We start from the raw sequence: 72,089 nt of genomic DNA on the forward strand, positions 1-72,089 counted from the left end.
AGATACTTTGTTGACTTGCAGCGGATTCATGAGTACAAATGCGGGGCACTTACTTGGTCTACCTGTACTCCAAGTTACTTGAAGGTTGTACGTGGAAGACCAAATAAATGAAAGCTAGTTGCATGCTATTGACAGTGATATATCTGTATCCTTTAATATATTTGAAGGTTGTATGTGGAAGATCAAATATAAGTTAGGAAGTCATCATAATTTATTTTGTAATATTGTATGTGGCATAATTTTTATCATATGTATATATTTTATAGGGTAGTTTTTTAATTGAACAAGTTTCACTCACTGAATAACAAAAAGTTCTCAATTTCCAGATTTATGTGGAAAATACAAAAATTTCAGCATTTTTGAAATTCCGTGGCACATATAGAAAAATTCAAATTTTTTAGAATTTTGTGGTAAGTTCCAGAAATTCCATAATTTCCAATAAAACATTTCAGCTCAGTATCGAAAATTGTAAATTTTCGGTGTTTATACTAGAAATTCTAAATTCCCTGTAGATATGTATTTATTGTGGTAAAAAATAGATTTTTTTTTTGTTGATACATACTACAATTTCCTATAAAAATATATATATATTTAAAAAAATTCCGATATTTACTAAATAATATAATGATTAAAGGGCTCTAAATATAGGGTGTCGGATAAAATTGTGGGGTAACAATTTAAATCCTCAAAAATATAGGATTCTAATATTAAGCCCAATCCATATCCTTTTGATAGACCCATCATCAGAAAAGACAAATGTAAACACATTTCAAAAATTAAAACCCTAAAATCAACAAATCCGCAGCTTCTGAACTCCACTCGCCGGTAAAAGCAAAAGTTAGCCGGAAAACGCTGACGGAGTTGGTCTTCGGCTATCAGAAACAACAAGAAATCCAGGTTTTCCGTTTTTTCTTATTATCGTGATTGTTAGCATAAATTCCAACCTTTACTTTTTCCAATCAATCAATGGTTAATAACTCCACATTTCACTTTATAGAAGCTAAAATTTTCGTTTTTTTAGTGTTTGTATTGCTTTCACCAACACCGTGTATAGTAGTTTAGGTTTTTTTTCACTAAACAGATTAATTGAATTTTATATTGAGAAAAATATTGTATCTTTCTGTATTATAATGTACCCTAATCAAACACTTGAAATATTGTATACAGATTTCATCTTCAGGTTATTTGCATTTCAGAGGATATAGTTGTAGCAGTTTGTGTTGTCACATAGTGTAAGAAATGTCTACGAACATTTTTGATGGTAGTGATTCGGAAAATGATGATATTTCAAAAATTGAGATAAACCAGGATTATGCTCGGAGGTTTGAGCATAACAAGAGGCGGGAGGATCTCCATCGTTTTGAAGAGTTAAAAAAGAAGGGTGTTATTGGTTCGGAAGATGATGAATCGGAGTCGGGATCATCTGATGATGATTATGAGAAAAGTTTTGATTCTAGGAGTGATAAGAAGTTCTTTGAAGCGTTGATTAAGGTGAAGAAGAAGGATCCTGTTCTTAAGGAAAAGGATGTTAAGCTTTTTGAATCTGATCATAGTAGTGAAGACAACAGTGAGGATGAGAAGAGTGAATTAAAAGATAAGGGGAAAAAGAAAATGTATTTGAAGGATGTGATGGCAAAGCATTTGATTGAGGAGGGGGCAGATTTTGGTGATGAAGAGGAAGAGAAAGGTATACCAAAGAGTAGTAAAGGTAAAAAGGCGATGTCTTTGAATCAGGAGGAGATGGGTTTTGTGAATAGGGATGGGAAGAAGAGTTATGTTGATGAGCAAGAGGAGTTGAAAAGGGCTTTTCATGAAGCAGTAGAAAAGGATGGTTTAGAAGACGGGGAATGGGATTTGAAGGAGAAGGAAGGTGAAGTCCAAGTAGAGAGTGAAGACAAGGAACTTGATGAGAAACTGGATGAATATTTCGGTAGAGATGCAGAAGCGAATGAAAATTCTAAATTTCTAAGAGACTATTTCAAGAACAAAATGTGGATAGACAAGAATGTGGAGAATTTGAATGTCGGAGAGGAAGATTTTCAAGAAATTTCAGAGGATGAGATAGAAATTGAGAGGCAGGAAGAGTATGAGCATAGATTTCAGGAAAATCCGGGAGATAGAGTGTTGGGTCATGCTCGTAAGGTGGAGGGGTCAGTGAGGAAAAAGACAAATACAAGGAAAGAGCAGAGAAAGAGCAAAGAGGAGAGAATGGCAATAGCACAAAAGGAAAGGGAGGAGGAGTTGAAACATTTAAAAAATGTCAAGAAGCAGGAGATACGGGAGAAGGTTAAAAAGATCATGAAAACTGCAGGAATTGATGATGAAGATGTTATCCCTCTGTCTGCTGCAGAATTAGAAGAGGAGTTTGACCCAGAGGAGTATGATAGAATGATGAAGAAAGCATTTGATGATAAGTATTATAATGCTGAGGATGCTGACCCTGAATTTTGTAGCGAGGACGAAGAAGACACGGAGAAGCCGGATTTTGAAAAAGAGGATGAATTACTTGGACTTCCTAAAGGCTGGGATGAACCTGGATCTGATGGCGGGTTTTTGGCTGCAAGAGAAAAAGCATTGAAAGAAAAGACTGAGATTACTAGTGATGATGATGTCGTTGAAAGTGAAAATGAAAAAGAGGAAATTCCCGACGAAGGTAGTAGTCGGAAGAGGAAGCGTAAAACAGCACTTTTGGAGAAAGCTAGACAGGCAATGATGGATGAGTACTATAAACTAGATTACGAGGACACAATTGGGGACCTGAAAACAAGATTCAAGTACGCTAAAACAAAGCCCAACAAATTTGGCATTAGTTCCCCTGAGATACTATTGATGGATGACAAGGAATTGAATCAATATATTTCCTTGAAAAAACTTGCTCCTTACCAGGAGGAGGAATGGAAGCTTAGCAAACAAAAGAAATACATGCTGAAGATGAGGGCTAAGGAGATCCTTCGTGCAGCAAGTATGGATAAGAAGAAAAGTAAGAAGTCAAAGGTTGATTCTGGCAAGATAACTTCATCAAACAATGTTGTTGTGGATGAGAAAGCAAACACAACAAGTTTGGATAAGAAGAAAAATAAGAAGTCAAAGGTTGATTCTAGCAAGATAACTTCATCAAGCAATGTTGTGGAGAATGAAAAAGCAAATGCAGCAAGTTTGGATAAGAAGAAGAATAAGAAGTCAAAGGTTGATTCTGGCAATTCAACTTCATCAAACAATATTGTGGAGGATGAAAAAGCAAACACAGAAGAATCAAAATCAAGGAAAGCCAAGAGAAGGGAAAATATGGCTAAGTTAAAGTTACCAGCGTCAAGGCTTAAAGCATATGGAAAGACAGCCTGAAAATCTATGCGTGGTGGCAAGTAGAATTCGATGGTTTGAGCAGGTAATTCCTTTAGTATGAGGTTAATTTGAATCAGTAGTATTAATATGTTGGCAGCTATTGTTAAATAATAGTGATTTTGTAGACATTTCCTTTATGTGTCAAAGGCAATTTAATTTATATTAATAGCATATTTGTGTTTTCACTGTTTTGCAGTATTCCCATACTCTTATAGAAGATTGGAAATTTGGACATTCCAAAGGACAATGTGCTGGCCCAAGTTTTGTGTGTGGAGAAGTTTTTGTCTTTATAGTTTTCTCCATTATTAAATGTATAATTAATGTATGGAATTCTCAGTTATAGTCGAACTGTGTTTGGGATCAGCAGTTCATTTTTGACAAAACTTGTTATTGTAATATTTGTGTTTCCAAAATTACATTCAGAATAGTACTGATTTAGGCTATTCACAAGTTAGTTGTAATTGCAAAACAAAAATAAGAACAAAGTGTTTTTTTTCAATTTCATTGCATCAAATTGATCGACTTGACTTGACATACAAGAAACAACTATAGCAGGTACATGATTTATGTATAATTTAGTTGTCAAAAGGCTCGTCCTTTCCTGAGTAATAATGATGAAATGCACATGTAAAGTCTTTTGCATCATGACCAAGCGATCTGTAAAGTCAAGGTATATTAGGGCTATCCTTAATCCCATATAATAGGGCATTTTGGGTCAGTGCATGTCTAATTCTACTACAAGGTGTATATGGATTTAGGGATCTAACATGATTAATTTTATTCTAATTTTTAATTTTATACACCTCTCATCATTATTATAAACATCAGATACATTACTAAATCAATGAATCTAAAAAGTGTTTTGTTGCATATAATAGTGACCACACCTCTCATCACTTTTATAAACAACAACATTGAATAATTGATATATCTCATCATTTTTATAAACAACATCATTGAATAATTGATATGTCTGATAAATAATAATGATCATATACTACTAAATCAATGAATCTAAAAAGTGTTTTGTTGCTTATAATAGTGACGCAATGATATGTGCATTAAGATCCAAAATTCACTTCATGTTTTTGGACGTCGTTCCACAAGACCTATAGGATCCGACTTAACTTTAAGCACCGATATTCAATGTATCTAAAAAGTGTTTTATTGTATATAATAGTGACAGGAGGGTGCGTGCCTTAAGATCAAGGAGTTTGTGAGAGTTCATGAGTCCCATAGAATATAATTTTCAATAGAGATATTGGACGTCGTTCCACAAGACCTATGGGATCCGACTTAACCTTAAACACCGAGCCTGCATCTTAGAAGAGTGTGGTAGTTGGGAATAAATGCCCCCGATTGAGTTTTTCTACAATAGTAATAATTATCACTCGAGTATTGGTATGACCCCTTACGAGGTCCTATATGAGATGGGGTGCAAGACTCCTTTGTGTTGGACCAAAGTTGGCGACATGGAATCATGAGATTGGAGGTTATTAAAGAGGCCGTCGAAAAGATTAGGATGATTAGGGAAAAAATGAAAACTTCACAAATTTGACAAAAGAGTTATGTTGACAATTTGAAGACCTCTAGAATTTGAAGAGGGTGAGCATGTGTTCTTAAGCATGACTCTGATGGTAGGCATTAGACGAGCAATGAGGGTGAGAGAATCGAATCCTTGCTACGTTCCAAATCATTCGCCGGATAGGCCCAATGACCTACCGATTGGCCTTGTCCCCTTCTATGTCCGCTATACACAATATTTTTCATGTGTCCCAACTCAAAAAGTGTTTTTTTTATTTGTCCCAAACATTACATCATGAATCAATTTAGCTAGACCACAACATGAATACGTTGAGGAATAAGACGACAATTCTAATGAACGTGGCTTGGGAAGATGTGTAGAAAGATATGTAGAAAAAGATGCAGAGAACTGAACCCTTTAGGCCCATAATTATAATTAGGGCCTGCCTGTAATTCTCTCTAGTTGAATGATAGGGACAACAAATTGAGGGAATTAGGGTCTAGGCAAAATTACAGTCGTAATTAATATTACAGTCTGCCCGCACTTCTCATTGTTCAATGGGCAAACACTCTAGTTTCAGACCATAACCCTAATGGGTAAACACTTTAGTTTCAGGCCCAAACCCCAATGTTTAGTGTCGAAGAACATATGCTACTCCTTAGGCACTAAGGGGTATTCTTTAGTTTAGAATTAACTATAATCATGTGTACACTATAGTTAGGGATGTTCGCGGTGCGGTTTGAACGATTTCGAAGCTTAAAATCATCCAAACTGCAAGAGAAAAAAGTGTGCGGTTTGGTTTGGTTCGGTTGACTTTTAAAAATAAAACAAAACCAAACCAAACCAATGCAGTTTGGTTCGGTTTGGTTGAATAGTTTTTTCACAATTTTTTTATTGAGCCATACATACACATATAGAAGACAACATAACTTTATATTTAGTCATTCATTCATTACCAAATAACAACAAAAATCATCATATATGGACAACACCATTCCATTTAATATATAAAAACCATATTAGACAAAAGTGAAATAATAAACATAAAACAATATCAAAAATATTATAATGAAACAAAAAAATAGAGGAAATGAGAGATTAGTGAAGATGAAAAAGAAAGAACATAATAGATGAGAGACTATAGAAGTAGAGGTGCAATAAAAATGAATTTGGAAGAGAGAATAGTAACATAAAAATGAGAAGATGAAAAAGAAAGAATATAATAGAGTAGAGAATCGAGAAGAAGCAGAGAGATGTACCTAGAAAAGAATGCGTGATACTGTTAGGAGAGATTTGAGAAGGTTGAAATTGAAATCCAAAGTGTGAGGTGTTAGACGATAGTACCGATCTAGAAGGGGGATTGAATAGATCAAATTTTGAAATTTAGCGCTTTTTAAAAATGTTTTCAACGGTTGCGGAAGCACCCTAGATTATAATCGTCTAAACGATCCATTAATGGAAAGATCGGATATGTGTGAAATCGAATGGAATAACTACGATAGAGATAATCAACCACTATCTAAATCAATCGATTAACTACCACAATCCTTGATATTGTTACCTCTAATAATGCGTTAGCACAATAAGAGAGCAAGTAAAATATTACTAGATTTGTGTGAGATTAATTTTATCGAACACTTAGTGAGCACTCCACACCAAGTTTCAGTTTCGTCAAATTGAATGTGCAGAATTTTACTCAGTTGCAATCAAAGTGATTGCACCAATTTATCAAATAGTTACTATGCACAACAATCAAGCGATGATTTTACTATTAAATTCACACAAAACGTAATTAATGTAAAATTTAAAGAGATAAGAGATAAAGAGAACAAGACTGGATTTGTTGAGGCAGTTCCCCTATCGTTCTCGCTTAGGGTACGTCTGCCCTCAATTCTAAATCTAGAATTGAGATGTTTTTATTAACACATTGCAAAGTCAATACAAGAGAACAAATGATCACCACCAACAAACTCCTAGTATTGTTGCATATCCTATTCGCTTCTCTCCCCTTGATTCGAGTTGAACCAAGTCCTTCAAGCGCTTTGAACAAACCTCCGGTTACAGCTACCTTATTGTAAGAACGCCACGTTCTTCAAAACTTCAGCTCAGCTGATTTCGATCGTAAGTCGCTTGGTCCCTAAGCTTTCTTCACAATCCTCCGGTTATCGTTACTTGTTTGACCGAACCCATCATTCTTCAAACTTTTCACTGGCTGAATCTGCGAAGCAAAGGTTAGTGCAAAATCCCCCAATTCTTGGAGGACAAAACCCCAATGGTTTTATTCAAGAAAAACCCACACAAAGCCTCAACCCAAACAAAGATACCACACTCTTATTTGGACGTTATCACAACAACAATACACAATGCTCAACAAAGATTGTCGTGTGTGATTATTGAGAAATGCAATGAAGAATGAAGATGATGAGCACTTTGGTGTATATCTTTCACTTTTCTTGTAAAGATGTTGAAGAAGAGACTTTAGAATATTTATATGATGCATGAACCAAATAACAGACATAACAAAATTATTTTGCAAAATTACACAGCAGAATATTGAGTCCAAGCAGCGACCACTCGACCTGTTCATACAGGTCACTCGACCTGTATGGACCCGAGGCAAAATTATTCAAGTAAAACAGGCGATGAGTCAACTCAAACTGGGGATGAGTTGACTCAAACAGAGTTTTTCCAAGTTGAGTCGACCTATGACTCGACCTGTTCAGACCCATGGCTACATGGTTCAAATGAAAATTGGCAATGAGTCGATGCAACACGTGGATGAGTCGGCTCGTTCAGTTTTTCCAGGATTGAGTCGACCTGTGACTCGACCTGTTCAGACCCAAGAGTTATGCTCCGAGTCATGAGTCGACTCACAGTTCTTAAACTCCTAAAAATGAGTTTTGAGATGTATTTTGACCAATTTAAACCAATCTCTTATGAACCTAGGATATTAACGATGATCACATGCATGATTCACATCTATGATATGCTCCTATATGCCTGGACACGTTGAACTTATATTTTGAACATGTTAGAGGATGAATGCAATCTATGATATGATGATACTGTCCAAAGTACACGTTATGGGCGATTAGAGAGGTTTGACATCATTAAAATAAGGACTAGGCATATTTGCCTTCACATGAGAAAGAAGAAATTATCTGTAATCGTAAGGCTAATGCATAATAAGTTTAAGTATGTGTTGAATGTGGGTTAAGTGAAGTTTGAGTTTTAACATAATGTAGTTTGATTCGATTTGGTTTGGTTTGGTTTTCAAAATACAAACCATAAACCGAACCCAACCGTATGACTTTGTTAAAAAATGGTTCAAACACATCCGGATCAAATGGGATTTTTTGTGGTTTTTGGTTTGGTTCAATTCGATTTGCGATTTTCTATTGGATTGGTTTGGTTTTGAACAACCTTAACTACAACTTGTCATCTTATTGGGGTTAATGAGTACACATAGGTGAAAATTAGGCGTTCATACTACAAATACACTATAATCATATTTATTTCATTATGCAACATTGTTTACATACTAGTATGTGATAATAATTGCACTTCCTTAGTCATTTACCTAAGAATTCAAAATGTTGAAGTACTAGTATGACTTAATACTTACGATGATTAAGTGAGAATGTTAGGGCTCATCTTTGCTAAGTGAACTCTCCGTTTATATGACATGACTGACATGTAAGTCATGGTAAGTCGAACAACGCTTTCGGAGCTAATTAATCTCCACTCTTGGCAAATAGAATATGTCAGAAAAGATTATGGTCATCAAGCATCATGAAGTTGAGGTACCTTTAGGTCCAAGCCTCCAAATTATTCTCACGTCCGTGAGGTTGGTACATCTAGGTAAAACTATTAAGTTCTGTTTATATGAGTAACTCAATGAGAAAAAGTAGTTTTTCATCCCATGTACTATTTTATCAGATAAAAGTTCACAGGTATAGCAAATAGGTATTACAAGATGAAAGAATTCGGGGCATTTAATTTTTTTTTTGTAAAATGTGATGATTTTGCTCGTCTGTTTAAAATTATGAAAATCAGAATTTCATTTTCGTCAAACTACACTTTTCTATCACAAATCATACAGATGAAACATTTGTCTATTGCATCGACTTCATTATTTAGCTTTTGGTTTATTTTTCTCATCTCTACAACCAAGACAATATCATCTACAAAAATAATGCACCAATTCTATAACAGCCACCAAAGTTGATGTTTGTTTACAAACTTGAAAGTCTATTTCTAGTTAGAAAAGAAAAAAATCACTATTTCACTAACTGACAAAAGGAAATAAAACAAAAATATAATTCTAGTATTTTCCTGTCAACTTTCTTCTACAACTAGTTCATTCATCTTTCTGTCAATTGTCTCAGAACATATCTGATGCATCGATCCATAAAAAGACACCAATTCTGTTAACTGCTCCACAGACATATTTGACATCATGTTCCTAGCAGCCTTCTCCCTCGTCTGATTCATTTTCATCTTTTGTGCGTAACTTGAACCGTTTCTATAGGTTGCACCAACCTGCTTTAGCCTATTCTCCTGCTGCAAACTCAGTGCTGTACTTGCCTGTAAAACCAAACATTATCACATCAAGATAAATCGAGTTTATACTAACTAGTCTCTAAAGTATGTAAAATTCGGCTATACAGTCCGTGCTATTAAGACGTTAGGAACCAACATGACAGTTTTTTTGTATAGAATTTAGCGACACAATCCATGTAAAGAGTAGAGCTTTTGAAGTAACCTGAAGAAAGTCTGCTCCCGGTTTAAGTACAGAACTTTGGCTCACATCGACATGAGAATCAGACTTATACATATCTCTAGCGACTGAAAAGCTTTTCACAATCTGTTTTCTCTTTTGCTCCAGTTCCTCATTTAGCTTTGGAGACTTGGGGACAAGTATTGAGCTGCTAAGTTTTTTCTCGAAAGCTATTACAGCTTTTGCAAACTCCTATTTCACAAACAGCAACAAGAATGCTTCCATTTTATTACTTATAGAAATTTTCCATGCAATTGCAAAAAGAGTAAAAGTGTATATACCTGATAAGCCATACTGCATCCAGGATAATCAAATTCATCACTTTCATGGTTCCTCATTCTCTCCGGATGAAACTGAAGTCCCATAATAAACTTACCATCTTCAGGACTATAATTATCAGGATCGTAAAATCCTTCCATCAAACCATCCGGAGCAAATGCCATTGGAACAAATCTCTGTGCCAATCTCTTGACGCCTTGATGGTGGTAACTATTCACCATGATCTCCATTTTCTCATCCACAAAAGAATCTTTAAACCAATCATGCAAAGGAGTGTTCGGGATAACATTTATGGAATGACGATGTCCATCATAGTTTAGATAGTCCATGTGAACCACTCTTCGAAACTCATGGTTTTTCTCGACTATCTCTCTGTCTATATCTTGGTAAAGAGTGCCTCCACAGGAAACATTAAGAATTTGAGAGCCTCTGCATATACCCAAATAAGGTATATTTCTTTCAAGGCAGAGTTTAGCAAGCGTTAGCTCAATGGAGTCTTTCTCTTTATCAATGGCAGCATCACTTGGATGAAGCTCCCTTATGGCCTCAAGCTCTTGAGGTGTAAGTCCACAGAGTTGAGGATCATCATAATGAGAGGGATCAATGTCCTCACCTTCACATAGAAGAACACCATGAATAGGCTCAAAGCTTTCCAAGAGAGTGTGAATTCCAGTGACTCTAGGGACAATGATGGGAACAGCTCCATATCTTACAATGAGATCAAGATGATACTCACCTGTTGTAATATATAATTTATAATAGATAGCCTTAAGTAATGTCTTTATGACACAAAAGTAATGAATAAACAATTAAAAGTATATAGAAAGAGTATTAATTACCAACAAAATCTACAAATTTGTTCTTGCGAATAGTACGTCGAGAAACGATGAGAACCCTTGGCAAAAGCAATGACAGATCAGAGGTGGCCATGGCGATTCAGTTTCAGATTCAATGCACAATAATGATCAAACTAAGAGAAATCAGAAAATGTTATGTATATAGAAAAAGAGAAAGAGAATGAGAAAGGAAATTTCAAATTGAGGTAAAAAACTGATAGTATTAATTATACAATATCTGAAAAATCAGTTATAGATAGAAGTTTAAGATATATTTTATTTTTCAAAATCGATGAAGGCGCAATTGGTTTTTAAGTAAGAACCTAAGAGGAGTAGCGTTTGTGTGTTAACTGAGATTGATGAATGCATTTGCGAATGGTTCATTGTTGTTTACCTAAAATGTAGATGGATCTTAACTGAATTTATTTTCTGTTTTTTATTCAATCGCAATTGTTATTAATTTGGTATGAAAATATTTGGTGCCAAAATAGATACGAAAAAGAAGGATCACTCGCTTACTGAATGACCACAATTGGTGTGTTTATCAATTTGTTTTTATGTGCGAATATTTATAATAGTTTTTATTTTATTTTTATTTGATTTAATTTTAGAAAAAAGAGTTCAACGTCTAATAAAAAGTATACGGTAATTATTTTTAAGAAACTCGTATGAAATACCATAAATAACTACTACATAGTAATATTTTATTGGACGAATAGCGTGAATGGATATTCGTTAAGCTCTTAATTTTAATTTTTGAAATAAAAATTCATATTCATGAATTTATTCATTCATTTTTTTAAATTTTGTTTAGATGTTTTGAGGGACAGAGATAACTTTAAAAAAATATTTTTTAAAAAAAATCTAAAAAATTTAAACCAATTTTTGAACTTTTTTTATATAAAATAATAAATTAATATTTATCATTAATATATTTTTAGTTTTAAAAATAACATAACAATAAAAATTATATTTAAAAATAATCCGTCTAAATCGTGGGAACACTTCAAACCCTCCTCTTATACAATTTTCTAATTCTCAATATTAGGTGCATTTTAATTTTTGAATAAAAATGAATCTTTAATAACTAATAAATCTAGGGAATTTTTTAACACATCCGATGTATTATTTAGACACCACGTGAAAATACTAAAATACTTTCAGATTTCAGAGTGCATCTCTGTACCCATCTAATTTTGACTTAACTTTAAAATATTTTGGAGATGCATCTTCAAATTTATTTCAGAAATGCATATCCGAAAAGTATTGGAGCTTAAATCGTGCTAGAACCCTTCTTTCTCATTTCAAAAAAAACTCAAAAGTTTATCAAACTCTTTCAAATTTTTTTCACCAACCAAGTCAAAAATCAAACAACCAAGTTCAAAGGATCTTCAATCAACATCAGAAAGATCATCCAACACTTAAACAAATTGAAAAATTGTAAATTTTTGTTGTTTTGATAATTTTTTTGAGTTTTTGTGTAAATGAGTAGAAAATGATGATTTATGTATCAAATGAGTAGGAAATGCAAGAATGTTAGTTTATACATGCTGTAAAACATGTTTGTTTGTTGAAAATCACGATCAAACCGTTTATTTTGAGGTTTGCATGTCTAGTTGCCGCACTGATGAGCTGAAGAGTTGCACAAAATTTCGGAGATGCATCTCCGGAATTTTTCAAAGTTTAACTTACCCAGTAACCAGAGATTCATCTTTGTAAATTAGCAGTCTGTTTTGTTTTTTGCTTTTCTTGTTTGTAGTGTTGCTTGCTTGCACTAGTTGTCTGATTTACTTTAACTTACATGCATTATGGATGATAGACACGATAGACTGAGGCGGGAGAAGAGTCAGGTTTCAGAGGCTTCTATTCACTCTGGCCATGCAGAGACATCTGCTTCTAGGGCTCATGCTTCTCCCCATGCTTCTACATCTTCTTCTTTCCATAGGAGACGAGTTTCGCCTACCGATGCATCACTCCCTTCATCCTCCCGCAGGCGCCAGGTTTTACCTATTCATGCGCAAGAGGTACCTGATTCACTGGTGGTACCGGAGGCACCGGTGCCACTCCGACGGATGATGCTTTTGAGCCAATGCTACCTCTTACTGTTGATGCTGCTGAGAGAGTGCCACCTCCAGATGGTGAGGCTGTTAAGGATGCTGAGCTAGAGTCATTTAGAGGAGGCCCTGTAGAGTTGTCACTACTACCTCTGTACCCATACCATAGTGTCAGGCATATCTGGGACAAAGAGGTAGTATTAGTTGTATTCATTCTTTTTAATTTTTGTTTATTAATATATTACAAGTTTCTGACATTGATTTTTATTTTCTACAGGATCGTGATCCGCTGAAGTTTATTAACCATAGACGGAAGATTACTGGTTTGCCTCAGTCGAATGAGGAGTGGTTTCAGACAACTTCATCCCTATCTGGGATGACCAGTTATATTACGGTCAACCACATGATGCTTAATGCATTCGTGGAGAGATGACACTTTGAGACCTCGTCTTTTCATCTCCCGCTGAGTGAGATGTCTATCACACTCAATGATGCATCGTATTTGCTGTATCTTCCGATCAAGGGGAACTTCTAGATCATACGAGGAGTAGTAAAGATGAGACACTCGAGATGATGGTAGACTATCGGGGAGTTGACCCAGTGTATGCGAGGACGGAGATGGAGAGAATCAGAGGAACTCATGCTAGGTTTGAATTCTTGAAAAAGGTATATACATATGAGCTCCAGAGAGTAGAGCATGCTAGAGGTGATGACGAGCAGGTGGGGATCCACAAAGCGTATGTTATAAGAGCATACCTGTTATATTTGGTTGACACTGTGATTTTTATGGACAAAAGTGTCACTTATATAGGTGTCATCTACCTACGGTACTTCGAGGATTTCGAGTGGATCCATGAGTACAACTGGGGGCTCGCTTGTTTGGTCTACTTGTACTCGAAGTTATCAGAGGTTGTAGCTGGAAGACGAAGCATGTCACATGCAACATCACACCATTGATGATACTACTTATTGGTCTTTTAATGTTTTTGTGTTCTTTTCATTTCATCTTTACAATCCATTACTAATGATTTGATTTGTGTGTTCCAAACTTTTCATACTTGGAACCTTCAACACTTCCCGCGCATCTCCGGTTGAGCGAGTGTACCGAGTTACACTTAGGATATGCCGCATGCTACTACATTTGCCCACTAAGAGGGAACTGAGCGATAAAGTCGTTCAAAGTGTATCTTGACTGCTTGATTGCCGAGGACATTGATGTACCAGAGACAACGCTAGAATAAATGATCAAGAAAAATATGGTGCATTAGTAAGATATATGGTGCATTAAAAATTTTCTTAAATCTATTAATTCATTCTATTTGTAGTAATAAATGATCAAGAATAAGGATGAAATGAAGAAAATCTATTCACTTTTACGATAAAAAAAGAAAATTAAACAAAAGAAGGTATACGAAAAAGTTGATTTATTTCATCTTAACATTTAACTTTGTTTAAGATTGAGTTTTTTTTTACTATTCAAATCTAATATCATTTCTCAAATTATAATTATCCCTATTTGATTTAGTAAAAACTGCAGTAGTTACCTCATAACATTAAGGCCAGCAATAACACCAACTATCTATAGTGGCTTTTCGCTTAGCATCATTGAAATAAGTTGGCATAGTAACAGATGCATTATTACCATTTGATTTTAAATACATCTTAACAATTTCTTGCATCTTGGTGAGTATCATAGATGATACTTCTTCGGCATATAGTTGGTTTTCCTATCTTTGTACTTACCCATCATCATGGGTTTGTCATTGTCACCGGCAATGACCTCGAATGGCCATAAAAGTTTATCATCTTGAACAATAGGATCACTAAACTTCCTTCCGATTAACCTCTTAGCATCTGAAAAAATTAAGATATGAATAGGGTTTAATTGCTCGATTGGTCCCTAAATGAATAGGAAAATTCTAAATAGATTTATAAACTTGTTATAAATAATTTTTAATTAGGTTTTCAAGATTTTAAAATATAAAAAGAGTAGAAATTACCAAAGACTCTATCTTGAGGGTTGGCATAAGCTTGATTTTTAGCAGCATCACCGATCAATCTCTGATTTTGGGCGAAAACAATGTTGTTCCTGTCATACTGCAACACATGAATATGCTATGTCAAGGTCTATTCCCACAACACAAATTCTTTCCTGTTTTTTCTTCATATTAGAGATCGATATAGTAGTCACTACGCCAAAAACTGGAATAGACAGCGCACCTTAGAGGGCGCTTTATTACAAAAGCGCACTCTAAAGTGAAGCGAAAAAATAAGGAGCGAACAACTGGAATAGACAGCGCACTTTAGAGGGCGCTTTTGTAATAAAGCGTCCTCTAAGGTGAAGCGAAAAAATAAGGAGGAGATAGAGGGACAACAATACAGGGCGCTTTTAGAAAGCGCCCTCTAAGGTTACCCTTAGAGGGCGCTTTTAAAAAAGCGCTCTATAAGTCCATGTGCATTTCCAGTTTATAAAGCGCTTTTGGAAAGCCTTAGAGAGCGCTTTCATAAGCGCCCTCTTAGGCTCCCTTTAGAGGACGCTTTTTTTCCACAAGCGCCCTCTAAGGTCCCCTTTAGTAAACATTAAAATTATAACATACTGCGCGTTTTGTTATTTCACTCTCTGTTATTTTCGTTTTTTTCACGTTAGGGTTCTCACTGCTACGATTTTCGCTACTTCTAAGGCGTTCTCCTTCCACCTCTGTTAGATCTACGACGTTTCCTCCTTCTATTAATTCGTTGTTAGCTGTTCGATTTTGACACCATAGGTATTTTTCTAATCTTCATATTACTTGGTTTCTCTTCTGACGTTCGCTATTGTTCATTTTTGGTTTCATTTTTCTTGGTTCATACATTTATTGAGTATTCTCAACAATAATTATTGTGTTGCAATGCTAGCAATGGAGACTAGGCATTATGGGTTAAATTTCACCAACTGTTCCATTTTTTTTAGTTCTTTATTGTTAACTATGATTAAAATGACTCTTTATTTATTGATTTATTGATGTTATATATATATATATATATATATATATATATATATATATATATATATATATATATATATATATATATATATATGGTTAGGGTGAAACTTTTTTCGAATTGATGCAGATACTTGTGTCCTGAACCCTATCCGGAGGAGAATTTGGAGTTTCTTAAATCACAGAATATTCGTCTATTTCAATTTGGAATTGAGGGGAAAACGGTAATTTTTTATATTCGTATTCATCATATATGTGTTCAAATGTGTTTAATCATGTTATTTCAATGTATGATGTTTTGAATTGGGTTTTGATTGTTGTTAAAAAGTCTGTGATTGTTTGAATCATTCTGAATTTTGTTAATGAAATTTCATTGAAATCATGAAATGTATGTGTATTACTCAAAGTTTGAATTTTTTCTGTGATTGTGTTATTTTTGCAGATTATTAGATTAGGGTTTTAGGTTTAATTGTATAATTAGGGGAAAAAGGGGGTTTGGGGTTTATCATAAATATGGGTTGGTGTTAGCTGCTAATAATCATGAAATTTGACCTATGTGGATTGGTGATTCATTTTTGGTTTTATCTTTTTTATTTTATTTTAGAGTTAATAAATCTTTGTATTTTTCTGCAGGAAGTTTCTTTACCTATTCTCAGTGATTCTATTATGGAGGCTTTGAAAATTTTACTTGGTATTTGAAGCAAGCTTATTCAACTTTGAAATGCAGATTTTTTGTATATCTTTGTTGGTGTTTCTCTTGTTTGTTAGATATCTAATTCCTTAATTTTGTCTGGTTTCAGATGTGAGAAATCACCCTGTTTTGATTCATTGCAAACGAGGAAAGGTATAAGATTGATCACTTGCAAGTTTATCTTCTCAATTCTGAATTTCCGTTTTGAATTCCTAATTGTTTGTTCTAATGATGATTTTTCTTCTGTAATGCAGCATAGAACAGGTTGTGTAGTTGGTTGCTTCAGAAAGATGCAGAACTGGTGTCTGTCTTCTGTGTTTGAGGAGTACCAGCGTTATGCTGGTGCTAAATCCAGGACAACGGATTTAACATTTATAGAGATGTTTGACATCATAAATCTTAGGCAGTGCCTCTACAGCATCATCTACCAGTATCAAGGTGCTTCAAAGAAGCGCAGATTGATGTATCAAGGCGAGACTACGCAGAAGCCACCCCGTTTGACATCGTTTTAGCTGCTGCACTGGCTATCAACTCCATTTTTGGATTTGGTAGAGAACTCATACTTCAAAGTAATTTTTTGGAGTCTTTGAACATATATCCTTAGGGTTTTTAAAGATCTTTTGAGTACTGCTATTGACATGCATATTCTTAGAGATGCTTTTGCTACTTAGTTTTATTCATAGTTAACAATAAAGAACTAAAAAAAACATACATCTCAGAGATGTTTTTGCTACTTAGTTTTATTTCTTTTTAAGTTATGAATTGGTTGTATATTTAGAATCTTTAGAAGTTAAACGATTATATATCAGTGGATTGTTGTATATGTATGGATTGTTGTATATAAGGCTTGTTGAATGCAATGTGTGAAAAAGGGCTTCAAATTATACAGTTTTAGGTGTACTGCTTCAATATACAGGTTGTCTAAAATAAATAAAAAAATATAGCGCTTTTTAAAAAAAAAAAATTTAAATAACCACCCACTTTAGAGGGCGCTTTCCAGTAAAAGCGCCCTCTAAACCCTTTAAATTTCCACTTTAGAGGGCGCTTTCCAGTAAAAGCGCCCTCTAAACCCTTAAAAGCTTCCACTTTAGAGGGCGCTTTCTTTAAAAAGCGCCCTCTAAAGTGGCCCTTAAAGGGCTTAAAGAGCCACTTTAGAGAGCGCTTTCACCAGGAAAAAAAGCGCTGTCTTTACCTATGCCAGCGCCAGATTAGAGGGCGCTTTAAAGCGCTGTTATAGGCCAAAAAAAGCGCCCTCTTTTCCCTTATTTGGCGTAGTGAGTAGAAGTAGGGTTTCTTGTGTTTAGAGAGAAAAATTATAAGGTTTCTTCAAAAGAAAAATACTTGAAACTATATATAGGCTCTATTTGGTAAAATAACATTTGCAATTGATTGATAAACTACCTGATAGCTTATAGTTTATGACTGAAGGATGATGGTGGATAATTTATAGCTGATGGTTGATGACTAATAGTTGATAAATTAATTGAAGTGTTTGATAAAACTAATTTATAAATGTAGTGTTAAAAAGGGAAGTTTTAAAATTGTGCTATTCCTAATCGATTATGAGGTGATACAATTGAGATAATGGACTAGTCCTAATGGATAATCAATTATTAAGTATAATTTTTATTTATAATTGATCATTTGGACTTATAATCAATTAACTCTATGCAAAAAATATTTTTCGTTGATTTTATCAAAAAGGGAGGGTCCTAAAAAACATTTTTTTTTAGTATGTGGGAGTTGCCTTAGTAACTTATGAGTTATTCTAACACTGTGCTAAGCGGCCGACCGACCATACGAGTTTCACATTTTCTTTATTTCACAACTTTGAAGCTTTAAGATTCTTTCTATATTATTTTTGACTTTAGCACTTCATTGGAATCTTGAATTTTATCTCTGATGAGGTTTGAAATAATTTCAAGACGAGCAACATCATCAGAGAAAACTGAAAAGATATCACTAGGGATCAATCAACAATTCAACATGATTCCACCGAACATCAGAGTCATCATCAAAACCATTATGATCACTGAATCAAGACATGAATAGTTGCAGGACGTGCAAAAACATAGATCCACATCTCTAACTGTTGTTAGTCTTAGTTCTTGATTTTCCCTTGTAATAGCTACAAAACCCTTAAGGATGGGTGGCTAGTTCTTCTAGATTAGATTCTCATTATATTATTTCACCCTTACCACGTGAAACATATAATCCTTCTTGATTTTCTATGTAATGAACCTTTGTTTAATAAATTATATGATATTATTTAAGTTTAATATTTTCTCTCGTCTATGAATTTAAGAGAATCAATTTAGATGACAATTAAGACCTAACCGAAAATTCACACATCCGATTAATAATACTGTAGGACTTTCATGATCGCAAGCAATAATGCATAATTAGTCTTGACTAATAGTATAATTTTACATGTTATTAAACCTTTGTCAGTTGTGATTATATTCCCCTAAGTTTTTTATGGGTTTGCTTCAAACGAAACAAGTTACTTGACAATCAATTCGTTGGGTAAACCTTGTTTTATAAAACAGTCTAATTATTTACGTGCCATAAATCTTTTTTCAGCTGCGTATTCATTCCCTTAAATTCTCTGGGGGGTCAGTTCAGAGAATGCGGGATACTTGATGATCAATTTATTGGATAACTATGTTTTGTAAAGGTCTTAATTTTAAATAGATTTGCTATGAATTCAATCATGAGTTTCTCACAAATATATGTAGATGATTAGAAGGGGAACTTAATCTTCTTTATCATCACCATCATACTTATCGTTATCTTAGTTAGTTTATTATTTTTACTATTAGTAAAAACTATCAATCAATCACACTATATGTCTCCCTATTATAGTTATAAATCTCATGCTTGCAATAAAAATAACACTCACCTCTATTTTGTATGAAGTTAAAAGAATCCTCTTGGATACAAAATTAAAATATAATCACCACATTGATATTTTTGTTGATACATTACCAACAAAATGATACCGTTGTAAGAAATTGTGAATCACTTTAACAAGGAAATAAAAGACGTACATACTTGATCTTTAGTGCATTAAATTATATTTTTATTTGTTTTTTATTTTATTTTTCAGTTTTTATTTTATTCTTCTTGATACTACTGATGATATCTCTTTGTTTAGTTTATGCGTAGTGCATGATCATAAAATTTATAGTTTGATCTAGAAATCAAAAGAATCACAAAGACAATTCAACAAGTTACTTGTGTAGCTAAGAAACAAGAGGGGAAGATGGCTGAACCAACTATCCATACTTTAGGAGATTTCAGATAAAATGCATCCGAAGAAGAAAGTTGCTTAAGAACTCCAGCCGACAAATCCATGCTATTTTGATATAAATTGTTTTGTTCTTTCACAATTAAGAGACACCACATCCGATGGAAGTACTCTAATAGATTCTTATAAGCACCATAAAATATTTACAGAAACATGTTCATTATGAAATCCTAATGAAAAAGTGAAAGTCAAATGAGACTTTGTTTGATAGCCTAACACTTATCGGACGAGCTAAAGGTGGATAACTAAAAATATCCCTTATCAAACTAAAGTCAAAAGTATACGTTATCAAACTATTCTTAAAATATACGTATTTATAAACTATAAGATAATTAAAAATTCAAAAATTGAGATTGTGAAATAGGTGTGTAAATAATCTATACACATTAACATATTTTGAGGGTGACGTTTAAAGTGGATAAGAGAAATATTTTTTCACCAGTCAATTTTACATACACGTGACAATTTTAACCTGCTAACAAATAAAATTAATTTTTTTGTTGACCAATCAAATTTTGACAACTTTTTTTTTTTGACAATTTTTTTGACAACTTATTAAATCGTAAATTTTATTGAAATAACAATGATATAGAACTGCATCCTCCTTCCAATTTTTTTTTGTTTCATCTTCTTCATCACTCAAATTAAAACAAAAACCTAAAATGGCAAAAGAATAGTAAATCTTTCATCTCAAATAAATCTGCTAGCATATCCATCAATTATTTTGCATAGACGTTAATCAGTTGTTTGAACAACCATTAAAAAATATTTATTTGCACAACAATGAATCATATATGCTATTATTTTGAGTTTGTTCTTTCATCATCATCATCGTCACTTTAATGACTTTTGCAAGTGGATTGAACTGCATAACCCTTTTATTTGTTCAAAACATTTTCATTTCACTCTCTAAAGTTCTAATATTAAAGTAAAATCTAGGAGACCTAATTAAAATTTATAACATGGTTGATCAAAATAGAGTTCGGGATTGTTGTTGGAGGATAATGAAGTTTAAAATCTTTGATATTTTTTTAGAGTTGTTTTTTTAGATATAATTTTTTTGTTGTGGTTTTTTAGATCTGATATTTTAAAAGAAAGAAAAAGATGAATATTTTGATTTTTTTTTTGTTATAAGGCTAAAGAAATAGAAAGAAAAAAAGAGCAAAAGAAAAACTAAATTCTTAAAAATGAAGTTCCAGCCGCATTCACTACAAGGACGTCACTCAACCCTTAAGGGGAAATGGGTGAATTGGAAGATCGATGTCACTAGAGGTTCCGAGCTTTGCCATGAAATCAACGCTTTGGTTGCCTTCTCTGAAAATGTGGATGACTCTAAACATGACATTGTCTAGGATAATATCCTTAATACTTTGAATCAACATCCCATGTTTATAATACTTATTCAAGGGGTTCTCAATAAGGCTAATACTATGGGAAGAGTCAAAGTAGCAAGTTGATTCAATAATGCCCATACCTTTGGCTAAAGAAAGACCTTGGTACATGATCCAAAGTTCTGCATGGAGGATATTTAAAGAATTTGGTATGAACCCAAATAAACCACATTGGAAAGTTCCATTGGATGCATGCAAGGCACCGCCAAAGCCAATACAAATTGGAGTGTCATTACAATTTCCATCTACGTTAATGATAATGCAAGAGTACTTTTCGAAATTCCATGAGATGAAGCGATTGTCTGTGTGCTCAGTTTGAGATTTGCTAAAGCAAGTGGTGAAAGAATCCTCCATAGAGTGGGTCACCAATGAGAGTTTATATCTTGGAATAATTTCATAAGAGATACAAACACCGTTATACTTTCTCCAAATCTACCAAATTCTTGCAGCAAAGAGATTATGACAGGTATGTTGTATCTCGTGTTTTATCCAATAGTGATCATCTTGGTTCAAGAAGAAATTTGGATGATTAAGCCCAAGGTGTAAACCAAAAGTTTCTGGAATCCATACATTCACAAGCATAGTGGAGGAAAATATCCTTTTCGAGGCAACATTTAACACACAAAGTTGAGGGGACTATGTTTCAGTGATGAAGAAGACAAAGAGTGGGAATATTAGATTTAATTATTAGATTTAATTCATATTTAAGTTTGTTAGATATTAGATTTAAATATTAGATTTGATTCATATTTAAGTTTGTTAGATATTAGATTTAAATATTAGATTTGATTCATATTTAAGTTTGTTAGAGGCTTATAAATAGGGTGTCAATCATTGTAACTTTTAATCCTTTTTGTAGTCATCATTCTCTGAATAAGAATATTTCCATTCATCATATATTCTACCTTTGCACCAACAATTGGTATCTAGAGCTCCGGTTCGGATTCATTGGGAAACACGGGAAACACGAGTGAACGTGAGGTCTTGTGTGTTTGGTTTTGATTCTTAGATTCGTGTTGAATCTTGAACAAAATCTGATCAGAATTTTAATTCTGTGGGTTGGGAAACACTGTGTGAGAAATCTGAGTGTACTGTGCAAGGTAGAAAGATGAACGGAAACGGCAACATGAACACCAAACTTCCAGTATTTGACGGTAAAAACTGGAATCGTTGGATGATCCAAATGCGTGTACTGTTCGGTGCTCAAGATGTTCTAGATCTTGTCACTGATGGTTATGTTCCGGTAGCAGCAGATGCGACGGATGAACAGAAAAACGCGCAGAAGGAAGTAAGGAAGAAGGATCAGAAAGCATTGTTCTTCATTCATCAATGTGTTGATGTAAATGTGTTTGAGAAGATTGCAGATTCAACGACAGCAAAGGCTGCGTGGGACACACTGGTTAGATGTTATGATGGTGACGCATCAGTGAAGAAGGTGAAGCTTCAGTCCTTGAGAAAGCAATATGAGAATCTCAACATGAAGAATAATGAGAAAGTTTCTGAATACATCTCCAGAGTGATTCTGATTACTAATGAGATGAAAGCGTGTGGAGAAACTCTTTCTGAAGAAACAATCATGGAGAAGTTATTGAGATCCCTTACCTGTCAATTTGATTACATTGTGGTAGCAATAGAACATTCCAAAGATCTGAGCACCATGAGAATTGAAGAGCTGCAGAGCAGTCTAGAAGCGCAAGAGTTGCGTTTGACTGAGAGAACTTCTGAAAGGGAAGTAGAGCAGCAGGCTCTGAAAGCAACTTCTGATAGGAGGTATCAGAAGCAGTCAGAAGCCAGGAGAAGATCTGATGGTGGTCAGAAGTCAGAAAGCTCAACCTCTGATAGACAAAAGAATGCTCAGAAGGGAAAAGAGAAGTATGACAAGAAGAAGATCCAATGTTACTGTTGTAAGAAGTTTGGTCACTTTGCTAGAGACTGTTGGTCAAACAAGGAGAGAAAATCAGAAGAAGCAAATATAGCCAGAAGTTCTGATGACGAATCTGTGCTATTGATGGCCTCTGAATCTGGTGATATGGATCTGATAGACTGGTGGTATATGGACACTGGCTGTTCAAATCATCTTACTGGAAACAAGAAATGGCTGGTTGACTTTGACTCTGAAAAGAGGACAAAGATCAGATGTGCTGATGACAAATATCTTAATGCAGAAGGTATGGGAAATGTCAGAGTGACTCTGAACAATGGGAAAACAGCATTGATTCAGAACGTGTGGTATGTACCTGGCATCAGAAGCAATCTGATGAGTGTGGGACAATTAATTGAGAAAGGTTTTTCAGTTACCATGAAGGACAATCTTCTGAAGCTGTATGACTGCAATCAGAAGTTGATTATGGAGTCAGAACAGGGAAGGAATAGAACATTCAAGGTGAATGTCAGAACTGCAGACTCAGAATGTCTTAGTGCAACAAGTGCTGAGAAGGAGAGTGAGCTGTGGCACAGAAGATTTGGTCATTTGAATTTCAGAAGCTTAAAACATCTGAATTCAAAGAAGTTGGTACATGGAATTCCTGCAATTAAGAAGCCTGAAAAGTCATGCAAAGTTTGCATGGAAGGAAAACAACCACGATTGCCATTTGCGTCAGAAACTGCTCCAAGAGCAAAACATGCCTTGGGAGTTGTACATTCTGATGTGTGTGGTCCATTTCCAGTAGCATCGATTGGAGGGAATAAATACTTTGTGTTATTTGTTGATGAATTCACAAGAATGACATGGGTATCCCTTATTAAGTTTAAACACGAGGTGTTTGATGAATTCAAGAAGTTCAGAATGAAGGCTGAGAATCAGAGTGGTCAGAAGTTGAAGATTCTTAGAACTGACGGTGGAGGTGAGTATAACTCCAAAGAGTTCCAGAAGTTCTGTGAGGAGAATGGAATTGAACATGAGGTTACTGCTCCTTATACCCCTCAACACAATGGTCTTGCTGAAAGAAGAAACCGCACTTTGCTTTATATGGTGAGAAGCATGCTAAAGGAGAAGAAGCTTCCTCAGAAGCTCTGGGGAGAAGCTGTTGCCACTGCAACGTATGTACTCAACCGTTGTCCTACGAAGAAGTTGAAGGAAATAGTTCCAATACAGAAGTGGACTGGAGATAAGCAAAGTGTTAGTCATTTGAAGGTGTTTGGTTCTGTTTGCTATAAACATGTTCCAGAAGCCAGAAGACAGAAGCTGGATGATAGAAGCAAAGTGATGATTCTGATAGGGTACCACAGTACAGGTGCATATAAGCTCTATTGTCCAGAAACCAATAAAATTGAATTCAGCAGAGATGTGATTGTGAAGGAATCAGAAGTTTGGAATTGGGATAAGTCTCAATCTGACTCTGATGTTAGAACCTCTGAAGAAAGGTCAGAGTTCAGAATTTCTGAGGTTGGAGTAAACTCTGACGTTGATTATGATTCTGATAGTGATTCTGACTCTGGAGAAGACTCAGAAGATGAAGGTGACTCTGATGATCCAGATGACCCAGACTCTGATGGTAATCCAGATTCTGGTGGCAATTCAGACTCTGGAAATATGCCAGACCCTGAAGATGATCAAAGCTCTGGAGGAAGTCAACCATCTGAAGCTAGAAACTCTGAAGCTCAAGACTCTGAACAAGTTCAGAGACCACAAAGAATCAGAAACATCCCCAGAAGATATGCAGAATTTGACATGCTGCAAGACACTGAAGTAGACTCTGAAGGAGAAGTTATTCAGTGTGCCATGTTAGTAGACTCTAAACTCATAAGTACAGAAGAGGCTCTTAAGCAGAAGCTCTGGCTGAAGGCCATGAAAGAAGAACTTGATGCTATAGAGAGGAACAAGACTTGGAAGCTGACAGAACTTCCAAAAGACAAGAAAGTCATCAGCGTCAGATGGGTTTTCAAGCAGAAGTTAAAGCCAGATGGTTCAATTGGCAAACATAAAGCAAGGTTGGTAGCCAGAGGATTTCTACAGAAACCTGGGCTAGATTACTCTGAAGTGTTTGCACCTGTAGCAAGACATGAAACAATCAGAATGGTGATTGCAATAGCTGCTAACAGGAATTGGCCTCTGATGCATTTAGATGTAAAATCTGCATTTCTGAACGGTCCATTAGAAGAAGAAGTTTACGTGTCACAACCTCCTGGATTTATGAAAAAGAATCAGGAAGGGATGGTGTACAGATTATACAAAGCTCTATATGGATTGAAACAAGCGCCCAGAGCTTGGAATAAGAAGATTGATTCATTTTTCAAGAAGCAAGGCTTTCAGAAATGTGAGATGGAGTACGGTGTCTATGTTCAGCATACTTCTGAAGGAAATATGACTCTGGTATGTTTATATGTTGATGATATACTGCTGACTGGAAGTTCTGAACAGGAGATAGCCAAGTTCAAGAAAGTTCTGATGAATGAATTCGAAATGACTGATCTAGGCAAAATGACATACTTTCTAGGGATGGAATTCAGATACTCTGAGAAAGGTATTATTTTGCATCAGCTCAAGTATGAATTAGAACTTCTGAAGAGATTTGAACTGGAGAATTGTAAGATTGCTGTCACACCTTCTGATACAAATCAGAAACTGGATTCTGACTCTGATGGAAAGGATGTGGACGCTACAACCTTCAAACAGTTGGTTGGTTCTCTGAGGTATTTGTGCAATACCAGACCTGATATTTGCTATTCAGTTGGGATGGTTAGTAGGTTCATGAGTAAACCTAAGTGGTCCCATTACCAAGCTGCAGTCAGGATTCTGAGGTATATCAAGGGAACTCTGAAGTATGGAGTATTATTTCCTTCTGGAAGAAAGGATGAGTCAGAACTTCAGAGTTATTCAGATTCTAATTGGTGTGGAGACAGAGTTGACAGAAGAAGTACGTCTGGGTACTTATTCAAATTTCTGGGAGGTCCCATTTCTTGGTGTTCCAAGAAGCAACCTGTTGTGGCGTTGTCAACTTGTGAAGCTGAATATATTGCAGGTGCTGTTACTGCATGCCAAGCTGTGTGGATTCTGAATCTATTGCAGGATCTGAAGATTAAAGTAAACAAACCTCTGAAGCTGATGATTGACAACAAGTCTGCAATCAATCTTGCCAGAAACCCAGTGTTGCATGGGAGAAGCAAGCACATTGAGACCAAGTATCATTTTCTGAGACATCAAGTTCAGAGGGGAGTGTTAGAAGTTGTACACTGCAGCACTCAGAAGCAGTTGGCAGATGTTCTGACGAAAGCTATCAAGACTGATCAATTTCTCAGATTAAGGGATGGAATTGGTGTTACAAGTTTTGATGGAATATGAATTAAGGGATGGTATTAGATTTAATTATTAGATTTAATTCATATTTAAGTTTGTTAGATATTAGATTTAAATATTAGATTTGATTCATATTTAAGTTTGTTAGATATTAGATTTAAATATTAGATTTGATTCATATTTAAGTTTGTTAGAGGCTTATAAATAGGGTGTCAATCATTGTAACTTTTAATCCTTTTTGTAGTCATCATTCTCTGAATAAGAATATTTCCATTCATCATATATTCTACCTTTGCACCAACAGGAACAAGGACTTGTGACAAGCAAGCCAAATGGGGAACTTTATCTTTTATGGGAAGCCTAATTTCCATATCTAGTTCCAAGATTGTGTGGCATTTATAGAGTCATGAAGCTCTTCTTTGCTGCGGAGGATTCAAGAGTAGTCGCTCTTAGTAGTGTAAGTACCATTTATGTGATCGAACCAATTAAATACGTATTCTGTTTTGGAGTTAAAGCTAAGACTTTTGGAGGTGATATCAATTGTGACGTAAGAAGGGAGTTGAGTATACAAGTTTTGAATGTGGTAAGGTGATGGAGAGTAAAAATCCTTGGCATTTAGGATAGTGTCGTGTATGTGAACATGATCAACCAAAGTAGTCAAGGTTCAAGAGGAGACCAATGGTTGTACTAGAAAGATGAGGATCCCGATTCTGATTTCCAAATAAAACCATCTTTTAATATATTCTTCACTTTGATAATAGAGTTCCAGGTGAAGGAATCCGTTGAATAAGAAAATGAGAGAAAATGGGCACCAGACAAATATTTTTGAGAAAGAAGACGTATCCAAAGTTTATCACTTCTTTGAAGCATGTCCCAAACAGCTTTACTAAGGGTGACTAAGTTGACATCTCTAGCTAATCAAACTCCTATGCCACTCAACTTCCTAAGGCAGATAATTTTCTTCCTGTTAACCAATTGAACACCAATGAAGGTAGTGCCCTTCTGAATAAAGTTACGAGTTATATGATTGATTTGTCCCAAATATTTTGAGAGAGCCAAGTGATTTTCATGTATTAAGAGGGAATAAAAGACAGACTGGACTAACAAGAGCTAATCTACCAGACTTGTTGAGAAACTTATTTTTCCAAGAAACCATGCGAGTTTGCATTTTTTCCAAAATGAAATTATAGTCTGATCTTTTTGCCATACCTTTAAGGATAGGAAAGCCAAGGTATTTGTCCAAAGAAGTGGTACACCGAACACTTGAGACAAAGGTCACCTGATTGATTTTAGCTTGAGGAATTTTAGAAGAATATAAAGAATGAGACTTAGCTAGATTAATCTTTAGCCCAACTAAAATTGTCCAAAAGGGTGGCAATAGCTCTAATTTTCAACATCTTTGCCTTTGCAAAAAGGAAAACGTCATCCAAAAATAGAAGATGAGACAATTAATGACCATTTCTAGAGATGCAGATATAAATCCAAAAACCACTACGCACAACATCATTGATACCAATAAAAAACTTCTCCATGCAGATAATGTAAAGGCAACGAGATAACATATCCCCTTGTCAAGGACACATCATTGATACCAATAAAAAACTTCTCCATGCAGATAATGTAAAGGCAACGAGATAACATATCCCCTTGTCAAGGACACATCATTGATACCAATAAAAAACTTCTCCATGCAGATAATGTAAAGGCAACGAGATAACATATCCCCTTGTCAAGGACACATCATTGATACCAATAAAAAACTTCTCCATGCAGATAATGAAAAGGCAACGAGATAACATATCCCCTTGTCAAGGACCATGAGAAGGCTTGAAAGCTTCCATTTTAATCTCATTTCATAAAATAAATACACACGAAGAAGTGTTGTAATGCATAATAAATCAGATAATTGGTCGAGGAAAACCAAAATCTAACAAACAACTTTTAAGAAACTCCCCGTTAATATTGTCAAAGACTTTTTCTTGATTCAATTTGAAGAAAACATCAATTTTTTTTTTATACGGTGAATAATTTCCTATAAAATAATAAAATTATTAGTGGTGCTCTTACGAGAGAGAAAAAAAAACTGCTATGGTATTTTAAACTTTAAATATACCGATGAATATATAGAGATGGCCAGTTTTTATTATTATTTGGGTTTGGTTAGGTTACTATGCTATTTTCATCTCCTCTTGATTGTTTTTCTTTCACATTCAACCATTCAACCATGAATGCCATTAATAAAAGTTGGAGAGATGAGATTTTTTATTTAATGCTTCTAACAAATATTTACTGCCATTACAACATTTTAAAAACAAATAACTTAATAAATAAACAATCAAATGTACAACGTCTTTTTTTAATTCGTCGAGTAGTATAAGAAAATAAAAGTAGGTAATTAATTTAACATCGTTGAATAAATAAATTAATATTATTAATTTATGATTTTAATATAAGTGCACCATGATCGGAAAAATCTTTCTATTTTTCACCTTAAAACGCTCCCATATTTTTGATAGTATAAAAAAAAAAGAAAAAAAAGGAAAAAGAAAAAGCTAAAGCGTAGAAAGAAAAAAAAAATTAAGAACATAGAAGTGGGAATAGAAACTAAAAAGGAAGAAAATAGATAAATAAAGTTGACCGATATTTTTACCTAAAAGAACCAGCCATAGAAACACCCACCAGTAGAGAGTGAAGTGAGTGAGTCTGAAAGAAAAAGAAAAGGGTTAGTTGGTTGTTGAAGCAAATTGAAGACCAAAATCATGGCTGTTTCAGTAACTCTTATAGTAGCCATCATTTCTCTGCATCTCTTTGCTTTCGTTTTCGCTATCGGCGCCGAACGACGTCGTAGTCTGGTAATCCCTAATCCTATTCCTATTCTTATCCTATCTATAGTTAATTCGCACAACTATTTTTTTTTGTTTTGAGTTTCTTTCTCGAATCTTGTTACTCTCTTTCAGGCAAAAGTGGTTCCCGATGAGTACGACGACCGATCTTTCTGCGTTTACACCACCGACGCTTCCACTGTTTACGGTCTCGCCGCCTGCTCTCTCCTGCTCCTCAGTCAAGCTATCCTTTACGCCGTTACTAGATGTCTCTGCTGCGGTAAAGGTCTTGTCTCCGGTTGTTCCACTACTTGTGCGGTTATCTTCTTTGTTCTCTCATGGTAATGTTCCAATTATCAGAACTTTTTCTTTAAAAACCCTATCTCTTTTATTTGTTTGTATTCTTTTTAAGTGTGAATTAGTGAATACAAGAAGTTAAAATAAATTTGTAAAATGTTTTAGTAAACAAATTAACTTGTATTTCACTTTGTGAATATCCTCTAGATAGCAAACGGATTGGAATTTGGCTTTTGGTTTGAGTTCATATAGTATTGGATTGGATAGAAATCAATGAATCATTTTCATGTAGACATAGGTCGTAATTTGAACATATTGGTGGTCGTTATATCGAGATAAAATTTCTTAGTTAGTTGATATAGAGACATAGTTGGTTAGTTAGTTAGGCTATGTTTGGATTGACGGAATGCGATGAAATGAAGCAGTATGGAATGGAGTAAAGTTATGTTTCATTGTTTGGATTGGCAAAAAGAGGATGTAATGAAGCGGAACATGATGGAATGTATTTTATCCAATTCCATTACTTATCCTCATTTTTCTTCCTTCCAATTTGGGCAAAATAACATTTTTGTTACATTCTATCTTAAAATATACAAACAAACAATGGAATGAGATATCCGCTTTATTCTATTCCGTTCCGCTCTGCTAGTTGATGTTAACTTTGTCACTAATATCAGATAACTAATTAACCTTGTCCTCTAGTATAAGTAACTTACTAATTTTATCTCTAGTATCAAGTTTGAAGTTTTAGTTTTAAAAAGATATGAAAGTCTGTTTGAACTCAGGGTTGTAAGACCTAGATATGTGTAGGCAGGATTTCAACCTGAAGTGTCGCATAAAATTAATAATGATTTTGTTATTATTGTTGTGATAAAATCAGGCTTGGTTTTTTGGGAGCCGAGGCGTGCTTGTTAGCAGGGTCTGCGCGGAATGCATACCACACAAAATACCAAGGGTATTTTACAAAGCATGACTTGTCATGCGCCACTCTTCGCAAGGGCGTGTTTGCTGCGGGGGCTGCCTTGACCTTGTTCTCTATGTTGGCTTCCATTTTGTACTATTGGGCACACTGTAAGGCCGACACTGGCTTCTGGGAGAAGCACCAAAATGAAGGTATTGGATTGGCCACACACAATCATGGTCATGAATCTGATAAGCCCTGAAGATTTACCACTTTTAATGCCACGGGTTATTAATTTACACAATTTTGGTGGTTTTGTTTTGTTGGATAAGGTATTTTGGATGTAAAGGAAGGAACAATGTGTTTAAAAACCCATGTTGGTAGAATATATGTTATATTTATGCTGTAATAGCAGAATGCTTGAAACAATATATATATAGGTAAATAGATGATAATGGTATGGTGGAGGTTCAGTATATTCTAGTTTCCAGTTTGAAACTTGAAACAAAATCATTGCATTAGTGCATCGAATGCTTGCATTATTGTGACAAAAAATGTGCTTGATAACTTGAGTAAAATTACTATGATAGCCTTCTTTCTAGTTGAGTTTTCTCCTTTCCAGAAAGAATGATCAATTTACTAGTCTCTTGATGCAAATGTCTCGATTTATTAAGGCTCTTTCTTCTTCATTCTTTCTTGCAACCGCATTGTTCGATGTGTTGCAGTATCTCTAAACTTGTAATTAGTTTTTCTCTTCAATATCTTGATATTTGAATTTTGCAGTTGCTGTTTCTTGTATTATATGTTTTTTCTATTGCTAAAATTTTAATGTCTTTGACTTGGGGCCATTTGATTTATTTATTTATTTTAAAAAATAGGTGTTTATCATGGGGTCATATTTAATTCTAAATGTTTTTTTCTGTTCTTATCATGTATGAACTTGAAATTCATCCATTTTTTTTATGTTGATAAGGATGGTTGTGAGATTACCAGAATATCTAAATGTAAAGAAACGGTTTAGAGTAACTGTGGAGTAGTCTATTCATTCAAGTTAATGAGACTGATGGATGGCTGTTGGCATGACACAAGTGACTAATGAACTTCAACTATGGGTTTAATGATTTAGTAGTACTATTTGAATAATAATTAATTGGACTTTATCAACTATTGAATTGTTTTAGTGGGTCTCCTTTCTCTTGAGGAAGGTAAGGTTAACAAAACATGGTTGGGTTAACAAACAAACATATTAGAGAGGTCTTGAGGAATGTAACTTGCCATATTGAAAATAAAAATAAGAGTTAAATGGATCGGTTTGCCCCTTTTAACCAAACCCATGACTAGTTATTTATAATAATTTAAGGGTTATACTAATCACTGTCTCATAAAAAAAAATTATATATTCGATTTATTGAATACACATAATATTTAAAAAAAAAACTTATTTTTTTAATTTTTAGGACACTTGTTAGCATTTTCCATAATTTAATTATATTTGGTCTCACTGAAAAAGTGGTGAGTGACTAGAGATAATTTGGACATAAAACAAATGAAATCCAGAGTAACCATAACCACAGCAAATTGCATTCATTAACAGAGATACATAGGTGATACAAAATCAAATCCTACAACAACAGAGCAAGGGACCAACAGTGTTGTCACACCAAACTGAGAGATAATCAGAAGAACTTTCCGACTTGAAGAAAAACATAACAGAATACAACACAGACAAAAAAACATATTATATAGTTGGTTTGACTTTAAAACAGTGACATGATTGATTTGATACTCATGTTATACTAGTATCTAGCAAATCGGGAATGGTGAGTCACATATGTCAGCAACCTTAATGGCATTAGGAGAGTTAACAAATTTCTTAAGGCTAGGATCTTTCAAATATTGGCAAAGACAAGGCTTTTGTTCCTTCAACTTACTACAACAAGTTGCAGATGGAGGGTTTGAGGAAGTGATTGCATTTGCACATGCACTCAGCTGCAATGCATTACATGTTACTTCTCCCATTGATAACTCTGTCTTTGCAAGGAACAACACAAGCATAACGCACAATGTTACATATGAAATCTTCATTCTCAAAGATTGAAAAAAACTTGAAAGGTGATTAATGAGGCATCATGGTATGGCACTCTGTTTACTATTTATATTATATACGAGGAGAGGGGAACTAGATTTGCTTTGTAGTTTGTATAGATTATTATATTATGTTATGTGACCTTAGGAAAAGGGTGGTGTGTTCTATAAAAAGTTATCCGTCAAATGAATAGTGCTACTGATAAAGTTGGTCGCTGCATAGTTTGATTATGATTATGAATTTCCGGAGCTCTTTTGCTTTATTGTGTAGTTATTGCTCAATTGCATACTCATTGGATTAGTCATTTGACTAAGGTCATGCTAGGGGATTTTTCTGTTACTAACATAGAAAGAGATTTCTTTTCTGTGTTAATATTGGAAAATTCAACGTTTTAGAATAAAAAGAATTGTAGGGAATATTCATAAAAAAAACTCAAATGTTGACCGTCAACCTTGTACATATTTCACATCGCCGAAAGTCTTTCGGCATTGAGCGTGACATGCTACATAATGTTCCTTATAAAAAGTAATGCATCAAAAGAAATAGTGTGAAATACGACCAACCAAAAACTACAATGTGAAGTAGTGAAGTGAGTTAATGAAGTGTTGTGCTCACACAAAGAAATAATGTTGTTGATCAAGTTTACTCAACTAAATTTTTTGAAGGAGAAGAAAATATAGTTATTTAAAGTAAAGTTTAAAATTCCACATAAAATATTATTACAGTAAAAAAAACAAATTAGTTTAATATCCTAATCTTAATTTTAAAGTTTATTTTGGTAGCTTAATTTAAAAAAAAATCATATTTGTTTCTTAATTTTAAAAAAATACAATATTAATCCTTTTCGTTTAATTAACAACAAAATTATCACATAATTTTTGAATGTTTTTGTCGTTAATAAGACACAAAGGGTTAATATTGTTAGTGTGTGAGACTCTTTTAGTAGAAAGAGAAAAGAGAGAGAATGAAGAATAAAGATTGTTATTATTGAATGTTATTGTACAAACTGAATTACAAAATATGTGTATTTGTATTCAATTAACTTGTACACTAAGTAACAAACCCTAGCCCTAACTAATTTGGATTTGGGCTACAACATGAATTACTATATCACAACATACACTCTTATAGTCCAAGTTGTCGAACATAAACTAATCATAGTCGATCTGAACTATTCCTAATTTCTTTCTCAAAATTAGAAATCTGTCGATCTTCAGTTCTTTGGTGAAAATCGGTCAACTGTGCTTCACTCGAGCAATGTCTCACTTCATGTTCACATTGGTTTATCTTCTTCCTTAGGAAATGAAAGCTAGCCTCAATTTGCTTACTTCTTCCATGCAAAACCGATTTCTTTGCAAGATTAATGACTGACTTGTTATCGGTTTGCAGCACCAGAGGTTTTTTCACTTCGACCTCCATCTCTTCCAGCAAATATCTGATCCAAATTGTTTGGCACGCACCATAGGATCCTGTTATGTATTCACCCTTACGTGATGATAATGCCACCACAAGTTGCTTTCTTGAGCACTACGAGATTGAGGCACCAAATACTTGAAAGAAGTAACCAATTGTGCTTCTTCGAACTCCCTTGTCTCCACACCAATCAACATATGAATAACAATTAATCATAACTTCTTTGCTTTCAGAATCTCATCGAAATAGAATTCCATAGTTTGTTGATCCTTTTAAGTATCTCAGGATTTTTGCAACCTTCATGTGTGACACCCTTGGTTCACTTATGTATCTGCTCACTAATCTGACTGAGAAACCTATATCAGGTTGAATTTTGCACACATATCTCAGAGATCCGACAATTTGTTTGAACAAAGTAACGTTGACTTTGTCTTCCTCTCCATGCATCTCCAACTTCAAATTTGGTTCGACATGTGAGGATGTACGATTCAAGTTTTACATCTTGAATCTCTTGAGTATCTCTTTGACATACTTTTATTGATGTAGCATCATACCTTGCTTCAACATTTGAAATTCCATGCCTAGGAAGTATGAAAACTTTTCCAGATCCAATATTTCAAATTCCTTATTCATCAACTCTTTGAACTTCAACAAGTTCTCCAAGATATTTCCAGTTACTAACAAGTCATCGACATATAAGAAAATAATTATTATATCTTGTGCCATAACCTGAAGATAGACACCATACTCAGATTTGCATTTGATGAATCCCAATTCGACCAAGTATGAGTCAATCTTCTTGTTCCATGGCCTAGGTGTCTGCTTGAGGCCATAAAGCGTTTTGTGTAGCATGTATACTTTCATTACTTCCTCTTGTGTCAAAAATCCAGGAGGTTGTGTGACATATACCTCTTCATCTAGAGGACCATTCAAAAATACTGATTTCACATCTAAGTGAAATATCGACCAGTCATGCTTACATGCCAAGGCTACCACCAGTCGAACAATCTCTGATCTTGCTATTTGGTGCATATACTTCAGAGTAGTCAAGTCCTACTTGAAGAAGGCCTCAAGCTACTAATCTTGCCTTATATCTTGCTATCTACCCATCAACATTATGCTTCAACTTGAACACCCATTTCACTTCAATAACTTTTGTATGTGTTGGCAATTCGGCTAACTCTCATGTGTTGTTTCTTTCAATCGCTTGTAACTCTTCGACCATATATGACTTCTATTATTTATTCTTTAAACTCTCGCTACAGTTTATTGGTTCATCACCTGTAAGTAAAGAAAAATGAACTAACTCTTCATATGTTGTGACTTTATCATCACTAACTAATTCTTAGTCTTAAAGCCTTGATGGAAAAATTCTGGTTCTTTGAGGTCTTATGCTAGCCACATCCTCTCGATTGTCTGCTTCGACTTTGATAGTGACTGGAACATTATCAATTGGAATTTATTTGTTCTCACTACTTTCTTCATTAACTTCATAGCCTAACAATGGCTTGTTAGTCATATGACCTGAATTCCAATCCCAGACAGAGTTCTCATCAATCACGATGTCTCGACTCATTACGATCTTCTCATTGATTGGATTGAATAGCATGTATGATCTAGTTTTGTGATATCCTACCATAATCATATGTTAACTTTTATCATCAAGCTTCCTTCTTCTTCCATCAGGATCATTCTTGTAGCAAATAGAGCCAAACATCTTCAAATGACTCACTGATGGTCGTTTGCCGCTCCAAACTCTTACGGAACCTTGTTTTTCAGTTTCTTGGTAGGGCAACTATTCAGAATATAAACAACAGTGGTGACAGCTCACCCCATAAGGATTTTGGAAAATTCTTCTTCTTTAGCGTGCATCTTGCCATATCAAATATGGTTGTGTTTCTTCTTTATGTTATTCCATTTTGTTGAGGTGTGTAATGAGCAATTACCTCATAATCAATACCATGTTCTACACAGAAATCTTCATACATCTTGGACATGTATTCTCCACCTTCATCTGTTCGCAGAACCTTGATCTTCTTTTCACTTTGGTTTTCGACAAGCATTTTGAACCTCTTAAAGATTGAAAATACTTTGTCTTTATGTCTGATCACATAAATCCAAAGCTTTTGACTGTACTCATTGACAAATGATACAAAAACCTAGTTCCATAAATGGTATGATCTTCACACGAGTCACATACATCTGAATGTACTACTTCTAGTATGCAAAAGGACCTCATTGGCATAGTCGAAACCAAAGACTTTCTGGATTGCTTCCCTACTAAGCAGCCTTCACAGAATTTTATCGGGCATCTCAATACTTGGTATACCAGTTACCATATCTTGAGTAATCATTTGATTGAGTGACCTAAAATTCAGATGGCTAAATCTTAAATGCCACAACCAACTGTTCTTGTGGTCGACAACTGATCTTAGGCATTGTACCTTAGTCGAATTGATCATGGTCTTAAATGTTCAATTCTTCGACAAAGGAGATTTTAAGACCAAATTATTCTGAGTGTCAAATAGTTCCAAGGCTCTATCTTTCATAACCACTGAGAAACCTTTTTCGACCAGTTGTCCAACACTTAACAGATTTCACTTCATTCCAGGTACATAGAGTACATCTTTGGTAATAACTTTTGCTCCATTGCTTCTTTCAATAACTATGTCGCCAATACATTCTTCTTGAAATGAGCTATTATCAATAAGTTTAACCTTTAACTTCTTTGACTCGTCGAAATCTGCTAACCATACTTTTCTGCCAGTCATGTGATTCGAGCAGCCTGTGTCGAGGAACTAGATTTTGGTGTCGACATGCTCATCTGTAACTACAACCATAACCACCGTGTCTTCAGAATCATCCGAATCTTCGCCTACAAAGTTTGCCCTTCATTCTTGCCTTTCTTGTACCAACAATTCTTGGCCAAGTGACCCCATTTTTCACAGCTATAACACTGCACACCTTTTTTCCTTTCTCTTTTTTGTCTTTCTTATAGGAGTTTCCTTCTCCTATTTGGAGGATTCAGAAGCCCTATTATCGATCATATGCTTTTGAGGGTTCGACCAAGACTTCTTACTTTGAGTCTTGTCTCCTTTGCCATTGAACTTGTTGGAACCACCATGTTTCTTCCATGTCCGAGCTTGTAGTGCTTGTATCAAATCTTGAACGCATTTTCTTTCGACAATCCTTATATTATGTGCCTCCAAAGAACCAACCAAATATTCTAGTTTCATGGTTTCAAGATTGAAGGATTCTTGAATGGCTATGATAACATGATCAACATGAGAGGTCAGTGTATGCATTACCTTCTCAATTATCATCTTATCAGTTAGGGTTTCACCACAACCTTTCATGAGATGAACAAGCTTCTGCACCTTCGAGACATATCCTACAATCTTTTCTTCTTCTTCCATATGTAGTAATTCATATTGTATTTGCAATATATACAATTTGACAAGTTTAACCTTCTCGCCTCTTTCATAATAACTGACAAGAATATCTCATGCCTCCTTCGCTGATTCAACATGAGAAATACAATCAAATTTCGCTGTGTCTACTGCTGATTGAATATAAAACGTAGCCTTGCAGTCTTTCTTCTTGGCCTACTTGTTCGGAACTCTCTGAGCATCAGTTGCATTCGCAGCAAGCTCAGGGATGCCATTAGTAACCACTTCTAGAGTTTCATGAAAGTCAAACAGAGATTACATCTGTTTTCTCCATCGGATCCAATTCTTGTCGCCAAGAGTTGGAAGAGAATTCAAAATGCCATTGTTACCATTCATCTTTGCAGCAAACACGATTAACAACCCACGATCCCGGAAACACGATCACTGACGTGTGATTTTTGAAAACACGATCAAGAAACTAACCAGAACTCTAGATACCAATTTGTTAGTGCATGAGGCATTTTTAGTGAGGAGAGAAAAGAAAGGGAGAATGAAGAATAAGGTTTTATTATTGAATGTTATTGTATCAATTGAATTACAAAATATGTCTATTCATATACAACTAACTCGTATACTAAGTAACAAGCTCTAATCGGAACTAATTTGGATTTGTGCTACAACTTGGGTTATATCACAACAGGAACATTTTGAAGAGTTAATGGACCGATATGAGCATTTTTTAAGTTAATGGACCAAAATAAACCTCGAGATTAAGATATGAGACCAAAAAGAATATTAAATCTAAAAAGTTACATAACATGACATACTTTTTTGTATTAAACTAGTAACAAATCCGTGCATACGCATAAGAGATGTTTTTGGGCGGGATATGGATTTAGACGCAATTTTTTTATATTCAAATTGTAATAAGTATAACTTCGAAAAAAAAGACAAAAATTAAGAAGAATATTTGAAGAATCATAATTGCAAATAAATAAGTATGTACTATTTATAGAAGTTAGAAATCAATAAATTTAGAAGAAAAATATTTGGTATGTAATATACTATGTATGTTATAATATGTAACATATATGTATTATTTATAATACGTAACCTATACAACACTTAAGCAACATTTAGAATAGTTGTTGGTTTGTGCAGTTTGATCATTATCCTTCAAGAATTTTACTTGGGTTAAATGATAACCAAAATATGACGTGGTTGCAAGTAATTTTAAATGTGAGAATGGGAGATGAATAAAAATTGAATATAATGGGTAATTAAAAAAATATATAATTTCAAAAAAATAAAAAAGGTATATCAATATTAAATAGGATAAAATATAATGCAATATAAATATAATTATAAGAAAATGAGATGTTACTAAACCTCATGCATCTACAAGGTTTCTCACTCTAAAACACAAACTCACGTTATTAATCCTATAATCTCATGTAATATATTTTTTAGCCTCCAATGAGTTGACTCACCCTTAAAACAAATGGTATGAACATAAACTAATAATAAGATTTTAATTTCATAATAAATTTATACAAGTTCAAATATTTATTTATTTGTTGTTGTATTTCCTAAAAGCAATGACTCGGTAGATCTGTACAAAGCAACAATATTTCTTTATGGGGGAGAAAATCATGTTTCTTTCACATAGCCAATAAAAGGTATGATGTCATTACAAACTAACTCGAAATGTTGCAAGTTTTTCTCATACCCATCCACATAGATAAAAAACAAAACTTTCTTTCATAAATCCATCATTAATTCTGGCATATCCATCGATACATATGGTTTGCATTTTTGTCTCACATTTGTATCAATATTAAAGCAACATAACAAGTTAAGGCAAGGTCTCTATCACTCACAATGACTTTAAAAGTCAATGTGTCATGAACAACGGTCTAACCTTGTCAAATGCATAGATAAAATTGGATTTTTGTTCATATTCTAAATAGACAAAACCTACAAAAATGTCAACTTCGTCGATGTTACACCAAACAATTCCACCAGTGGTAGGCATACCTATCAGAAATATCGGTAAAGTTGAACAGATCCAGGATTGAATCGTGAATGAAGTCATTTTACTTAAAAGTATTTCAAGCACTCTCTTTATGTCTTAGAGTTGGAAGCAGGAATACCCAAGATAATTCAACCTTATATCGAATTTGCACAAGACCAACGAAAACTCGATTTGTAGCGAAGAGTGTTTGAAATTTGTGCAAGAGGATATTCAGTTTTGCTGTGATGTTTTTTTGAATTCAGAGTGATGTATTATAGGCCATGCATGTGTTATTTCACAAGATTGCGACCCTTGATGTAACAACATCTTTTAACTGAAAGTTGCATTGTTTCCAAGCATTCATTATGCAACAACATTTCACGAAGTGTTGCTTCTCTTCAAATTCAAAAATTCAAACGCATGCATCGACCAAAACGAGAGCAATAGTGAGGGCGCCTAAGTGCTCAAGTGCCGCCTACAAGCCGCCACTAACGCATCTACTCTCACGCCCTCGGATCCGATCCTGGAGTTGGCGATGACATCGACGAGAGGTGTATGGAGGAAATAAGTTACATAATACTTGGGACCGCCATATTTGTCTATGTGACACTTTATCCTCTTTTGTCCTTTTGTTGAGTTAATGTTCTTAACTCTTTATAAAGGCTTTAAATATGAGTAAAGCATCCAATGTGAGACTATTTCCCTTGCATTTATTAGCATTTACCCCATTCCGTTTTTCTTATCATTTTGGAACATACACACATGAACATTTAATGTTCTTGAATTTATAACAATTCCTCACTTGTTCCAATAATGACAAGACTAATTCCAGAAAAGGAAACAAAGAATATTAGTACAATTATGTATCTTTCGATTTAAAACTTATCCTTAGTAAAGACATTGCAAAGTCTACTCGGAATGTTAGGTAGCAATGCTTTTAAACCATTAATCCATATGAATAGATCGGCGTTACCTTACACACATTCTTTAAGGGTTCTTCACCTACATTTCTCGCCTAGCACTTATTTATGGCCATATACTTTCCTGTTTCATGAATTTTCGTGAGAGAAACTCCAACTCTCATTTTGAGACGACACCATCTCGAAATTCACATAAATGAAGTTCATATTGTATCCTTTTCCATGAGACACATACCATTGGTATTGAACTTCATTAGGAGTTTAAATAAGAACTCAACCCTCATTTTAAAAGTCAACATTATAACGAAATGTTCGACAAATATGCAAATCAACGACTTGTTGTTACCCATTGTATCTTGAGGTTAATATTCTGTTAACATAAGATTGACCTACCCCCGCTATCGGAACTCTTACTCAAGGAGTTTCAACCCCATACCTCTCGAGGTTGTTTTTACTAAGTCTTTGGCCAGTGGCATAGTAAATGGATCAGCCAAATTATAGCTCGTTCGTATATAGGTGAGTGAAATGATTCCATCTTTAATCAATTCTCTCACAAAGGAATGTCTAAGTCTTATGTGTCTAGACTTTCCATTATACACTTCGTTGAATGCTCTAGCTAAAGTGGCTTGGCTATTGCAGTGTATCAACACCTTTGAAACATTGTCTTTTACCAATGGAACTTCTAACTGAAGGTCCCTTAACCATTCCATTTCTTGACCGACGCAAGCAAGAGCTACGAATTCTGATTCCATGGTTGAAAGAGTAATGTATGTTTGTTTCTTGCTTTTCCAAGAAATTGCTCCTCCAGCTAGTGTAAATATCCACCCAATTGTTGATTTACAATCTCCAATATTAGATATCCAACTTGCATCGATATATCCTTCTAGTATGGCGGGGAACCTGCCATAGTGAAGGCCAATATTTTTGGTCTTTTATAGATAGCAAAAAATCCTTGTGATCTCCTTCCAATGTTCTTTATTTGGATTACTAGTAAATCTACTCATTTTATTAACTGCAAATGATATGTCTGGTCTGGTACATTGCATTAAGTACATAAGACACCCTATTGCACTTGCATACTCCAATTGAGTCACTGCTCTTCTATTGTTCTTTTGAAGTTTGACAACATGATCAAAAGGAGTGGTTACTTCCTTAAAATTTAGGTGTTTGAACTTATCAAGCACTTTTTCAATATAATGTGTTTGACTAGGTTCGTAACCCCCACTATTTCTCCTTACTTTGATCCCTAAAATTATGTCAACTAATCCAAGATCTTTCATCTTAAATATGGAGGTTAGAAACTTTTTTGTCTCTAAAATTCCATCCATGTTGTTGCTAATTATCAACATGTCATCAACGTATAGAAAAAGGAATATTACAATATTTTTTGATCCTTTGTGTATAAACATTTGTCACACGAGTTGAGAGTAATCCCTTTGAAAGTACGAAAAAATCAAATTTTTGATGCCATTGTTTTGGTGTTTGTTTTGGTCCATATAGGATTTGATAAGTTTACACACCCTTTGTTCATTTCCAGGAAGCACGTAGACTTCTGGTTGTTCCATGTAGATTTCATCATCGAGATCTCCATTTAAGAATAATGTTTTAACATCCATTTGATGAACTATAAGTCCATTCAAAGAGGCTAAGGCAAAAACTATTCTAATTGTTGTTGCTCTTGCTACCGCTGCATATGTGTCAAAGTAATCAACACTCTCTTTTTGTCTAAATCCCTTTGCTACTAATCTTGCCTTATATGTGTTTAATGTACCATCACTATGATACTTCTTTTTAAACACCCATTTGCATCCAATGGACCTTGATCCCTTTGGTAAGTCAACAGGTCCCCAAGTGTGATTTGACGTGATTGAATCCATTTCATCTTGGATATCATCCTTCCAAAAGGAAGAGTCTCTCGAAGCCACTGCTGCCTTGTAAGTTTTAGTATCATCTTCTACTTGAAGAATAATAGGAATATTTAGTACATAATTCTCACAGTTTCCTTTAACTAGATAAAAATAAATAAGTTGAGAATTGATTTCGTTTGGTCCTAGATCCTTTGTTTTCTGGATTCTTTTGCTTATCCTAGGCCCGAGTTGTTATTCAATGATCCGAGAGGTACTTTCGGATTGTATCTCGATACTCCGAGAAGAATATTCCTCACAAAATTCTTTGTTTGTGGGAGACTCATATTCTTTACTCTTAATAATAAGGTTTTCAAAGAGTTCTGCATTCTGGAATTCAATGATTACATTAGACTCTAAGTTTAAAAGTCTATATACTTTACTATTTGGTGCATAACCTATAAAGGCACATTTTATCCCATGAAGACCTAATTTTGTTCTCTTAGGATCCATATTTTTATAGTAGTGTTAGTACCTTAGGATTGGCATTAATTTTGTAAAACAAATAATGTAATCACCTCTGTTGTTTTAATATGTTGGGTTGAAGAAGTTCAACATCTGGACCAACATGTCATGTACGATGTCACGACATCGTGACTGTGACATTGCGCATGTGTATAAAACTGAATGAGTTAATTCTGGCATGTGTTAACTAATTTAATATTCTGGGATTAGTGAGGATATTTGGTGAATATCCTAACTTCTATGTGGAGATCTTGAAGACTCAATCGGAATATTTGGTGAATATACAGTTTCCAAATATGGAGATCTTTTAGGAAATAAAAGATTGAAGACCTTGATTGTAGCAGAAGAATTCTGCTGGCTTTGTAACAGCAAAGGAGAAGTTTGCTGCGATTTCTGAAGGCCCAAATCCAGTTGGGTGGTTAGGTTATAAATAACAGGTTGTAACCTAGGTTTTGTAAGCCTCAAAGAATGTAAAATTAGGGGTGTGTGTGAGGTAAACCTCCCAACCCGTGGGAAGGTTACCATGTGTTTCTCAGTGCTCAAAAGCATGAGATTATTTGTAACTCAAAGCCTGTAGGCAAGAGTTGTTATGATCTTGAACGAAGCTGTGAAGCAAGTTCAAGGTGTTTAGCATTACATTGTAATTGTAGTGATAGGAATGGAAACTGGAGGTTTCTGAAGGAGAATTGCGGTCCAAAATGCAGCGGAAATTAAAATTTTCTCCTTTAGAGATCCTTACGAATGGTCATGATCAATGATAGAATATTTACCTCTTGTGACGATTGAAACCTTTGGTGCAGATCTCTTGTGACGATCAAAACCTTTGATGCAGATCCACAGAGCGATCACGAACGTTGAACGATGACAACGTCTCTACTCAGTCCACACGAACGGATTCCTTCAATCTCAGTGCTAGCTGGTACGAACGAAGGCTTTGAGTGAGAGAGAGAGAGAGAAACCGAAATAATGCAACCGCAATGAATGCTTCTGCACAAGGGTTCTATTTATAGAACCACTTGTGTGGGCTTCAAGCTAAAAAGCCCACTTAAGTGTATTTTGGCCCATATCTTATAATATGCCCAAAATCACTTAAGCTCATGGTACCTTACCATATTTCGTATTCTACTTAAGTACACCGTACCTTTACGATGTTCTACAATTCACTTAAGGGCACCGTACCTTACGGTGTCCCTTAGTTACTCTATCTCTCATCAATCCGTCCTTTGTGTATGACCCTGTAGGTTTTCGCGGCATTGGCAATTATACTAAATCATGTATTTAACATAATAAACAGTGAGCGGTATCTAGCAACACATCACTGCTACCCAAGACACGAAAATGTCATGTGATCTGACAATTCCTTCTGTGATAATACTTATGTGTATAATTACCCTTTTGCCATTATGTCTATATTGAACACAAGGCATATACCGTGTCATCCTTGTCCAGTTCAATATTGGGCCCATAGACATCTATCCTGTTATACAGGATGGGCAAATTCCATCTAGGTCACTCATGTCCCTCAGCATGCTTCGTGGAGTACCCATCAACTGTCTTTATGGTTATCCAGTTACGGACAACGTTGGATCAGCAATAAAGCACTCGACTCCACATCTAGGGTCCATAGTGGTTTCAGGTCGAAGAGTGGTATACACCATTATCACCATGAGAATAACTTATGACACTTTGCATAACTTTCTATATAGTATTCTCATAGCGGGTCAATCTGGTATAAATATTACTCCTAATATTCATACCTATGTTTAAGACTTGATAACTCTTTATCCACGATCCATGAGATGTGATCATCAGTCTACAAACATAATAGTCTTAATGCTTTAATGTTATCCCACTTCACACTAAAGCTCGACTACGGATACTTTAAGAATATTGTCCTTATGTTTAATGTGTTCTCATGATTAAGTCACACTTAATACATTAAACAGACTATCTATTCCAGGGACTTTATTAATCAACCATAATAAAGAAAATGCCTTTTATTATTAATAAATAATTCGATACAAGTACCAAAAGTATTGGCCTCTAGGGCTTACACCAACAATCTCTCACTAGCACTAGAGCCAATCAGGCATACCCTTAATACCCATAGATCTAGTATGGCCATCATGCTTCTGCTGTGCAAGAGGCTTTGTCAGTGGGTCAGCAATATTGTCAAGTGTAGGTACTCTGCATATTTTCACATCTCCTCTATCTATTATCTCTCGAATGAGATGATAACGCCTAAGTATGTGTTTGGATCGTTGGTGAGATCTAGGCTCCTTAGCTTGTGCGATAGCACCATTGTTATCACAATAGAGTCCAATGGGATCCACAATGCTAGGGACCACGCCAAGTTCATTAATGAACTTTTTGATCCAAATAGCTTCCTTTGCTGCACTTGAGGCAGCAATATACTCGGCCTCGGTTGTAGAATCAGCAACTGTATCTTGCTTTGAACTTTTCCAGCTCACAGCGCCACCGTTCAAGCAAAACACATAACCAGATTGCGATCTAAAGTCATCCTTATCTGTTTGGAAGCTAGCATTGGGGTATCCAATTACAGCCAACTCTTCCTGACCTCCATATATCAAGAATGAGTCCTTAGTCCTTCTTAAATATTTAACGATATTCTTGACAGCTACCCAGTGAGCATCACCAGGATCAGATTGGTACCCACTCGTTGCACTTAAAGCATACGAGACATCTGGTCGAGTATATAACATGGCATACATGATAGATCCTATTGCAGATGCATATGGAATCTTATTCATGCGATCCCTTTCTTCCCTAGTTAAAGGGGATTGTGTTTTTGATAGACACATGCCATGTTGCATAGGTATGAATCCTTTCTTGGAATCATGCATATTAAAGCGTCTCAACACTTTGTCTATGTATGTACTCTGAATTAGGCCAAGCAGTTTTTGTGATCTATCTCTATAGATTCTGATTCCTAATATATAGGCTGCTTCACCTAGGTCCTTCATAGAAAAGCATTTCCCTAACCAAGACTTTACTTGTTGTAGGGTAGGGATATCGTTTCCAATGAGTAATATGTCATCTACATATAATACCAGGAAAATGATCATGCTCCCACTAACCTTCTTGTAGACACAAGGCTCATCTTCGTTCTTGATGAATCCATATTATTTTACTGTTTCATCAAAACGAAGATTCCAGCTTCTGGAAGCTTGCTTCAATCCATAGATTGACCTTTGTAACTTACATATCTTTTGGGCTTCTTCTGGTATGTCAAATCCTTCAGGTTGTGTCATGTATACGTCCTCAAGAAGATTCCCATTAAGGAAAGCAGTTTTGACATCCATCTTCCATATTTCATAATCATGATATGCAGCGATAGCAAGTAAAATCCGAACAGATTTAAGCATTGCAATTGGTGAAAAGGTTTCATCATAGTCAATCCCATGAATTTGTTTATATCCTTTTGCAACCAGTCTTGCCTTATAGGTATGTACCTTACCATCCATGTCAGTCTTCTTCTTGAAGACCCACTTGCATCCTATAGGGTTAACTCCTACAGGAGGCTCTACCAAGGTCCAAACTTGGTTTGTGTACATGGAATCCATTTCAGATTTCATGGCTTCTAGCCACTTCTCAGACTCGGGACCAGTTATGGCCTCTTGGTAGGTCACAGGCTCATCTTGATCCATGAGTAACACATCACCTTGATCAGTTATGAGATATCCATATCTCTCAGGTAGTTGACGTATCCTGCTTGACCTACGCTGGTCTTGTTCTACTTGAGCAGGTTGCTCTTCCACAACTTCTTGTGTTTCCTGCTCTAATTCCTCCATAGGTGTATCTATGCTTTGTGATTCTTGAATTTCTTCAAGCTCTACTTTCCTCCCATTGGTTCCTTTGGAAATAAAATCCTTTTCTAGGAAAACTCCAGTTCGAGCGACAAACACTTTGCCCTCAGAAGGATTGTAGAAGTAATACCCTCTTGTTTCTTTAGGATACCCCACAAATAAGCATTTGTCAGATTTGGGCTCAAGCTTAGTTGAAATTTGTCGTTTCACATAAACCTCGCAACCCCAAATCTTTATGTAAGACATATGTGGTTTCTTACCACTCCATATCTCATATGGTGTCTTCTCAACCTTTTTGGATGGAACACGGTTAAGTGTGTAAGCTGCTGTCAACAACGCATGTCCCCAAAAGGAGTTTGGAAGATCGGCGTGACTCATCATGGATCGGACCATGTCCAACAGGGTTCGATTTCTTCTCTCAGACACACCATTCCATTGGGGTGTTCCAGGAGGAGTGAGTTGGGATAGGATCCCACACTCTTTCAGATGGTCATCAAACTCTAAGCTTAAATACTCACCACCTCGATCTGATCGAAGAGCTTTAATATTCTTACCTAGTTGGTTTTGTACTTCATTCTTGAATTCTTTGAACTTTTCAAAGGACTCTGATTTGTGTTTCATTAAATAGACATAACCATATCTACTGAAATCATCAGTGAATGTAATGAAGTACTGAAAACCTCCTCTAGCTGGTATGTTCAGTGGACCACATACATCAGTATGTATGAGGGCCAAAAGATCATTATCTCTTTCACCTTTTCCTGTGAATGGAGACTTTGTCATCTTTCCAATTAAACAAGATCTGCATGTCTCATATGATTCATAATCAAAAGAGTCCAACAGTCCATCTTTATGGAGTTTGGAAATGCGTTTCTCATTTATGTGGCCTAATCGACAATGCCAAAGGTAAGTTGGATTTAACTCATTAGGTTTCATCCTTTTAGTATTAATGTTATAAATAGGCATTTCAAGATCAAGGACATATAGTCCATTGTTCATTTGTGCAGTAGCATAGAATATATCATTCAAATAAATTGAGCAACAATTGTTCTTTATTATAAATGAAAAACCAAACTTGTCCAAACAAGAAATGGAAATAATATTCCTGCTAATTGCAGGTACATAATAACAGTTCTCTAACTGAATTATTAAACCACTAGGTAAAGTTAATACATAAGTTCCTACAGCTAAAGCAACAACCTTTGCTCCATTGCCAACTCGTAGGTCAACTTCACCTTTTGCCAAATCTCTACTCCTTTTCAGCCCCTGCACATTTGTACAAATGTGAGAACCGCATCCAGTATCTAATACCCATGATGCATAAGTAGAAAAATTTATTTTAATAACAAAAATACCTGAAGTTGAAGTCTCTACTCCATTCTTCGTATCTTCCAGGTACTTTGGGCAGTTTCTCTTCCAGTGACCGGTCTTACTGCAATGGAAGCAGGTGCCTGCCTTTGCTATGCCTCCACTAGGCTTCAAAGCAGCAACAGTGGGTCTGGGTTTGGCAACTTCCTTGCCTTTCCCTTTATCACCCTACTTGGTGGGCCTTTTGTTCTGTCTCTTTCCATTTCTGATCATCAGAATGGACTTCCCTTTTGTCTTCAGATTCTGCTCAGCTGTTCTTAACATGGCGAGCAATTCAGGAAGAGATTTGTCCATATTAATCATATTGAAATTTAGGACAAATTGACTGAAACTATCTGGCAATGATTGCAAGATCAAATCAGTCGCAAGTTCCTTTTCGAGGGGAAAACCCAATCTCTCAAGGTTTTCCACATACCCAATTATCTTGAGTACATGGGGACCTACAGGGGCTCCCTCAGCTAACTTGCCTTGAAAAAAGGCTTTTGAAACTTCAAACCTCTCATGCCTAGCTTGCTCTTGATAGAGCATCTTCAGGTGTTCGATCATATCGAACGCTGACATGTTCTCATGTTGCTTTTGCAATTCTGAGTTCATGGTAGCTAGCATGAGACAAGCAGTTTCATTGGCATCATCAACATGCTTCTTATAAGCATCTCTTTCTGCCTTAGATGCAGAACTAGAAGGTTCCTCTTCAGGAACAGGTGTCTCCAAGACATACAACTTTTTATCATGTTTGAGGACAATCCTCAGGTTTCGGTGCCAATCCAGAAAATTTGTCCCAAACAATTTTTCCTTATCAAGGATTGATCGCAAGATGTTGTCATAGGTGTTTGCTATCATGGTAATCTACACAAGGATTAATGAAAATATAAGTATCATTGACATATTTAATTAGGCCTTTAATTAAATATGCTCCCACTATTTTATTCAAAACAAATGACCCTCATCATTTGATTCGGAAAATCCCGTTGAAAGATTTTTTAGTGGGTCGAGATCCTTATTTCACTTCGTTCTAAGTCCGCGTAGGCGGATTACACAAAACTAGGTTATTTAGGTAGGAACTCCTTCCAATTGTATCTCATACAACTCTCGAAAATTTCAGTTGGGTGAATAACTCCTTATTCCAATCCATCATATGGATCATTCCCAACTCTTGCTTCTAAACATGTATATAATCTTATTATAATTTGTTTAGTTAAGTTTGACCCATTGTTTTAACAATTGGATATTACAATTATCCCATCGCACCTTACTAATATATAGATCACGCACCTCGCGTAGGCGAAACCTACATTATCCATTACTAGTCTTGATGAGTGTTAAAACTTGAAAAGCATAAACTTAATATTTAATTTGAGGGAATTGCAATTGTTCTGATCTCACCGGCTTATTTATCATATAAATCGTCTCTCACATGCATCAACAAATATTCACATGCATCAACATACATACACATGCATCAACATACATAATGAAACAGTTATGGCCCCTAGTGCAATTGTTCTCCCAAGCCAATGAGAGAACCTAAGTTAACCTAATAACGATCTAAGCTTCTCCAAGCAAGATCTTCAAGGTTGTCCTCCTTTTATATTGAATTCTTCTCTTTCTTCATAACATTGTCTTCTTTTCTTTCTTCATAACATTACATTACAGAAGAAACTCGTTTTACATACGAGGGATTGAGATGAGAAAAGAGGTTACACTAAGAGATTAAAAGGAGAGGCACGACACGCAGGTCGTATTTTAAAAAACCCAAAACAAAATAAAGGAAGACTAAGGCCATAACTGATCACAACAAGGCAATAATAACAAACACATTATTATTATCAATTTTTTTTAATTCCTTTAATTAATTAAAACCAAATTAAATTTCGGCGACCGATCACACTACGCAGAGTTAGTCGGCGACCAAAATTTTTAATGAACAATTCATTTGAAATGGACATTGTTTTGCATCAACACAACTCTTGTGCAGTCACAAAATAGAAACCCCGAGAATTCTGACTCTGTGAGTGTGACGACCGTCACAAGCATGTTACGACCGTCACAAGCCCATGACGACCGTCACAGGCCCATGACGAACGTCACGCGGCCAAAAACAGAAACGCCTAGAATTTTGGATCTGTGAATGTGACGACCGTCACAAAGCACGTGACGACCGTCACGTCCAGCTTGTTACGATCGTCACAAGCTCGTGACGAACGTCACGTGGCCAAAATGACAGAACTTTGAAACAGTCAAGAGATGTGTTCCAAAAAGCCCTAAACTCACAACTTTTTGACGGTACAACCCTTGCGCCGTCACCAACCCTAATGTGCCAATTTCAGACCGTCAAACACACCTCGATTGTTGATTCAGTATGATTGATCAACAGGTCATTGCTTCACCATACTAATGTCGGATTCCGAAGCAAATGACCATTGATCGCTCAAAGGAAAACAACCATTTAGTGTTTGAATGAACGAAACGGAAACAATATATCATATATACCGTACTTTGCATTAGGATTACTTATATCATATATAAGTTGATCGGTCTCAATTGCGTAACATATGGACGATCGATGTATCGTTGCTTCACCATACTAATGTCGGTTCCGAAGCATAGTCAACATTAATAATCCAACTCGTACACTCATGATGCCAAATTTAATTACCCGTTTAATTAATTGATTCATTCTGTCGTTTAATCATATTAATACAGAAATTAAACAATTATCCGATTCATGGTTTCGTAAGTGGCTCTGATACCACTGAAGGAGAATTGCGGTCCAAAACGCAGCGGAAATTAAAATTTTCTCCTTTAGAGATCCTTACGAATGGTCATGATCAGTGATAGAATATTTTCCTCTTGTGACGATTGAAACCTTTGGTGCAGATCTCTTGTGACGATCAAAACCTTTGATGCAGATCCACGGAGCGATCACGAACGTTGAACGATGACAACGTCTCTACTCAGTCCACACGAATGGATTCCTTCAATCTCAGTGCTAGCTGGTACGAACGAAGGCTTTGAGTGAGAGAGAGAGAGAGAGAGAGAGAAAACGAAATAATGCAACCGCAATGAATGCTTCTTCATAAGGGTTCTATTTATAGAACCACTTGTGTGGGCTTCAAGCTAAAAAGCCCACTTAAGTGTATTTTGGCCCATATCTTATAATATGCCCAAAATCACTTAAGCTCATGGTACCTTACCATATTTCGTATTCTACTTAAGTACACCGTACCTTTACGATGTTCTACAATTCACTTAAGGGCACCGTACCTTACGGTGTTCCTTAGTTACTCTATCTCTCATCAATCCGTCCTTTGTGTGTGACCCTGTAGGTTTTCGCGGCATTGGCAATTATACTAAATCATGTATTTAACATAATAAATAGTGAGTGGTATCTAGCAACACATCACTGCTACCCAAGACACGAAAATATCATGTGATCTGACAATTCCTTCTGTGATAATACTTATGTGTATAATTACCCTTTTGCCCTTATGTCTATATTGAACACAAGGCATAGACCGTGTCATCCTTGTCCAGTTCAATATTGGGCCCATAGACATTTATCCTGTTATACAGGATGGGCAAATTCCATCTAGGTCACTCATGTCCCTCAGCATGCTTCGTGGAGTACCCATCAACTGTCTTTATGGTTATCCAGTTACGGACAATGTTGGATCAGCAATAAAGCACTCGATTCCACATCTAGGGTCCATAGTGGTTTCAGGTCGAAGAGTGGTATACACCATTATCACCATGAGAATAACTTATGACACTTTGCATAACTTTCTATATAGTATTCTCATAGCGGGTCAATCCGGTATAAATATTACTCCTAATATTCATACCTATGTTTAAGACTTGATAACTCTTTATCCATGATCCATGAGATGTGATCATCAGTCTACAAACACAATAGTCTTAATGCTGTAATGTTATCCCACTTCACACTAAAGCTCGACTACAGATACTTTAAGAATATTGTCCTTATGTTTAATGTGTTCTCATGATTAAGTCACACTTAATACATTAAACAGACTATCTATTCCAGGGACTTTATTAATCAACCATAATAAAGAAAATGCCCTTTATTGCTAATAAATAATTCGATACAAGTACCAAAAGTATTGGCCTTTAGGGCTTACACCAACAGTTTCTATCTAGGAGTTCCTAGGTATAGATTGCATTGGGTAGGGATTAAGTGAAGAGTTGTAAACGGGGGAGTTTAACTCTGAATTAATACTGCTGATAGTGGATCTTCTTCCTGGCTTGGTATGCCCCCAGAGTAGGTAATGTTGTACCGAACTGGGTTAACAATTACTTGTATTTTTACCTTCTGCACGTTATAATTCTGTCTGTTATAACTCAGTATATATTTCAGTCTGTTTATCAAGGGAACAACAGACCTGACACATAGCCTACTGTCTGAATGCCAAACTGAATGTTATGATATTCATCATTGACAGTTGATACTGAAGTATAGACTGGTTGGTCTTCCACAGTACATCCAACTGTAATGCTGGAACAGGTGATGTTCAAATCAATGTTGAGACATCATGCTGATAATTGTGTAGGCTCAATAGAAGTAAGTGCTATGGTTGATCTCTGTTGTGTATTTGTACCATATGGACAGAACTGGGTGTTCTTCCTGTCTATGGTGATTTAGTAGCAGATGTCGTGACATATGTGAATGTGTGATTATTAGTACTGGGTCTTAATTTGTATAACTGTCTTGCTGGATTAAGTAACAATGTTGGATCAGATGTCATGACTTCGAGTAGAACATCTGAACTCTGACTATACCAGAATTTCAAGTAGGCTACACACCTCTTCACTCTGAAGTAACCGATATTTGGTGCTCTGTCTTTCCATAACTCATATGGGGAAATACCGGTTTTCTTCAAAGGAATTCTGTTAATTATGTGGAAAGTGGTTAGTAAGGCCTCATCCCACAAATTAAATGGCAATTTGGAATGTATTAATATGACATTCATCATCTCTTGATATGTTCGATTATTCCTCTCGGCTACACCATTTTGTTATGATGTGTGAGTGTAACACCTCAAAATTTGCCCTCCTCTCTTGGGACTAGCATAAACATATTACATATCATTTTTAGGTCATTAGGCATAGCATATTGCATATCATGTGGTTACATTGTGCAAATCATTCTCCCAAGTCTTGATCAGAAGATGAGGAAGTCAGAGTGCAAGCTAGGGTTTATTGACTAATTATTGGCCATCTGAGGATGTGGAGGTCCAAATTAGGGTTTTATGATTCTCAAAGGATATTGGTCTTCATCTTGTTTGAAGTGATACATCATCATCATCATGGTTTGATTTCATCAAGTGTTGGATCAGATTCCTTGAGATTAGGGTTTTGACCACTGGTCAACCCTAATCAGTTGCATTGGGCCAATCAGGGCATAGCTAAGAGGATGGGGATCATTTCATGATTTTATTGAGCTTATGGAGGCTAGGGTTTCACCCTTGGGCCATTTCATCAGAAGGTTGGGGCTCAGATTGATCTATGCATTGCCAAATTCATCTATCAGTTGGAAAAGTCAACTGTGGTCAACTGTGCATGATTTAATGGATTTGGAGGTGGGATTGAGTTGGATACACTTCATTCATGTTGGAACAAGTGTTATTCGACATTGCAAAGCTTAAGAATGGAGAAAATCAAGTCAGGACAAAAATTGCCAGAAATAGAAAGTGACTTGTAATGGAAGTTTCCTAAAATGGAAAGTTTTTGACCACAAAATTACATGTCCAAGGAAGCTTCAAATGAAAATTTGTTCAACATGAAAGTTGTAGATCTTGGTCTCACCTTTCCAAAAAGTCCAAGAACTTGAAAATCCCATGTATGGTTGGCAAGTTATGGTCCATTCAATTTCAAAAATGACCCATAATCAGAGGGGCATAACTTCCACATGGAGTGTCCAAATTGAGTGATCTTTTTATGTGCAAACTCCATTTGACATGTACTTTCATGGTGCATAATTGGAATTCATCAAAAATGGTCAATGCAAAAAGTCAAATTTCAAGTGTACAGTTAAAAGATCCAGGGGCAAAATGGTCCAACTTGAGAAATAATGAGAATTTTGGAATGGGGATTTTTGCAACACCTCACAAATGCAATTTGAAAATTGATGGAATGGTCATAACATGTCAAGGTCTCATATTTGGTCAACTCACTTTTGAAATGCACTTGAAAAGTGTACAAATTGCCAGGGCATAGTGAAATTCCAAAATATACATCCAATGGCCATGGGACAAGTTGCAACAGCTCACACATGTCATTTTGAGAGTGTGTGAGCTGTCAATGAGCTGTCACAAAGCCCATAGGAAAATACCATTTTGCCCTTGGCTTTGAAAGTGACATTTTGCTAATCACTTACACAATTGGCTAATTAGGTGATTAAGGCTTGATTAATTGGAGGTATAAGTTCCTAATCCTAACAAACTCCTAACAGAAATCACATTTCACAAGAATTCAACAAACTTTTGGCACAAAATTCTCCAAATTCTTCAAGAAGCTTCAAGAGCAAGATCCATTGGAACTTCTTCATTTCTTCACCAAATCGTGTGATTTTTCTTGCTACCTCCTCCATTCATCTTCTCCTTCAACTGTTTTGGCATAGCAACATCCAAAGCCTCAAGATCCGTGACTGTTGACAAAGTGTGCATCAATGGCTTTTGAAGATTCCTTCCACTAGAAGCAAATTCAATCGAACCTAACACCTCCAGTCAACTCACCTATCATCACACTACATCTGTTTTGGATCAAGGAGCTGCAAAAGCACACGAATCATCACTGTAATCTCCAGGTACTTAAAATTCGAACATCATGATTTCTTGAATTGCTATATGCTTCTTGTAGTGTGTGCAACGTAGATGATCATGATACCTTTGGTTTTTGAAATGGATTATTGTAGAGAGAGATATCGCGATTAGAAGAATTGATTCCAAAACCTAATGTGTTCGATTCAGGAAATTTAGGAACAATTAGGATGATTCATGTACGTATTTGAGATCTACGCATTGAGACCTTTCCAATGACTATTCGCATGATGATTTTGGTGAAACTTTGATGTTCTTCATGTTCATGGCCAATTCTGGAAACACGATGAAGCTGATGATGAAAATCTGGAAATTTCACTCGTTTGATCCACTGAACCTCCTTGCCAATTTTGAAACATGTTTCCCGCGGAATCCTAGCCACTCACGTTGCGCCACTGCATTAATGCTACGCTGCGTTTTGAGCCTTGGCCAGCGTATTTACAATTGTGCCATTAACTCGTTTAATTTAAATAAAACATTGAATAATTATTTAAAAATCATACAAATCTTAAAAAATTCATAGAAAATTAATGGAAAGTCAGAAAAATATGAGGATTTTTTCTATAGTTTCCAAATTCCCTCTAGAATTTTATGGACATGATTTTGCAAGTTGTGCATGGTGAATTATTGACTTGGTCTATGGATGTTTGACTTGTGTGCATTTTGTATACATTTTACCATTTTCATTGTGAAATGCTCATACCATAAAAGAAATGTCTGAAATTTTTTGAGCTTATTCTAGACATGTTGATGGTGATTTACATATAAAGTTTGTGATTTTTGGATACCTGTGGAGTGAGATATGATTTTTTGAACTCAGGTGTGACAATTTGTGTCACACCTAACTAGGTCATCTTCATGAATATTTTTGCCTGGCCTATGATTGTTGAAATGGAGTGAAATTTTGCATGAATGATTATGGATATGTTGAGATGCTATGTGAATATTTCTGGATTTTTCTATGGCATTTTCAATTTGATTGATATTTTTCATCTCTGTTGGTTAATTGTGCAAGCTTGTATGACACATGTTTGTATATCTTGTGTGAAATTCTCATATGGTTTTCGATAAATGTGAAATTTGGTATGCTGGTTGTAGACACATTGTAGGACATCACTGTTTTGGTCCCATTCATTTCTTAATTGTTCTTACTCTGTTATGAATTTTTGAAGTGAATGTATGTGTTGATACCTTGAATTGGCTTACATAATCTTGTCTGTATTTCTTGATTTTCATTGACCTAGTTCCTTTTGTCCAATTGAGCTGAAAATTGACATGCTATACCTTGAATAGGTCCTGTTTAGGTGTGAATTATTTGAGGATTTTTGGAATTGTTTTGGTATGCTTTTGGTTGAAGTTATTCTGTTTGGACATTGGATGTTGCATTTGACCTAGTTTGACTTGTTTTGGTCATGAAATGAATGTGGTAAATGATATGGATATGGGATCAATTGCATTTGCTTTCTATTTGCATTAATTTGATTTTGGTTGAGAATTGCTTGCTGTTTAGAATTTTTTCTCCCTTTTGGACCCTAGGCTTGGCCTAGTGGTCCAGTTTCTCACATTTGGATTGACTTTTCAGGATGAAATGCATGATGCTCAAGGAGAATGCTTCAAGTCAATTAAATTGAGATTGTTGGATGTTTTGAACTAATTTTGACTTTGTTTTGTAGGTTGTGAAGCTTGAGCTTGAGCTTATAGCTTGCACTTATGTGCATTAACCTGTGTTGCTTAATCTGTATACTTTAACTGATTACCATTTGCTGTTTATTGTTTGTCTGTCTGAGTACTGATGATACTTGATTGATTTCAGGTACATTTAGTCGCTTACAGTTCTTTAAGAACTTGCTTGCTGCTGCTTGGTTTTTAAACCACTTGAGGTAGGACTTCTATTCTTCATGTAGTCTGGGAGACCCGGCCTGTTACCTGGCCGGGCAATTGTCTGAAGTCCTCCTTAAGAGGCAATGTTTGTGGTTGTTTACATTTGTGCCAAGCAGGTAAAGACCTCTAAGAGGCAATTGGTGGATCAAAGGGATATGCAATCTATCCCCCACTATTCTGTGAGTCGTCCCTCTGCTCACACGGCTGTGTGTTGATGCATTGGGACACAAACCCAAGATCTCGTGCTGTTGCACAATCGAGTCAGAGTCTTTGAGCGTAGAAGGGTCCCTCCATTCTGGACCCACGCTCCTTTGTCTGAAGCTCTCCCTGGTCAGGGATAAGAGCTGTGAGGTCTCATCCTTACTTCACCTTTTCATCTGCTTCACCTTAGCCTCGTAATGGCAAGGTTAAGAGCAAATACTACCCATGTACAGATGACTTGCTTCGGCAGTCAAACTCATTGTTTGAGCCTCAATTGATTGGTTATAGTGTGTGCTATGTGAATATTTGCTTGAAATGCTTGTTTTGATCTGTATGTTTGTATGCTTGCTTTATTCCTGGATAGGATTAGCTTGCAGTTGTGCAAGTAGGTAGAAACCTGAACATAGGGTAATGATGCATGACAACACTAGGCTCGAGTATAGCTCCCTGGTAGTGTGTCTTCCCTTGGTTTCTGGCTAGATTTTCTTTCCCTTGAGGGGGAACTACATCGCCCTGATCCTTGTTCCAGACGAGGTATGTAGGCAGGAGGTCGTGCGAGACCTCTCCGGGCAACTTTTTTTCTTTTTGTGTGTGTTTACCTGTTATCTGATTGTGTGTTTGGTTCGGATGCCGACGTAAGCCCAGTGATTGGCGGTCGGGCTCCACGTTTGCCGTTTTGTGCGTGTTTTGGTTCGGATGCTGACGTAATTCCATCGAGTGGTTGTCGGGCTCCATGTTTGCCATCTGTTTGTGTGTTTTGTGTTGTTTGGCGTGCGTAAGCCGAACTACAGTGGCTCTGATTCTCGTTCCAGACGAGATATGTAGGAATATGATGCGATGTCCTATCGAGCTCCCTTCTCTTAACCCCACCTGTGTTCCCTGTGTGTGTGTGTGATGTTTTAGCAACCTTTTCTTTTCTAGAACGTGGATCCCGTCGAGTACGACGGACGTGAGGGGTGCTAATACCTTCCCCTTGCGTAACCGACTCCCTTACCCTTTCTCTTTGGTCGCAAGACCATTTCCTTTCCAGGTTTCTCTGAGCGTTTCCTTTCCCTATCTTGGGATAAATAACGCGCAGTGGCGGCTCTGTGTTGTGTTTTTATTTGAGTCCCGCCGGTTGTTTTTTCGCGGATGCGACAGCTGGCGACTCTGCTGGGGATATGGATGTTGACCTGTGCTGGTCCATCTTCCCTAAGCGAGTCTTTCCTAGCGTTCTAAGATAGTTTAGGTTGCTTGTTTTGCTTTATTTATTGCATTTATTATTCTAACCAGTGTATATATTTGCATAAATATTTGCATGCATCATACTATCATGTTGCTATCCTCTGTGCAGGTGGTTCCTCTGTTTTGGGGTGGGTGTTCTGAGTGGGGCTAAAACCCAGGCCCGAGTATACACCTAGGATTAGTGTGGTCTCACGTTCCTCAATTGCTAAATCAGCATATTGTTGCAACGTGACATGCCACAAGCCGGACGAGGTTCATCTGATAGTGCTTTCCATTGTGGAATATTTCACTTTGGTGGAGTTACGTCATTTGAGCTGTTGACTCTGGTGACCGATCATTTCCTGGATCTTTGGTTTAGACGATCTCAGGAGAGCTACAATGGCACACCCGAAAGGGCAAACCCATTGAGTATCTTTGCCCGATTGTCGAGACTATTATCCGCCTTAGGATGACCTGATTAGAATTTACCTGTGAGGGGAGGGTGATTCTTTCAGATGCATGTTCTGTTGGTGACTCAGATGGTGACTCAGTTGGTGACTTTTTGTTCCGTGGATCAGAGTCCTATTTATAAGTCGGATTTATGGCCATTTATTGCCGAGACGCCGGAGTGCTGTCCGTGGTATTTATCAGTGGGGATCCGTTTATTTCAGGATTCCCCGGGCCGAGTTACTTATCAGTGGGGATCCGTTTATTTCAGGATTCCCCGGGCCGATTCAGAGGTTGTGGTTATTTGTTCAGTGGATCTCTGATGATGATGATGATGATGATGTATCTATCTTCCGTTTATTTCGGAACCCTTGGGTCAGATTTGCGGTTACATATTTCCTTCAGATGGTTATGATCAGTTCAGTGGTCCGGGCTGTGACTCAGAGCAACAGATGATCAGAGGACTTGGAGGATGACCCATTGCATTCATTCATTTGCATCATTCTCATTTTGCATTCACCTGCACCAAACCTACGTCTAGCCATATGGGGAGTATTATGGATTGAGAATCTGGTTGAGAGACATCTGGATGTCAAAATGTTATTGGTGAAATATTATCTGTCTCGATGAAACCAGAATCAAAGGACATAATCTTCCTCATATGGACAGACGTTGCATTCATGCATATTAACCTGTTTGCTGTTTTGCAGGAATCATTGCTCGTGCTCGCAGAGCTGTACCTTTGCACTCAACCCGTCCTTACAGATACTTCACTCGGCGCAATACTCCCAGACTGATGGATTCTCCCAATGCCGACATCCTCGAACTGAAAGAGATGGTGAGGGATTTGTTCAGTGTTGTGCAAGGGCTTGCGTTGGGGCAGAAAGCCATGGCCGAGAGATTGGAAAGGATTGAGGGCTGGATGATCAAGGAGAAAGTTCAGGGAAAGGCTCTGTCATCCGAAGTAACAAATCCCTCTGGCTCTGTAGTGAAGAAATCCCTTGACAGTGGTCAGCCCAAGAAGAAGGTTGAATCAGGTGGTGCGCAGACTAAAAGAGAATGCGGTAAGGATCGTTACCACCCTTATGTTGCCACCGTAACCATTCCTGTTGGTGATTCATCTGCACAACAGCGGCAATCACCACCTCAACAGAGGACACAGAGAGCAGTGGGCCAAGTGAGAAGGAGGACGACAGATCGTCATTTCAATAAGCCGCCTGTGACTTATGCCTCGCTGTTTAAAAGGATGAAGGATATTGGGTTGGTGCAGCCAAGGATGTTGACTCTGTTGAAACCTGATCAGAGGCCTGCCAGTTACGATGAGAATGTCAGGTGTGAGTACCATGCTGGGGCACCCGGACATCACATTGAGGATTGCAAAGCTTTTAAGCATGTGGTCCAAGACTTGGTGGACTCCAAGGCCATCAATTTTGCACCATCACCGAATGTCAATGCTAATCCCATGCCGGCGCATGGTCAGGCAGTGGTGAGTGCAATTGCTGAAGGTTCGGATCACGCCTATGCGGTGGGGGAAGAGACTGACAGCGACTGTGAACTTGAGTCATGGATAAAATCGTGCGTGGCAGGGAACTGGAAGGCCTAAAAAGATCAACACTGTCACTCATCTTGAAGAGTAATAATTTCTTGTTTTCAGTTTTATTTGCATGAAAGCCATATGTGTTGCCCGACACGTAATGGTCCATTGTAAGGGCCACCTCATGTTTAAATCTGCATTTCTACATCATTAATAAATGGATGTTTTTCAGTCAAAAAGCGGTGTTCCCTGTTTTTCATTTATTTTTGCAGTTTAAAAACAAATAAAAATGGCAATGTTTATTTTCATTTTTCTCTTCCTTTTGATTTGTCTCGTTCCGACTTCGAAAAGTAATTCTCCGGATTTCGTTGACAACAATTTGGTTACACCTCATATGACTTCGACAATCCGAGCAATCAGGCTGAAGAAGAAGTCGAAGAAGATTGTGATCTGCTGCAAATTAGCCAGGTTGTCAAAACAAGAGGAGAAGGTGATTCAGCCACATGAGGAGCGGATTGAGATTGTTATTCCAAGCACCGCCGAGGTCAGAAAGGAAGCCAAAATTGGGGCCGCTTCAGAGGCGAATCGAGATCAGAATGGTAGCCCTGTTGGAAGAGCAGGTGGATACCTTCGCCTGGTCATGTCAGGATATGCCAGGGTCGGATACCAATGTCGTTGTGCACAAGCTGCCATGGAGAGAAGACTGTCCTCTGGAGAAGCAGAGCGCCAGTGCCTGTATCAGAGAGCCATGGTGACTTTGTTTCATGATATGATTCATCATGAAATTGAATGCTATGTTGATGACATGATAGCAAAGTCCCAAACAGGAGAGGGGCATCTGGCAGACTGGGGCAGGTCGTTTGACCAGTTGAAATGATTCAAACTGAGGATGAATTCAGATAAGTGCACTGTCAGAGTGCGGTCCGGTAAAATGCTGGGGGTTCATTATAAGAAAGGAATCGAGGTTGATCCTGCTAAAAAAAAAAAAAAAAAAAAAAAAAGAACAATAAGAGAAACGCCTGAACCGAGAAAGAAAAAGAGAGGTTCGTGGTTTCTTAGAAAGATTGAACTACCTGTCATGGTTCACATCTCATCTAACAGCCACGTGTGAACCCATATTCAGGATGTTGAAAAGAAAGATCAAACGGTCAGGTGAAATAATGATTGCCAAAGAGGCATTGAAAAATAAAAGAATAAGTTGCAGGAACCTCTGATTCTGATACCTCCCGTGGAAGGAGCAATTATCAATTCTGTACTTTACGGCCTTCGAGGGGTCTACGAGGTGTATTGGGGCAGCATGACGAGTCTTGTCGAAAAGAGCATGCAATTTACCTTAGCAAAAAGTTTACCGACTGTGAAACAATACATTCACTGCTCGAGAAAACTTGCTGTACTTTGGCATAGGCTGCTCGCCGATGAGACAGTGTATGCTGGTTCATAACACTTTGTGGATTTCCGAGATGGATCCGATCAAGTATGGGTGTGAGAATCCAGCATCGACCGGATGGGTTGTGAGGAGCAAAAGAATGTTGACTGATTTGTGATACTCTCAGAAAGCAATAAAGGGGTGTATTGTCTGATTACATCGCTCCGCAACCCATTGAGGATTATCAACCGAGGAAGTTTGAGTTCCCTGATGAGGACATCTCGAGGTGCTCTAATCGAAAGATTGAGAGTAACCGATCCCGGAGGAGGGGTCTGACCCTCAATCCGAACGGATTCTGATGTCTGATGGGGTTAATGTGGATGAGTCAGCGCTGTGTTGGTTACGCAAAAAAAAGGGGATCCCATGTTCCCGTCGTTTCCTGGATAACGGTTGAATGCACCAACAAGGGTGGCTGAGTACGAAGCAAGCTTGTATACTGGGTATTGAACGTCGGTGCGTACATCTACTGGGGCAACTCCTTTCTCATTGGTATATGGAATGGAAGCGGTATTACCAGTTGAGGTTCAGATTCCCTCTTTGAGAGTCCTGATGGATGTCAAGTTGCAAGAGGCTGAATGGGTAAGGACCCGGTACGAAGAGTTGAGCCTAATTGAGGAAAAGAGGCTAGCAGCCATCTGTCATGGGCGGTTATACCAGCAAAGGATGAAGCGTGCTTTTGACAAGAAAGTACGACTTCGGGTATATCACGTAGGTGATATGGTGCTGAAAAGGATCCTTCCTCCTCAAAACGATCGAAGGGGCAAATGGACACCGAATTATGAAGGTCCATTCGTGGTCAAGAAGGTTTTCTCTGGCAGAGCCTTGTTGTTAACGACCATGGATGACGAGGATTTTCCCTCCCCTGTGAATGCGGACGCAGTTAAAAAATACTTCGTGTAAAGAGACCCGCTGGACGAAAAGAATAAAATAGTCCAGGCAAAAATGGGCATCCTGGCGAACCAAAAACAGAAAGAAAGGTTCGGGCAAAAGTTAGGGATAAAGAAGAAAAAATGTACACCCGGCAAGTCGAAAACCTGAAAAGGCGACTTGGGCAAAAATGGGTATCCCGGTGGATTGAAAACCCGAAAGGGCGGTCCAGGCAAAAGAGGGATTGAAACGAACAGCTGCGTCCAGCATGATCGTTCGCGCTTTGGTTAAAGCATCATGGATAATACCCGGTAGGGATCAATCAAAAACGTCTTGTTCAGAAGGCAGAAAGCACGGAGAGTCTGAGGACATATGGGGTGTAACCGAGTTGGAACTCGATGAGATCACGGGTTTCACATTGCCATTAGGATAGATTTTTCCTTTTGTGCGCGATTACCTCTTTTCAGGAATTGCTTCCTTTGTATTGCTCAATCTGAGCCACACTTCTTCAATCAATAAAATGCATATTCAGTCAAATAATTTTGTTTTTTGTTTTCATTACCGCTTTGATTGCAAAAATATCCAGATATTTTTTATAAAGAATCTTGCATTTTAAGACATACAGGTCTCTTCCAATGCATGTTTATAAGATTGGAAGCTTGAAATCTTATTTGGAAGTTTGAGTGACCCAAGTGTTGAAATCTTGACACGCCTGGGGCACGGTTTTATCTGACGATCTGTTTTGCAGGTACTGTTAGATATTCTTCACTCACTTGCAGGTTGTGATGTGGAAACTTTGTAACAGATCCCCAGAGAGTTTGCTCAGGGACGAATGTATGAAGGGATGACGAAGACGTTGAGACGTACGACGATCCTTGATGATAATCAAGAAGACTCTTCAAAGTCGGAAGATTTGAAAGTATGAAATTCCCCGCAGAGTCCGATCGGGGACGAGTGCATGAAGGAGGGACGGAGAAACGACGAGACGTCCGACGACCCTTGAAATTAATCAAGAAGACTCTTCAAAGTCGGAAAATTGAAAAGTCTGTATAATCCAGGAGTACGTTTCTCGTCGAGCGCGGAGCGATTTGGAATACAAGATGATGGAGCAGAAAAGGTCCAGACGAGTCTGGGAATTCTCAAAAGATGGAAAGCTGATGCGAGATTGGGAGGTGGATACCAGGGTTCGACGAGTCGACGGGTGTTCTGTACCAACTTTTCTCGTTTCCCCAGCTAAGTCCCCAAGCAGAGTGGTGAGGACCAAATCCCCAGCAGATTCCAGATCTGTGACTTCCCCAGCCGAGTCGGGATGGTTACCCCCGGCAGGTAAACGGTGTCCTCAGCAGCCAGGTCCGAAGGTTGCTATTCCCCGAGTGGAGCGGGTTTCAATGAAATATATCTCCAGCAGTGTTCATCCTACCAGTGGATTGGACAAGTTTCCGTAGCAGGCCGGTATCTGCATCCCCAGCTGAGTTGATCCTACGTGTGGATTGCATGGGTAATCCCCAGCGGAGTAGCATTCGCTTCCCTAGCAGGGTCAGGATGGTTATCCCCAGCAGGTGTCAGATCGATGTTTCCCGAGTCGCCAGGCCTGGAGGTTGCTGTTTCCCAGCGGGGCTCTTTGTGAGCATTTCCCCAGTAAAGTCGTCAGGTATCTGTGAGGGTTCCCCGAAGCAGAGTTGGGATTGATATCCCCAGCAAGTCAAAGACTGTTGTATCCCCACAGAGCGTTGGTGGTGCTTATCCCCAACAATTTCTCGAGCGGATTGGGTGCAAAGGAGGTTTTCCCCAGCAAGGGTTACCTTTTCCCAATGGCAGTGCTATTCCCCAGCAGGGTGGAGTTGGAGCAATGTCGAGTTCCTCAGCAGAATGTCTCGAGCTCTTCAGAAGAGTCCCTGAGAGGGATACTTTTTATGCATTCATCATGTAAATAAGCATTGCATATTGCATAGAAAAAATAATAAACCGCGTAGCATTTCCATAATTATGGAGCATTACGCAGAAAAAATCAATCATGCATCATATTGCAAGCATAGGCTAGTCTCAAGCCGTGGTTACTGTTTGAGAGGTGGTTTTTTGCCAGACAATGGGGGTGTTACTCCGAGGAGTTTGGCCTCATGATTTGATCAAAGGTATTTCCCCAGTAGTGCGATACTGGAGTAGTTTTTCCGTCGAGCAGAGATGGAAAGGTTGCGCGATCAGCGCGATTCAAGCCATGGTTACCGCTTGGGATTTGGTTTGCCGGATAGTGAAGACGATACTCCGAGGAGTTCACCATTGTGAGCAACAGTATTTCCCGGTCATCAGTAAGTGTCTGGTCGAGTTTTCTTTGGTGTCAGTAAATGTAACACCCTTCTAAAATACCCCAAATATTTAATTAAAATAACAACATATATAAATCAGAGTAATTATGCATCCAAGGGTGTCACACAACATTTCACACTATTCATCAAAGTAGCTTGTCATGCTCATTTATTTATCAAATAAAACAGTTGCATAATACGCAGCGGATAGAGATCAAATTATCATTCAAAACATGTAACATATTACATGTAAAATGGTTCACCACCAATCAATAAAATATTCAAAACATCCCATCCCGATGTTACATCTATCAGAGCATGACCCACTAAGGAGACTACACTAGACTCCAAGTATTAGCTTCTACTCAACTCATTGCTCGTTACCTGAAAAATAGTTGTAAGGGTGAGTTCCTCAATCGATATAATAAGCATTATAGAATATAATGTCATGTTAAGTAATTTAACACATTAATCACCCTAATCGTATTCACACATTCAGTAACGGCACACCAACTCAAACATCATACTCAACACCAATACAACTCATATTCATACTCACTAGCAACACCACACACGTATAATATTGGAATACATCCATTCATATTATACGCCATACATAATTTATGCAATGAGACTCCACACATGCGGTACCGACTATTCTTGAACATATAGTTCAAGCTCACCGATCAAATCCAGATACGGCTACTAAGCTCACTAGTCCCACTCATTTGAGATCTAATGACTCACTCACTAATTCCTCACCATGGGAATTAGCTACAGCCCCGAAGGCTATGCTATGCACACTAATCATCTAGCATGCAAACATCAACAACAAATCCACAATGATTCACTCACTAATTCCGCACCATGGGAATTAGCTACAGCCCCAAGGCTATGCTATGCACGCTAATCATCTAGCAATGCAACATCAACAACAACCCACAATGGACATATGCTCACACTCTAAGCCATACAACAGTCCATTCACAAATACATGCATAATATATACATTCACAGCATTATGCGTATCATCATACATCATCAACACATGTATCAACACATCATATCATGTCAAATAATTAAACACAGTATTAGCACACTCTACTAATACCTATACTGCTCAAAACAGCGGGAATAATCCCTACTATATCACACACCGATATAGGCAACCACCAATTAGGCACACAACATTTTAATTAACACTTTTTCCACTCTGCAACAGCGTTAACCGGTTAACGCCCTGGGTTAACCGGTTAACGCAGGCAAAACACGCTTACTGCCCAAAACTTAACAGTGTTAACCGGTTAACGCCCTGGGTTAACCGGTTAACGCAGGCAAAACAGCACTAATTCTCAATTCGTAACGGTGTTAACCGGTTAACACCCTGGGTTAACCGGTTAACGCAGACAAAACAGCAGTTCCTGTGCTAACACAAAGTAGAATGCAGAATTCTCCGCATTTTCCGCCGTTAGAGGACTTCCGGACCTCCGATTCCAATTCCGTAAAAAGCTATACGTCCAGTAAATTACGACACACACCATTATCGATTCAATTACAGTTTTTAACACAGTTTATCCAACATCATTTTCAGCATTCACAATCCCAATTAGGGTCAATTCAACGATTTATCACTACCCATTACATGCTAACCCATAATACCCGTTAAACGACGATAAACCCCCCTTACCTGAGTTAATCCGGCAAATCTTTGAGCTCCAAGCTCTTCTCTTCTTCAACCTTCTTCCTCTTGCTCTGCCTCTTGCCCTTTTCCTCTTTCAGCCGCTTCTCTGAGTTTCACGTGAAACCTTATTTTCCAAATGAAACTCTTTTTACTTATTCCAACTTATATATTTTCCAAATTATATTATTATTCCAATAATAATAATAATTCAATAATTCCAAAATAATAATAATAATAATAATAATCCAATTATCTAATTAAATTAATAAATATATTATTAACTTAATTTAAATAAATAATCATATTATTATCGGGGTGTTACAACTCTCCCCCACTAAAAGAGTTTTCGTCCTCGAAAACATACCTCAAGCGAACAACTCTGGGTAAGACTCCTTCATCTTACTCTCAAGTTCCCAAGTCACATTGCCACCTGCTGGTCCTCCCCAAGCTACCTTCACTAAGGCAATCTCTTTGCCCCGCAACTGCTTCAACTCTTGATCCTCGATCCTCATAGGTGATGTTTCAACAGTCAGGTTATCTCTCACCTGTACATCATCTACTTGGACTACATGCGACGGATCATGAATGTACCTCCTCAACTGAGACACATGAAAAACCTCATGCAAATTCGCAAGCGACGGCGGTAAAGCGATACGATAGGCTACCTCCCCTATCCTCTCCAAAATCTGATAAGGACCAATAAATCGAGGTGTCAACTTCCTCGACTTCAAAGCTCGACCAACACCAGTTATCGGAGTAACACGAAGAAACACATGATCTCCCTCTTGAAACTCAAGTGACTTTCTCCTCTTGTCGTGATAACTCTTCTGACGACTCTGAGCAATCCTCATCTTCTCCTGAATCATCTTAATCTTTTCCGTAGTTTGTTGGACAATCTCCGGTCCAACTACAACACTCTCACCGGACTCATACCAACATAAAGGTGTCCGACATCTCCTACCATACAAAGCTTCAAACGGTGCCATACCAATGCTCGAATGAAAACTATTGTTATAGGTAAACTCAATCAAAGGTAAATAACAATCCCAAGCACCTCCCTTTTCCAAAACACAAGCTCTCAAAAGATCCTCTAATGACTGAATCGTCCTCTCAGTCTGACCATCAGTCTGCGGATGATATGCAGAACTCAATCTCAGCTTAGTTCCCAAAGCCCTCTGCAAACCTTCCCAGAACTTCGATGTAAATCTAGGATCTCTGTCCGAAACAATACTAGACGGAATACCATGCAAACTTACAATCTTCTCAATATACAACTCGGCTAATCTCTCTAACGGATAATCCATTCTGATCGGAATGAAATGAGCCGACTTCGTCAATCTATCCACAATCACCCAAATAGCTTCAAAATTCTTACTTGTCCTCGGCAAACCAGAAACAAAATCCATACTGATACTATCCCACTTCCACTCTGGAATAGCCAACGGTTGCATTAGCCCAGACGGCTTCTGATGCTCAATCTTTGACTTCTGACAAGTCAAACAGGAATAAACAAAACTCGCAATTTCTTTCTTCATTCCCGGCCACCAAAATAACTTTTTCAAATCATGATACATCTTCGTAGCTCCAGGATGAATACTCAGGCCACTACGATGTCCTTCTTCTAGAATACTCTTCTTAAGTTCGGTAACATCCGGAATACACACCCGATTACTAAATTTCAAAATGCCATTCTCATCAACTCTGAATTCACCACCTTGACCTTGATTCACTAGAGTCAACTTATCAACCAAAAGCATATCGGATTTCTGACCCTCTCTAATCTCATCCAGAATACCACTCGTTAATTTTAACATTCCCAATTTAACACTATTGTGAGTACTCTCACACACCAAACTCAAGTCTCTAAACTGCTCAATCAAATCCAATTCCTTAACCATTAACATAGACATATGTAACGATTTCCGGCTCAGCGCATCAGCTACTACATTTGCTTTACCCGGATGGTAATTCAAACCAAAGTCATAATCCTTCAGAAATTCTAACCATCTCCTCTGTCTCATATTCAGCTCTTTCTGATTAAACAAATACTTTAAACTTTTATGGTCACTGAAAACCTCAAATCTCGACCCGTACAAGTAATGCCTCCATAACTTCAGAACAAACACTACAGCTGCTAACTCTAAATCGTGTGTCGGATAGTTCTTCTCATGAACTCTCAGTTGTCTCGAAGCATAAGCTATAACCTGCTTATTCTGCATCAACACACCACCCAAGCCCAACAATGAAGCATCACAGTAAACCTCAAATGATTCCGACGAACTCGGTAATATCAGAATAGGAGCAGTAGTCAACCTTCTCTTTAACTCTTGGAAACCTTCTTCACATTTTAAATCCCAAACAAACGCTTGCCCCTTTCTAGTCAACATCGTCAACGGTAACGCCAACTTAGAAAATCCCTCAATGAACTTCCTATAATAACCAGCCAAGCCAAGAAAACTTCGAATCTCCGCAACAGACTTCGGAGCTTCCCACTTAGACACCGCTTCTATCTTAGAAGGATCAACAACAACACCACCTCTTGAAATCACATGACCAAGAAAACTAACCTCCTCTAACCAAAATTCACACTTAGACAGTTTAGCAAATAACTTCTTTTCTCGGAGAACTTCTAAAACCACTCTCAAATGCTCAACATGCTCTTCTTCAGATTTCGAATACACCAAAATGTCATCAATAAACACCACAACAAACTTATCTAGGTACGGATGGAAAATCCTATTCATATACTCCATAAATACTCCAGGCGCATTAGTCACACCAAAAGGCATTACAGAATACTCATAATGTCCATACCTTGTTCTGAAAGCAGTCTTCTGAATATCCTCAGCTTTCACACGTATCTGATGATACCCAGATCTCAAATCTATTTTGCTGAACACACTCGCACCAACCAACTGGTCCATCAGATCATCAATCCTCGGTAAAGGATACCGATTCTTGATCGTCACTTTATTCAGTTGCCTGTAGTCCACACACAACCTCATAGTACCTTCTTTCTTCTTAACCAACAACACTGGTGCACCCCACGGTGACACACTCGGACGAATAAACTTCTTATCCAACAGATCTTCCAACTGACTCTTCAATTCAGTTAACTCAACCGCAGACATACGGTACGGAGCCATCGATATCGGCCTAGTACCAGGTACCAATTCAATCGAAAACTCAACTTCACGCTCTGGCGGCAATTCATTCACTTCTTCAGGAAACACATCAGGAAAATCACACACCACAGCTAGATCACAAATTACCAGTTTATCTTTAGCCTCCAAGGTCGCTAACAGCATAAACAACTCTGCTTCATCTACTACTGCCTCATTCACCTGCCTTGCAGATAGAAACAAACTCTTTCCTTCCTCACTCTCAGGAAAGATCACGGTCTTGTCAAAACAGTTGATATAAACTCGGTTAAACACCAACCAGTTCATACCCAGGATAACATCAATCTGCACTAGTGGAAGACACACAAGGTCTATCCCAAAGTCTCTACCAAAAATACTCAAAGGACAATTCAAACAAACTGAAGTAGTAGTCACTGAACCCTCCGCAGGAGTATCAATCACCATACTTCCAAGCATCTCAGATATCTCTAACTTAAGTTTCACAGGACAATCCAAAGATATAAAGGAATGAGTAGCACCGGTGTCAATAATAGCTACAAGAGGAAAGCCATTAATATAACACGTACCTCGGATCAAACGATCATCTGCAGAAGTCTCAGAACCCGATAAAGCAAATACCTTGCCTCCTGACTGATTCTCTTTCTTCGGCTTAGGACACTGTGGACTGATATGACCCAACTCTCCACAGTTGAAACAAGTTACAGTCTTCAACCGACACTCTGCAGCCAAATGACCACCTTTTCCACACTTGAAACACTTCATCTCAGCACTGGTACACTCATGGACACGATGTCCAGCCCGACCACATCTATAACACTTAGCAGGGGTACTGGAGTCTCCCCCACTAGGCCTCTTCATCCCACTCTGCTTCTGGAAACCTTTTCCAGCTGCATACGGTTTTCCACGATCATTCTGATTCTTGCCTTTCCTATCAACTCTCTGTTGATAGCTCTCTGCTCTGGCTTTGGAATCCTGTTCAAAAATCCTGCAACAGTCAACCAAGTCGGAAAACACTCTGATCCGCTGATATCCAATAGCCTGCTTGATCTCAGGACGCAACCCGTTCTCAAACTTCACACATTTCGAAAATTCTCCAGCAGCCTCATTATAGGGAGTATAATACTTTGACAGCTCTGTGAACTTAGCAGCATACTCAGTAACAGACTTGTTACCCTGATTCAACTCTAAGAACTCTATCTCTTTCTTTCCTCTGACATCTTCTGGAAAGTACTTCCTCAGGAATCTCTCTCTGAACACAGCCCAAGTGATTTCAGCATTCCCAGCAGTTTCCAACTCAGTGCGGGTAGCAACCCACCAATCATCAGCCTCTTCTGACAGCATATGCGTACCGAACCTGACCTTCTGGTTATCGGCACACTCAGTCACTCAGAAGATTCTCTCTATCTCCTTCAACCACTTCTGAGCGCCATCTGGATCGTATGCTCCCTTGAACATTGGAGGATTGTTCTTCTGGAACTCACTCAGTTGACGAGCAGCTCCCATTCCCACCACATTCGGATTTCCCCCAAGTACTCCAGCCAGCATACCCAGAGCCTCAGCAATCGCAGCATCGTCTCTACCTCTTCCAGCCATCTCTATTCTGAAAACCCAAACAAACTAAAACAATGAGTACTGATAGGGTTACACAACACCTATACCGTACAGGGGAAACAGAATAATTACGACTCGACTCGACCGACTATGCTCTGATACCACTAATGTAACACCCTTCTAAAATACCCCAAATATTTAATTAAAATAACAACATATATAAATCAGAGTAATTATGCATCCAAGGGTGTCACACAACATTCACACTATTCATCAAAGTAGCTTGTCATGCTCATTTATTTATCAAATAAAACAGTTGCATAATACGCAGCGGATAGAGATCAAATTATCATTCAAAACATGTAACATATTACATGTAAAATGGTTCACCACCAATCAATAAAATATTCAAAACATCCCATCCCGATGTTACATCTATCAGAGCATGACCCACTAAGGAGACTACACTAGACTCCAAGTATTAGCTTCTACTCAACTCATTGCTCGTTACCGGAAAAATAGTTGTAAGGGTGAGTTCCTCAATCGATATAATAAGCATTATAGAATATAATGTCATGTTAAGTAATTTAACACATTAATCACCCTAATCGTATTCACACATTCAGTAACGGCACACCAACTCAAACATCATACTCAACACCAATACAACTCATATTCATACTCACTAGCAACACCACACACGTATAATATTGGAATACATCCATTCATATTATACGCCATACATAATTTATGCAATGAGACTCCACACATGCGGTACCGACTATTCTTGAACATATAGTTCAAGCTCACCGATCAAATCCAGATACGGCTACTAAGCTCACTAGTCCCACTCATTTGAGATCTAATGACTCACTCACTAATTCCTCACCATGGGAATTAGCTACAGCCCCGAAGGCTATGCTATGCACACTAATCATCTAGCATGCAAACATCAACAACAAATCCACAATGATTCACTCACTAATTCCGCACCATGGGAATTAGCTACAGCCCCAAGGCTATGCTATGCACGCTAATCATCTAGCAATGCAACATCAACAACAACCCACAATGGACATATGCTCACACTCTAAGCCATACAACAGTCCATTCACAAATACATGCATAATATATACATTCACAGCATTATGCGTATCATCATACATCATCAACACATGTATCAAC

The 72,089-nt window shown here is 37.1% G+C and overlaps 4 protein-coding genes across 4 annotated transcripts; 3 read left to right on the plus strand and 1 right to left on the minus strand.

The window, feature by feature from the left end:
• The first annotated feature begins 743 nt into the window (after positions 1-743).
• LOC127098313 (uncharacterized) lies at positions 744-3,841 on the plus strand. The gene is made up of 3 exons (XM_051036872.1): positions 744-897; positions 1,168-3,385; positions 3,539-3,841. Exon 2 carries the CDS (start codon positions 1,240-1,242, stop codon positions 3,340-3,342), a length of 2,103 nt encoding a protein of 700 aa, XP_050892829.1. The 5' UTR covers positions 744-897; positions 1,168-1,239; the 3' UTR covers positions 3,343-3,385; positions 3,539-3,841.
• Positions 3,842-9,190: 5,349 nt separating this feature from the next.
• LOC127098314 (putative glutamine amidotransferase GAT1_2.1) lies at positions 9,191-10,958 on the minus strand. Its single transcript, XM_051036873.1, has 4 exons — positions 10,766-10,958; positions 9,929-10,662; positions 9,633-9,839; positions 9,191-9,454 (listed from the first exon to the last, which is right to left on the minus strand). Exons 1-4 carry the CDS (start codon positions 10,854-10,856, stop codon positions 9,206-9,208), a joined length of 1,281 nt encoding a protein of 426 aa, XP_050892830.1. The 5' UTR covers positions 10,857-10,958; the 3' UTR covers positions 9,191-9,205.
• Positions 10,959-12,851: 1,893 nt separating this feature from the next.
• LOC127096359 (tyrosine-protein phosphatase DSP3) lies at positions 12,852-17,131 on the plus strand. The gene is made up of 7 exons (XM_051034940.1): positions 12,852-13,010; positions 13,094-13,210; positions 13,628-13,725; positions 15,928-16,021; positions 16,431-16,488; positions 16,598-16,641; positions 16,743-17,131. Exons 1-7 carry the CDS (start codon positions 12,852-12,854, stop codon positions 16,998-17,000), a joined length of 828 nt encoding a protein of 275 aa, XP_050890897.1. The 3' UTR covers positions 17,001-17,131.
• Positions 17,132-28,975: 11,844 nt separating this feature from the next.
• On the plus strand, positions 28,976-30,921 carry LOC127098315 (uncharacterized). Its single transcript, XM_051036874.1, has 3 exons — positions 28,976-29,277; positions 29,383-29,588; positions 30,425-30,921. Exons 1-3 carry the CDS (start codon positions 29,185-29,187, stop codon positions 30,705-30,707), a joined length of 582 nt encoding a protein of 193 aa, XP_050892831.1. The 5' UTR covers positions 28,976-29,184; the 3' UTR covers positions 30,708-30,921.
• Positions 30,922-72,089: the final 41,168 nt, after the last annotated feature.

The sequence above is a fragment of the Lathyrus oleraceus genome, chromosome 6, assembly GCF_024323335.1.
Source record: "Lathyrus oleraceus cultivar Zhongwan6 chromosome 6, CAAS_Psat_ZW6_1.0, whole genome shotgun sequence".
NCBI classification, from domain to species: Eukaryota; Viridiplantae; Streptophyta; class Magnoliopsida; order Fabales; family Fabaceae; genus Lathyrus; species Lathyrus oleraceus.

Excerpts from the sequence above, each read along its gene's own strand:
- LOC127098315 (XM_051036874.1), top strand. The coding sequence starts at position 29,185 with ATGGCTGTTTCAGTAACTCTTATAGTAGCCATCATTTCTCTGCATCTC. Across the intron at positions 29,278-29,382 it reads CCGAACGACGTCGTAGTCTG|GCAAAAGTGGTTCCCGATGA; the intron begins GTAATCCCTAAT and ends ACTCTCTTTCAG. Across the intron at positions 29,589-30,424 it reads ATCTTCTTTGTTCTCTCATG|GCTTGGTTTTTTGGGAGCCG; the intron begins GTAATGTTCCAA and ends TGATAAAATCAG.
- LOC127098314 (XM_051036873.1), bottom strand. The coding sequence starts at position 10,856 with ATGGCCACCTCTGATCTGTCATTGCTTTTGCCAAGGGTTCTCATCGTT. Across the intron at positions 9,840-9,928 it reads GATGCAGTATGGCTTATCAG|GAGTTTGCAAAAGCTGTAAT; the intron begins GTATATACACTT and ends TTTGTGAAATAG. Across the intron at positions 9,455-9,632 it reads CGGGAGCAGACTTTCTTCAG|GCAAGTACAGCACTGAGTTT; the intron begins GTTACTTCAAAA and ends TTGGTTTTACAG.
- LOC127096359 (XM_051034940.1), top strand. The coding sequence starts at position 12,852 with ATGCTACCTCTTACTGTTGATGCTGCTGAGAGAGTGCCACCTCCAGAT. Across the intron at positions 13,011-13,093 it reads GGCATATCTGGGACAAAGAG|GATCGTGATCCGCTGAAGTT; the intron begins GTAGTATTAGTT and ends TATTTTCTACAG. Across the intron at positions 16,022-16,430 it reads TTGGAATTGAGGGGAAAACG|GAAGTTTCTTTACCTATTCT; the intron begins GTAATTTTTTAT and ends ATTTTTCTGCAG.
- LOC127098313 (XM_051036872.1), top strand. The coding sequence starts at position 1,240 with ATGTCTACGAACATTTTTGATGGTAGTGATTCGGAAAATGATGATATT.